This window comes from Eucalyptus grandis, chromosome 3, assembly GCF_016545825.1.
Source record: "Eucalyptus grandis isolate ANBG69807.140 chromosome 3, ASM1654582v1, whole genome shotgun sequence".
NCBI classification, from domain to species: domain Eukaryota; kingdom Viridiplantae; phylum Streptophyta; class Magnoliopsida; order Myrtales; family Myrtaceae; genus Eucalyptus; species Eucalyptus grandis.
The window spans coordinates 57676329-57746472 of record NC_052614.1 but is presented as its reverse complement, the minus strand read 5'-3'; the positions used below and the strand labels follow the sequence as shown (position 1 = coordinate 57746472).

General features: G+C 38.9%; 7 protein-coding genes, 1 long non-coding RNA gene and 1 other non-coding gene across 9 annotated transcripts; 5 read left to right on the top strand and 4 right to left on the bottom strand.

Annotated features, from left to right (window-relative positions):
• Positions 1–3323: 3323 nt before the first annotated feature.
• On the bottom strand, positions 3324–4853 carry LOC120292265 (transcription factor WER-like). Its single transcript, XM_039310540.1, has 3 exons — positions 4715–4853; positions 4044–4173; positions 3324–3841 (listed from the first exon to the last, which is right to left on the bottom strand). Exons 1-3 carry the CDS (start codon positions 4851–4853, stop codon positions 3400–3402), a joined length of 711 nt encoding a protein of 236 aa, XP_039166474.1. The 3' UTR covers positions 3324–3399.
• Positions 4854–13182: 8329 nt separating this feature from the next.
• Positions 13183–14727, bottom strand: LOC104440047 (transcription factor MYB8). Its single transcript, XM_010053035.3, has 3 exons — positions 14574–14727; positions 13949–14078; positions 13183–13746 (listed from the first exon to the last, which is right to left on the bottom strand). Exons 1-3 carry the CDS (start codon positions 14710–14712, stop codon positions 13290–13292), a joined length of 726 nt encoding a protein of 241 aa, XP_010051337.1. The 5' UTR covers positions 14713–14727; the 3' UTR covers positions 13183–13289.
• An 11635-nt stretch (positions 14728–26362) lies between these two features.
• On the top strand, positions 26363–27668 carry LOC104437927 (transcription factor MYB123). Its single transcript, XM_010050974.3, has 3 exons — positions 26363–26541; positions 26669–26798; positions 26924–27668. Exons 1-3 carry the CDS (start codon positions 26409–26411, stop codon positions 27510–27512), a joined length of 852 nt encoding a protein of 283 aa, XP_010049276.2. The 5' UTR covers positions 26363–26408; the 3' UTR covers positions 27513–27668.
• Positions 27669–33380: 5712 nt separating this feature from the next.
• LOC104437926 (NAD(P)H-quinone oxidoreductase subunit U, chloroplastic) lies at positions 33381–34729 on the bottom strand. The gene is made up of 4 exons (XM_010050973.3): positions 34359–34729; positions 34070–34221; positions 33832–33972; positions 33381–33672 (listed from the first exon to the last, which is right to left on the bottom strand). The coding sequence occupies exons 1-4, from the start codon at positions 34642–34644 to the stop codon at positions 33577–33579; spliced, it is 675 nt and encodes a 224-aa protein (XP_010049275.2). The 5' UTR covers positions 34645–34729; the 3' UTR covers positions 33381–33576.
• A 489-nt stretch (positions 34730–35218) lies between these two features.
• Positions 35219–35290, top strand: TRNAD-GUC. Its single transcript has one exon. It is a non-coding gene; the product is annotated as a tRNA-Asp (tRNA).
• A 109-nt stretch (positions 35291–35399) lies between these two features.
• LOC104437924 (peroxisome biogenesis factor 10) lies at positions 35400–39167 on the top strand. The gene is made up of 11 exons (XM_010050971.3): positions 35400–35644; positions 35754–35785; positions 35890–35979; positions 36165–36259; positions 36372–36582; positions 36868–36937; positions 37014–37092; positions 37691–37824; positions 38036–38127; positions 38584–38675; positions 38767–39167. The coding sequence occupies exons 1-11, from the start codon at positions 35446–35448 to the stop codon at positions 38867–38869; spliced, it is 1197 nt and encodes a 398-aa protein (XP_010049273.2). The 5' UTR covers positions 35400–35445; the 3' UTR covers positions 38870–39167.
• Positions 39168–41079: 1912 nt separating this feature from the next.
• On the top strand, positions 41080–42105 carry LOC104437923. Its single transcript, XR_005549126.1, has 3 exons — positions 41080–41168; positions 41258–41326; positions 41471–42105. It is a non-coding gene; the product is annotated as an uncharacterized LOC104437923 (long non-coding RNA).
• A 6370-nt stretch (positions 42106–48475) lies between these two features.
• On the top strand, positions 48476–52278 carry LOC104437922 (thermospermine synthase ACAULIS5). The gene is made up of 10 exons (XM_010050970.3): positions 48476–48835; positions 49679–49745; positions 49821–49915; positions 50335–50437; positions 50860–50948; positions 51031–51187; positions 51374–51449; positions 51567–51625; positions 51713–51849; positions 51967–52278. The coding sequence occupies exons 1-10, from the start codon at positions 48678–48680 to the stop codon at positions 52043–52045; spliced, it is 1020 nt and encodes a 339-aa protein (XP_010049272.1). The 5' UTR covers positions 48476–48677; the 3' UTR covers positions 52046–52278.
• Positions 52279–59838: 7560 nt separating this feature from the next.
• On the bottom strand, positions 59839–61263 carry LOC104440046 (protein BIG GRAIN 1-like A). The gene has a single exon (XM_010053034.2). It carries the CDS (start codon positions 61261–61263, stop codon positions 59839–59841), a length of 1425 nt encoding a protein of 474 aa, XP_010051336.2.
• Positions 61264–70144: the final 8881 nt, after the last annotated feature.

Here is a 70144-nt window from a genome sequence, read left to right as displayed (position 1 = left end):
CTATACTTGAATCATATTTACTTAAAGTTAATCCAATGAACTAATAGATAAATTATTCATAGTATATCAAACAACAAACAACCAGAATGATGAACACTTGCCTTGTAGTGAATAGTTCGTATCGTGCGTTTTCTACATCGGTCCAAAAATTGTTGGCGTTGACCTCGATCCTTTGACCTTCAGTTTCAACGTGGGGCTTAGGATGGGGGCATGTAGCCAAACTATCTCTATCGTCATCTTTATCGTGTTAAAACTTAACTCTAAACTTCTTTTGTCGGAAGGGGAGTGGTCCATCTGTGTACAGACTATCTCTACCATAGTAGATCGGCATCTTGTGACCCAACTCATACACCTTACGTCTCTCGACAATAGCCCTTACTACCTCCCTTAGGCTTCTACTGTTTTTACTCTTTAGAAAAATCGTTCAAAATCAAAATCCAAATAAATTTATACTTGAATCATATTTACTTAAAGCAAAACCAATGAACTAATAGATAAATTGTTCATAGTATATCAAACAACAAACAACCAAAATGATGAACACTTGCCTCGTAGTGACATAGTTTGTATAGTGCGTTTTCTACATCGGTCCAAAAATGGTTGGCGTTGACTTCGATCCTTTGACCTACGTTTTCAACGCGGAGCTTAGGATAGGGGCATGATGCCAGACTATCTCTACCATTGTCTTCATCGTGTTAAAACTTAACTCTAAACTTCTTTTGTTGGAAGGGGAGTGGTTCAGCTATGTACAGACTATCTCTACTGTAGTAGATCGGCATCTTGTCACCCAACTCATACAACTTACGTCTCTTGACAATAGCTCTACTACCTCCCTTGGGGTTCTATTGCTTTTACTCTTTAGGAAAATTGTTTAATAGATACTTAAATTGCCACAATCAAAATCCAAATAAATCTATAGTTGAATCATATTTACTTAAAGCTAATCCAATGAACTAACATATATATTGTTCATAGCATATCAAACAACAAACAACTAGAATGATGAACACTTGCCTCGTAGTGACATAGTTTGTATCGTGCGTTTTCTACATCGGTCCAAAAATGGTTGGCATTGACCTCGATCCTTTGACCTTCGGTTCAAATGCAAGGCTTAGGATGGGGGCATGTAGCCATACTATCTCTACCGTCGTCTTCATCGTGTTAGAACTTAACTCTAAACTTCTTTTGTTAGAAGGGGAGTGGTCCGGTTGTGTATAGATTATCTCTACCGTAGTAGATCGGCATCTTGTCACCCAACTCATACACCTTACATCTCTCGATAATAGCTCTACTACCTCCCTTGGGGTTCTACTGCCTTTACTCTTTAGAAAAATCATTCAATAGATACTTAAATTGCCACAATCAAAATCCAAATAAATCTTTACTTGAATCATATTTACTTAAAGCTAATCCAATAAACTAATAGATAAATTGTTCATAGCATATCAAATAACAAACAACCAGAATGATGAACACTTGCCTCGTAGTGGCATAGTTCGTATCGTGTGTTTTCAACATCGGTTCAAAAATGATTGGTGTTGACCTCGATCCTTTGACCTTCTATGACCCGTTCCAAGACAAAAGACAAAAACATCGACCATTGCGCAAACGTGACCCACTTGAAGTGGATTCTCCTGTTGGGGCTCCATACAAAACGACAAACGGATAGAATCCCTCTTGTGCAATTGGACCTTGATGGTCATGTAGTGACAAAGAGAATGGACACATCAATCTCTGTCCATGATCCATGATCTCTCTTGAAGGAAAAGAGGAATCTATGTCATCCACCATTGCCAACTGTTTAGTGATGTTTTTCAGGGTGCTTTACAATTGATATCATTGCGTACAAACAACTAAGGTGTTGCTCATGCTGCTCATGGACAATTGACTAACATGATTGGTGAATTTCGTCGCTTCTTTTGTCCCTTTATTGCCCAAGTCTTTATACTATATGAGGCTTGCTTGTATGCTAGAGATTTAGGGCCTATTTGATAGATCGGAAATTAAATGCTGAAAATTTAAGTGGTCAATTTCAAGTGTTGATAATATTGACGGCTAATAATAGAATTAAAAGGCATCCAATGAAAATAAAAATAAAAACGTGTAGTTAAGTATTATTGATCATTTTCCAAAAATAGAAAAAAAAGGTTATTACCGATATGTTTTATCATTATATTATGCAATATTGTAGTTGCCATTGAATAATATTGCCATTGAATATTTATGTATTAACCGAACTAAGTAATTCCTCTTTTACATATTGGATTAAGTGGAATTTTTACTCAATTAAAGTAAATTAAGTGTATTTTATCAAAGGTCATCCAACGAATTTAATCTAATTAAATGCTAAATATTTGATGTTTTAGCGCTTACTTGGGTTATCAAATTAGTGCTTAGTCAAACCTAAAGATGGCCATGTTTGAGTTATCAGGTGGCCCGAATATCAACCGAACAGATAGAATGGGTAGCTTGTCTCATGATTTAGTCAAAACTCTTTCTCCCTTCCTTTAGACAATTTAAAGAGCAGTGCCAAAGAGGAGGCCTACAGTTACCCTTTATGTGGAACGTGGTCGTTGGCCCAACAAAATCCTTTTATTTTTCTTTTTCTTTTCCCTTTTTTTGGGTTTGCATAAGTTCTGTTCATTGGGCAATTAACATATTAATTCTTGTCACATGTGTAAATACTTTTGCGAACATCTATGTTCTGTCAATATATTTATATTACTGTATAAATTAAAGAAAATGTGATATTGAGAGATCTCACTACTATCCTCAATTACTCATTTTACAAAACCTGTATTCTTGTGAAATGCTTCAGTTAATGATATCTTTATTTTTCATAATTTTTTAATATTCACATATATTTTCTTACAAAAATGTTCCTTAAAAAGGTTAAAAACAATTTTAGGAATGTGCATGTCCTTTTTTGCGATGTACTATAGTCGTATGACATAAAAAAAACTGACAAAATCATTATTTAGACTAGTCAAGATAACCACCAATGAATCTTATAAATTACTTTCCAAAAGGGAATGTGAAATTCTCTTATTTTCAATCATTTAAATTTCTTTCCGAAATTCACTTACGTTTTTAATTATTTATCCCTTTTCATATAGCTTCAAATTTATTTTCATTTTTATCCTCACGCATACATGTGAGGCCTTTTGCCAAAAAAGGGGTGGGGTGGGGGGGGTGTTGGGAAATAGAGGGAAAACTGAAACTCTTGATCTATTTCAACGAAGCGTTAGGCATTTCTGTCCTTATTCTAGCTACAAATCGATTGATTAAGATCATTGTCCTGGCAGTCGATCATGCCACCCAAATCAAGGTGCCTGCTGAGTGTTCTTGATCGATATCGATAAGAATGCGATGAGTCGTTGCACCATGGAAGGACTTGCATCAGCCCAGCAACTCAGCAACCCATGTAGACAGCATTTCCTCAGAAATCCACCCGTTTTGATTCCCTCCATCTTCATTGCCTTCAAAGAGCTCGGAGTGCTGATTCTCAGACATGCACATATCCTCGACATTGAGGTCCATCATCATGTTTTCCCATGAAATCGTGTCGTCCTCGCAATCTCCTCCCTGACCCTTTCCTTCAATTGATTCCATCATTCTATCTGAAACGACGCCTTCTGAATTACACGGCTTACTGTCATGATCGGCATCGCCTTGTGATTCAGCTGTGGCTGTCTCATTTAAGGGTTTGTCATCCTCCCACTTTGAGTTCATTGGCTGGTCACCGTTTTCTTGGACTAGCTTCTTCTTTATGGTGGAGTTCCAGTAATTCTTTATCTCATTATCTGTCCGGCCAGGAAGCCTTCCCGCGATAAGAGCCCACCTAAAGAAAATGAATTAACACATGTTAATGCCAATCTCAATGATGTTCTTTGGGAACTGAAAATGGCTTTCGCAAACAACATGGTCAAGTGGCTCTCCTTGTTTAAAGGTGAATGACATAGCAATATATCCTCACTTTGAATATCTCCTTCAAAAGACAGTCTTTAAGGTACGATGAGCTCATCACTCGAAGTGACGAATACCTGTTGCCTAGGAGCTTATGGAGCCTAATGATGAGTTCCTCTTCTTCAAGCGATATGTTTCCTCTCTTGATATCTGGTCTTAGGTAATTTAACCAACGAAGCCTACAGCTCTTTCCACACCTCCTGAGGCCTGCACATCAATTCCTTTCATTATTTTCAATGATTAGGAGATACAAAACAAGTGAGGATAAGAGCATCACTGATATGATTTACTTTCACAAATAAAGCACACTTTCCCCCAGCATAAAATGAAAGAAGAAATTCTCAGACCATTTGCTATGTCTAAATAACTCGGATTCATTTAAAACTATGCAGCATAATGTACTATTATTTGAATTTAATGATGGACTGAAGATGAAACATATTCATTGGAATGCACATTGGGTCACATGTTTGCGTGTTGCCCATAAACGTTTTTCAGGCATTCCAGTTCTATTGGAAAACAATTTATTGGACCTTATATGCATGTATCGAATGTGGGACTATTTATTTCAATGATGACGCTAACGCTAAGCAGCATATTGGTGCACTTATTGAATAACTGGTATTCTGTAAGTTCAGACATGCACTCCTAATATTCACAGTACGGTTTTTGAACATTTGTTTCTTTTTCTTTTCCTATGGCAGTTTGCAAGGAGAAATATAGTAAGATCCTAAAGGCCTTTACTCACCTGTTACCTTACGAACTTTGCCCCATTTCCCTTGGCCATGAACTTTGACGTAATCGATGAGGATTTGATCTTCAAGAGCCGACCAAACTCCTTTCTTCAACTTCAATCCATCTTTACCACTGCTAGGATTTCTGCCCATCTCTCTCTCTCTCTCTCTCGCATTCTAATGCTAAACTGTCTCGATGATGACAGATTATATAGAGAGTGCTGCACGTGCCGTTGATGTTCAACGCAGCTTATTTTATTAAATCACACCGTCCTTGCTGAGAGAAAGAGAGTTAAAAAGAAATGTTATTCCTGAACAGAACAGCAACGCGTATTAAACGATAATAGATTATTCCAAATGAGAAATCCGAAAACCAGTTTTGAGAAAGTCGCGTGCAATTTTGAAATACTATATGGAATCGAATAAAGGTGTGGTTTTGACCGATAGATATGGTCTGCCTATAATTTCAAGGACGAGATCCATTTAAATTGAATTGTTTGTATGGTCATTGATTCATGCAGATTTGCCATTTAATTGTACTCATGAGTTCCCTGCATTCATTGCCTTTAAAAGGCCTAGAACAAAAAGGTTTTAACTAACCTAACCATTTCGGTTCCAGGATGGTTTTGGAAGTAACTCAATGGGAAGTCTTTAGATTACTAACTAGCAATTCATCCTAGACTCGTCGACTACCTAAGCGCAACTTTTTGAAAAGTTAAGTTTCACCAAGTTTGAGTAATGAGTCATAATTAGAGGATATGATGTAATCACTTCAAAATTTATAGAATTGCTCAAAGACATAAAAAAACTAGTTTAAGTGGGCCTTGATTCAAGCAGGCACCCTAATATAGAAAATGAGTATAACACAACATCTTAATACTTAATCGCAATTTATAAATGTAATTAAATAGTCAGATAGTGTTTGTGTCAAACAACGCAAATGTATTTAAAACCCGTAAAACTGTAAAATCACCAACTTTTGTTATTGCTTTAATTGATGGAATCCAAAGCTAAAGCTTTGAATTTTGAATTGAGACCTTGTTTTTCAATCACCAAGCTGTCTCTATTGAGTTAAAAGGCATATCGAGTTAAGATGAAGTTAGAGGTTGAGAAACCAAGTTTGACATAGGCCGATTTTAAACACCCATCTCAAGTCAAGTTTGTGCTGTAAACTACGTAAAATCTAATTGGGTTAGTTTTACCTCCTTTCTTCTCGAACCTCCGTTGATTTCATTACCACTCGTTGGACTTGTTAGGTGCGTTCCGACCATCGTGACGGAAGCCGCTAACCCCACAAGTAGATTAATTTAACACCCTCAAAGAGAACGACCTCCGGCGACTGAACCCTAATTTTTCGCAGCATAAACCAATCAAAGATCAACAAGTTTCCAAGAACACCGGCCTGGGCTGGCCTGCGGCTCATTCCTGTACCCAACCAAGCCTCGGGTTCCCTCCCGTTATGTCGGATTTGCGTTCTTAATGTAGACACGTGCTTCGCCACATTAATTTTATATACAGCAACCAAGTACAGCTCAGAGAATATCTAACTTCCCCAGCTCATTAAGCCATAGATCATGAGGAGAAAGTTTGGTGTGTATATTGTCTTTTTTATGTGTTGCCCGCTGGTCCAGAGCAAAAGACAGGTGCTGTGTTGCATATGATGGCATCACGTGTATGATTAGAATGAGTACGATCATGTAGAAAAGAGAGGGGCACAGACTGTGATTCGCTTGATTTCCTGGCATCATACAGGTGTATATTTTGGTGTGTGTGGCCGGTTTGGAGAGAGTGATATTAACTAGGCTCTGATCTTGTTAGTTGAGAAAATCTTTTGATTTGAGGATGTGTTAAAGAACATTTTATGTATGCATTATCAACTAGTTTCCTACAAGTTTCTAAGGAAAATCTCCGGAACTGATGGTGCATTTAGCAATAGCAGTACTCCTGGCTAGAAAATTAGAGGTCACCCATTCAAATCTTAACAATAGTGAGTGATATCTTTTGAGTTTAAGCTACCTACACTGGACAAAAGTTTGAACTTGATCGGTTTATGAGACTTGTTGGATGTTGTAACATAAGATTTTAAGGGAAAAACGTATTTGCAATGCGACATGTGGTCCGACAAAAATGTATAATGTCGTTGCAAGACTAGCATCTCTTATCATATATTGGGATTCATTAATTTTCAAGAAACACCATAGAAACTAATATTTGATGAAGTCACTTCTTTCTCATTTCAATTTTTTCATTGCAAAATTGAACATATATAGTTGTGTCGATAAATCATAATTATTTTGCAACCTCATGGTTTAGGAGTAAGAAGGCTAGCTACTTAAACTCTTGCCCCCATTGAACTTCCGTCAGCAGTGAAACTCTTGAAATACTTCATCAAAGCACTTGTACAACTCTTTAGTTTTATAATGATCCCATCGCTGATGCCGTGGCGGCTCTTTTCGAAAAGTTGAACAATGAAGGAAAAGAAAAAATAAAATAGCATAAAATTTTCTCAAAAGGCTAGGCCTAGTACCCAGTATTTTTTTATTGCTCCGGCACCTTGGCCAAAGTCGATGGAGGCTGGTCTTGAGAACTTAATGCTCGTGGCTTGAGTTCCTAGCGCCTGTGCCTTAGTACATGGAGGCTGGCTCTAGTCCACATAAGCCAGGCTCAGACCTTAAAACTCATACGCAAATCTCTAGTGCTTGAACACGAATTTGAATCCATTGAGGCCAAGCTTAGAAAGCTAATGCATGTGCTTAGATCTCTTGTGCCGAGCCTCAGTCCATCGAGGTTAAGGCTCGAGATCCCAGTGCTCGTGCTTAGGTCTTTGATGCTTGGGCTTTGGTCCATCGAGACTGAGCCTGAGACTTTGATGCTTGTATTTTGGTCCCCAACACTTGAGCTTGAGACCCCATTCTCATGCCTAGAGCCCTACACTCGAGCTCAAGTCCATTGTGCTGAAAATTAGGTCCCTAAAGCTCAAGCAAGGATTTATCGAGGCTAGGCCGGGTCCATTGAGGCCAACCCCAAAACCCTACTGCCCTTGTTTGATTCATCAGCTAACCATGGACAAGTCACTAGTGCCTAGTGTATATCTATAGAGAAAAATCAAATTGGATTTTCCTTTTTAAACCATGGAAAATATTTTCCAATTATTTTTCTGATTTCAACCAAATACCAGAAAAATATTACAATTTTCCTAGAAAATGACATCTTGAAAAATATTTTCTAGAAATGTAATGTTTTTTTTTTAACAAATGAAGCCCTAAAATAAAGCGTCATCATTTTCGATGAGTTTCCAAAGTTGAAAACAAAAAAGGATACATGATGGAACGATTGATATTTCATCAACATGTCATGTGGTGTAGATTATATAAGAAATTTCTCCATTAAAGTCAATGGAAAATAAGTAATTCATAAGTACATAGACATTTAGTCCAAGGTGATATAATTTTTTTTTTTTTACAATACATGTGTGGGTATGTGTACGGGTCAAGTAGTGTTCTTAAGATGATGTTCTCCAAGAGAGATCTTGGGGCCACATGACTTCAGCAAAAACAAGAAAGAGTTTATTTAATTTAAGCAGAATTCCATTGTTCTGCTCCAAACAATATAATTTTTTTTTTTTTTTCTCGGTGCTTATAATAAATTTCAATAACTGTTCCTAAGTGTAAAAAAAAAAAAAAAAAGTTAGTGAAAAATGGCTGGCGATTTTCTCTAAGTAACTTGCGGCTAATTTACCGACATTTTCATAAAATTATCTATTTTAATAGTTTGCAAGTTAGTAATTTCCATACTAACTTACCAATTTTTATTTACATGTACTTACTAATGCTTCAATATGAAATTACCAATCTAAATTAAAGGGCTTTATCGAACTTTGTCAGATTAGATTACTTTACCAGATCTCATAAAAAATACCATTGTTTATTTCTTTCAAGTTACCAACTTTCCCTTGAAATACCATTTTTTATTTGAGTTGCCTAGTGACCTCATATGTGCCCACTCTTTCAAAGATTACAAACCTAAATTAGCATAACCCACCAACTTTTCTCCCTCTAAACTAACATCTACTATTCAGCTACCAACTCTCATTTAAATTACTTACCAACATTTATTTATTTTCTTTTCTTTTTTTGACATTTTTCAAATTTTATAATTGTTTTCAAGCTTTTTTGCTCATTTTGTAGCTATGCGTTAAATTTACCTACTTTTCCAAGAATCTATTAACCTTAATTAGAGTAACTTATAGAATTTTATCTAATACCTACTAGTTTTGAATTACTAACTCTCATTTGAGTTATTGCCAATTTTTTTTTTTTTAATTGCCAATTTTATCTACCTTTATTAATTAAGCTTTATATTGCATTTCATATGAAATTACTAACGATAATTTAAATGATTCATCGGCTTTTCTCTAGATAATTATTAACTATTTCTGGATTATCAACTTTCAAGTTAGTTACCAACAGATGTTTTGATATTTAAATTCCCATAGAAGTTGATATATTTATGAAGACAAAAGAATTGTTGGTAATTTGTAATATTGGAAAGAAAGACAAATAAATTTAGTAAAAGATGAAAGTCGATCATTTCTAAATAGTCAAAAAGAGTTGTCGCGACCTTCCCTCAATAGTAAGCTTGTGGATTACTAAGTCCACAGAGCTTGGCACTAACTCTCTCAAACTTTACCAATCGCAATTTTGGGTTGAATCAATTTTAACATGCAAAACAAGAGTCACCACTAACCACTTATTGGTATATTGATTAAACATCTAAGTAAAGTATTTGAGAATACTTTACTTCTACGAATTAGAGATTCAATGGGTTTGGAGACTTGATAATGCTATATCAATTTAACGTCGTTTCGGTGTCCTTTTCTCTTTATTTTTAGAAATATATTTTTTTTTTTTTCTTTTTAAATTTATTAACCCTAACTAGGCTTAACTGACATAAATATGGATTAGTTCAAAATATGATTATCACATTAAACAAGCTTAAATCGGCCATTTCAAGATTGAAATTTGGTTTGGGTATTTCGTTGCCTAGTACATGTTAGGCAGCCCAAACCAGTTTCCCCGGAACCAATTTCACGCCCATATGTAATACATTAAAAAAAAATTGAGCAAAATCCACTAGATCCAAATGAAAGTATGAACACACAGAATTTCATATGCAGCAAACGCCTCGGAGAATGACTGACCACACGTATCAAACCAGTCCCTCCAAATAGCCTATATGGCTGATTCAGAGCGTGTTCCAGTCATGGCCCAGGGCGGATCGATTCAAGACACATGAATTTCGATGGTTCTCATGGGCATTTCTATAAACAGCTTGCATGCATTGGAAACGTTGGCTCTACTTAAACCGACACTGGAACGTCAATATGATCATGCTTCATCAAACAACACCTCGGATTTTCAATGATTTGCACATGGGTGGTATAGACGGTTCTCGCCTTGGGCTTTACCGAAACAGGGCAGAGCAAGAGAGGGAGGAGTACCCGGTTGTCTGCGACGCCTGAGATGGGATGAGCGGTAGAATCGACGGATTAAGCACCTGCGGTCGTCCACGAAAGGAGCTGAGACAAGTGAGTGAAGCACCGGCGAGGTTCAAGCTTATCGGGCTATCTCGGCCAAAAAACAGGGGAAGGCAGGGGTGCGGCCGCTGAGGGCTAGGGCGGTGCTTTTGGCTGCGCTTACAGTTCCAGCTAGACTCAGGAGGTCTAAACACGTCTCTTTCTTCTCTGCTTTTTCAGCCTGCCCGTACCTCGTCTTCTAATCTTTCTCTTCTATACGCTAAACAACGCTCCCATCTGCTGCTATTCCTCTGCTTCAGTCAACGTTCGATCTCAGCCCATGCTCTGGTCTCTTCTGATCTCTTGAATTTTGCCATGTTTTGTGGGTTGTCCATGCCTGTTTGCTTCTTCTTTTTATTTCCAGATCTTCTTGTGTGCTTTCACGTTTCCCACGCATTCCAAGGAACGTTCTGTTCTGTGTGCTATTCACACTCGGCCAACCTTCACTCTCTTCTTTTCTTTTTATTGTAATTTATTTTTTTACTATTTTTTGCTCTTTTTATTATATATATTCTTTATGCTATTATTTTTATGTCATATTTTTGGAGAACAAGTTCTAAGGAAATTAATCTCAACTAGGGAGCTATGCTAAATGCATGAGTAATTTAATATGCACGAATTTAATGAGATATATTTTTTGTGGGAAAACAAATTTTACTTTTATAAAAAAAAATGCAAAAATTTATGTGTCAACAAGAGTTAGTGTTAGCTAGCTATTAGCTAGCAAGTTACTAGGAAATTAGGTGACTACTAACTTTTTTTATCAATTACTTTTTGACACTTACCAACTCTTTTTTTTTTTTTTAATAAAAAAATTAGCAGAACAATATGTAGTATGGCGAATGTACATCCTCCTTCAGCTTGCTTTGAGTTGTGATTTTGAGGGATCTCTATTCTAAAAGTTTAAATTGTGAAATGAAAAACTGATTTAATATTGTAATTTTATTTTTCATGTTTTCCTTTAATTGGGGAGGATAAATCTAAATGTTGAAGTTTGGATCCACTTTTGATGAAGTCTGAAATAAACTCTAGTGGAGTTTTGATTAATGCAAATAATCATTTTTTACAATTCTATACGACTTTTTTTTTTCTTGCAAAGTTTATGTTAACATCGATAGTTTAGAAATATATATATAACGATAGTTGTCAACCCATGCAACATATAAGCATCTCGCTAGTATCAATTTATTTCTACCTTAAGATTCCAAGTCGAGCCAAGAATTGAGCTTTTTCATGACTAGATTGCCATATTTCTAACTTATGATTCACGGTGAAGCCAAGAAAAATAAATGGAGAGTCCCATCCAAGCCAGTTTCATTTTTCCTTCTCAAACTCCTAAATTATCGCCACCATCACATGAATTGGGCCCCAAGATATTACCTTTATGGTATGATCTAATTAAAGGCTGGTTCCTTTCTATGACCTTTCCAAGACAAAAGACAGAAACATCGAGCATTGTGCAAACATGACCCACTTGAAGTGGATTTTCCTGTTGGGCTCCATACAAAAGGACAAACGGATAGAATCCCTCTCGTCCAATTGGACTTTGATGGTCACGTAGTTACAGAGAATGGACACATCAATCTCTGTCTATGATCTCTCTTGAAGGAAAAAAAGGAATCTATGTCATTCACCGTTGCCAACTGTGCTTTATAATTGATATCACTGCATATAAACAATCAAGGTGTTGCTCATGCTGCTCATGAAGAATTGACCAACATGATTGGTGAATTATGTCGCTTCTTTTGTCCTTTTATTGCCCAAGTCTTTATGCTATCATCGTTCCGTTGCATCGAGGCTTGCTTGTATGCCGGAGATTTAGGGCCTATTTCATAAATCGGAAATTAAATGCTGAAAATTTAAGTGGTCAATTTCAAGTGTTGATAATATTGACGGCTGAGATAGAACTAAAAGGTGTGATGAATTTTTTTTTTTTTTTTTTTAAAAAAAAGTGTAGTTGAGTATTATTGATCATTTTCCAAAAACAGAAAAAAAAAAAAAAAGGTCATTACCGACATGTTTTATCATTATATTACACAATAATGTAGTCGCCATTGAATATTTTTGTATTGACCGAACTAAGTAATTCCTCTTTTACATATTGGATTAAGTGGAATTTTTACTCAATTAAAGTAATTTAAGTGTATTTTATCAAAGGTCATCCAACGAGTTTATGTGGAACGTGGTCGTTGGCCCAACAAAATCCTTTTATTTTTCTTTTTCTTTTCCCTTTTTGTGGGTTTGCATAAGTTCTGTTTGTTGGGCAATTAACATATTAATTCTTGTGAAATGTGTAAATACTTTTGCGAACATCTATGTTCTGTCAATATATTTGTATTATTGTATAAAGTAAAGAAAATATGATAATGAGAGATCTCGCTACTATCCTCAATTACTCATTTCACAAAATCTGTATTTTTGTGAAATGCTTCAGTTAATGATATCTTTATTTTTCATAAATTTTTAATATTCACATATATTGTCTTACAAAAATGTTCCTTAAAAAGGTTAAAACCAATTTTAGGAATGTATATGTCCTTTTTGAGATGTATTACAGTTGTATAACATAACAAAACTAACAAAATCATTATTTAGACTAGTCAAGATAACCACCAATGAATCTTATAAATTACTTTCCAAAAGGGAATGTGAAATTCTCTTGTTTTCAATCATTTAAATTTCTTTCCGAAATTCACTTGCATTTTTAATTATTTATCCCTTTTCATATAGATTCAAATTTATTTTCATTTTTATCCACACGCATACATGTGTGGCCTTTTGCCAAAAAAAGGGTGGGGGGGGGGGGGTGTTGGGGAAATAGAGGGAAAACTGAAACTCTTGATCTATTTCAACGAAGCGTAAGGCATTTCTGTCGTTATTCTAGCGACAAATCGATTGATTAAGATCATTGTTCTTGCAGTCGATGATGCCACCCAAATCAAGGTGCCTGCTGAGTGTTCTTGATCGATATCGATAAGAATGCGATGAGTCGTTGCACCATGGAAGGACTTGCATCAGCCCAGCAACTCAGCAACCCATGTAGACAGCATTTCCTCAGAAATCCACCCGTTTTGATTTCCTCCATCTTCATTGCCTTCAAAGAGCTCGGAGTGCTGATTCTCAGACATGCACATATCCTCGACATTGAGGTCCATCATCATGTTTTCCCATGAAATCGTGTCGTCCTCACAATCTCCTCCCTCACCTTTTTCTTCAATTGATTCCATCATTCTATCTGAAACGACGCCTTCTGAATTACACGGCTTACTCTCACGATGGGCATCACCTTGTGATTCAGCCGTGGCGGTCTCATTTAAGGGCTTGTTCTTCGTGAGCTTGTCATCCTCGCACTTTGAGTTCATTGGCCGGTCACCGTTTTCTTGGACCATCTTCTTCTTTATGGTGGAGTTCCAGTAATTCTTTATCTCATTATCTGTCCGGCCAGGAAGCCTTCCCGCGATAAGAGCCCACCTAAAGAAAATGAATTAACACATGTTAATGCCAATCTCAATGATGTTCTCTGGGAACTGAAAATGGCTTTTGCAAACAACACGGTCAAGTGGCTCTCTTTGTTTAAAGGTGAATGACATAGCAAATTATCATCACTTTGAATATCTCCTTCAAAAGACAGTCTTTAAGGTACGATGAGCTCATCACTCGAAGTGACGAATACCTGTTGCCAAGGAGCTTATGGAGCCTAATGATGAGTTCCTCTTCTTCAAGCGATACGTTTCCTCTCTTGATATCTGGTCTTAGGTAATTTAACCACCGAAGCCTACAGCTCTTTCCACACCTCTCGAGGCCTGCACGTCAATTCCTCGCATTATTTTCATTGATAGGATTTACTTTCATAAATAAAGTACACTTTCCCAGAGGATAAAATGAAAGAGGAAATTCTCAGACCATTTGCTATGTCTGAATAACTCGGATTCATTGAAAACTATGCAGCATAATGTCTTATTATTTGAATTTAATGATGGACTGAAGATGAAACATATTTATTGGTATGCACACTGGGTCACATGTTTGCGTGTTGCCCAAAAAAGTTTTTCAGGCATTCAAGTTCTATAGGAAAACAATTTATTGGACCTTATATGCATATATCGAATGCGGGACTATTTATTTCAATGATGACGCTAAGCAGCATATTGGTGCACTCATTGAATAACTGGTATTATGTAAGTTCAGACACGCACTCCTAATATTCACAGTACGGTTTTAGAACATTTGTTTCTTTTTCTTTTCCTATGGCAGTTTGCAAGGAGAAATATAGTAAGATCCTAAAGGCCTTAACTCACCTGTTACCTTACGAACTTTGCCCCATTTCCCTTGGCCATGAACTTTGACGTAATCGATGAGGATTTGATCTTCAAGAGCCGACCAAACTCCTTTCTTCAACTTCAATCCATCTTTACCACTGCTAGGATTTCTGCCCATCTCTCTCTCTCTCTCTCTCTCTCTCTCTCTCTCTCCCTCCCTCTCTCTCTCTCTCTCTCTCTCTCTCTCTCTCTCTCTCTCTCTCTCTCTCTGTCGCATTCTAATGGTATACTGTCTCGATGATGACAGATTATATAGAGACTGCATGTGCCGTTGATGTTGAAATCACACCGTCCTTGCTGAGAGAAAGAGAGGAAAATGTTATTCTTGAACAGAACAGCAACGTGTGTTAAACGATAATAGATTATTCCGAACGAGACATTCGAAAGACGGTTTTGACAAAGTTGCATGCAATTTTGAAATGCTATATGGAATCGAGTAAAGGTGTGGTTTTGACCGATAGATACGGTCTGCCTATAATTTCAAGGACGAGATCCATTTAAATTGAATTGTTTGTATGGTCATTGGTTAATGCAGATTTGCCATTTAATTGTACTCATGAGTTCACTGCATTCATTGTTTTTAAAAGGCCTAGAGCAAAAGGTTTTAACTAACCTAACAATTTCGGTTACAGGTCGGTGTCGGAAGTAACTCAACGGGAACTCTTTAAATTACTAAGTAGCAATTCATCCTTGACTCGCCGACCACCTAAGCCCAACTTTTTGAAAAGTTGAGTTTCGCCAAGTTTGAGTAATGAGTCATAATTAGAGGATTTGATGTAATCACTTCGAAATTTATAGAATTGCTCAAAGGCATAAAAAACTAATTTAAGTGGACCTCGATTTAAGCAGGCATCCTAATATATAAAATGAGCATAACACAACATCGCAATACTTAATTGCAATTTATAAATGTAATTAAATAGTTAGATAGTGTTTGTGTCAAACAATACAAATGTATTTAAAACCTGTGAAATCGTAAAATCACCAACTTTTGTTATTTCTTTAATCGATGGAATCCAAAACTAGAGCTTTGAATTTTGAATTGAAACCTTGTTTTTCAATCACCAAGCTATCTCTATTGAGTTAAAAGGCATATCGAGTTAAGCTGAAGTTAGAGGTTGAGAAACCAAGTTTGACATAGGCCAATTTTAAACACCCATCTCAAGTCAAGTTTGTGCTGTAAACTGCGTAAAATCTAATTGGGTTAGTTTTACATCCTTTCTTCTCGAACCTCCGTTGATTTCATTACCACTCGTTGGACTTGTTAGGTGCGTTCCGACCACAGTGACGGAAGCCGCTAACCCCACAAGTAGATTAATTTAACACCCTCAAAGAGAACAACCTCCGGCGACTGAACCCTAAAATATTTTTTCGCAGCATAAACCAATCAAAGATCAACAAGTTTCCAAGAACACAGGCCTGAGCTGGCATGCGGCTCGGTCCTGTATCCAACCAAGCCTCGGGTTCCCTCCTGTTATGTCGGGTTTGCGTTCTTAATGTAGACACGTTTTTCGCCACATTAATTTTATATACAGCGACCAAGTACCGCTCAGAGAATATCTAGCTTCCCCAGCTCATTAAGCCGTAGATCATGAGGAGAAAGTTTGGTGTGTATATTGTCTTTTTATATGTTGTCCACTGGCCCAGAGCAAAAGGCAGGTGCTGTGTTGCATATGATGGTATCACGTGTATGATTAGAATGAGTACGTTCACGTGGGAAAGAGAGCACAGACTGTGATTCACTTGATTTCTGGGCATCATGCAGGTGTATATTTTGGTGTGTGGCCGGTTTGGAGAGAGTGATATTAACTAGGCTCCGATCTTGTTAGTTGAGAAAATATTTTGATTTGAGGATGTGTTAAAGAACATTTTATGTAGGCATTATCAACTAGTTTCCTACAAGTTTCTAAGGAAAATCTCTAGAACTGATGGTGCATTTGGCAGTGGCAGTATTCCTGACTAGAAAATTGGAGGTCTCCCCTTCAAATCCTAACAACAGTGAGTGATATCTTCTGAGTTTAGGCTACTTACACTAGTCAAAAGTCTGAACTTTATCGGTTTATGACACTTGTTGGGTGTTGTAACATAAGATTTTAAGGGAAAAAAACATTTGCAATGTGACATGTGGTCGGACAAAAATGTATAATGTTATTGTAAGACTAGCATCTCTTACACGTTCCAATGTATCATATATTGGGATTCATTAATTTTCAAGAAACACCATAAAAACTAATATTTGATGAAGTCACTTCTTTCTCATTTCAATTTTTTCACTGCAAAATTGAACATATATAGTTGTGTCAATCAATCATAATTACGTGTATTTTGCAACCTCATGGTTTAGGAGTAAGAGGGCTAGCTACTTAACTCTTGCCCCAATTGAACTTCCATCGGCAGTGAAACTCGTGAAATACTTCATCAAAGTCCTTGTACAACTCTTTAGTTTTACAATGATCCCATGTCGAGGACCCAACGCCGCTCGTTGGCTCTTTCCAAGAAAATGAAGAATGCAGCAAAAGAAAGAAAATATTATAATTTTTTTTATGATGCCATTTTGAGTTGAGTCGGACACATTAGATTGCCAATCATGATACGTAAAATGGCCATGATTAACTGAACCACAACATCATCAATTTCCGACACAAATTTGTTGAATGGACTACATTGCGGAATTTTTAAAAGGCTTAGGAGTACTTAATAAAATTGCAAAATTTAAGATTGAATTATCGATTATATAATAATTTTAAGATTTTTTGGACAATCTACTCTTTCAATACGCATGCATGTGCTCCACACAAAATAGAAGCTCAATTCACACGCCGTTACTATGTATCTGGGGTCGAAGAGTGTGCGTCAGTCAACTTGTGCCCCCAAATTCAATGTACGGAGGCCGAGTGTCTTTATTGATTGATGTCGGTCGGCAACCAATTATGAAACTGCCTAACCTGTCGAGCCTCTTAAGGCACAAAATTAATTACTTGGCGCAATGTCTGCAAGAATCAAGGAAAGTCTTGACTAAATGAAGTATTGTTTATTGCACCTTTTTTGTATTTTACAAATTTTTCATGACTTATGAAGCTTGATCTTCGCCGTTTCCCACGGTGATCTCGGACAATCCTCCAATCTAGAGTATTTTCTATAGATATGATAAACATATATATGTCTATATATAGTATATGACACATTAATACAATGATTCGTAAAAAAAACCATAAACAAAGATTTGAAGTAACGAGTTGAATATCTTATTTTGCCATTGATCGAGCTCAATTTAGAAATGAAGAAGTCAATACACCATCTCTATTTAATGACGTGCTGATGCAGTATCAATCATTTAAAATAAGGTGCCTTTAATTTCGATGAATGTTTAAAATTGAAAACAAATTAATATACTTGCTTGTGCCGATGATATTCAATTAACATGTCATATAGTATAGGTTATATAACAAATTTTCTCTATTTAAAGAGGGTTAAAAAGAAGAGGTCGATGGTAAATAAGTAAATCATAAGTACATAGTCATCCACTCCGAAGTGATATAAAATAATTCTTTGACAAAAAAACTTATTTGGTTACATAGTGTTCTTAAGATGATGTTCTCTAGAGCGAGATCTCGGGGTTAGAAGAATTTGACCAAAATAAAACAGAGTATATGTAACTGAGTAGAATTCGATTGTTTTGAACCAAAAAAAAAAAAAAAATATGTTTTTTTTTTCCATGCTTATAATAAATTTCGAAAACTGTTCCTGAGTGTTAAAAAAAGAAAGTTTAACCAGAAAAGGTCTTGTGATTTTTTTCTAAGTTACTTGCTGGTAACTTACCAACATTTTCATGAAATTATCAGTTTTTACAGTTTACAAATTAGTAATTTTTTCACTAACTCACCAGCTTTTATTTACATAAACTTACTAAAACTTTGAATTTACTACTATGAAATTATGAATCTAAATTAAAGTGTTATACCTATTTTGTCATATTAGAATAAAGACCAACTAGTTTTGGGTTATCAACTCTTATTTAAGTAATTTACCAATATTTATTTCTTTCAAGTTACCAGCTTTCCATCGAAATACCAATTTTTATTTGCCTTGGTTGACAACTCAACATGTACCAACTCTTTTAAAAAATTATCAACCTACATTAGCATAACTCACCAACTTTTAAAAAATTATCTCCTATTCGATTACCAATTCTTATCTGAATTACTTACAAATATTTTTTTTATTTTTTTGAAATTTTAAATAGTTTTTAAAATTTTATTTCCTTTCTTAGCATTGCTTTAAATTCACCTATTTTTCCAAGAAATTATCAACCTTAATTATGATAACTTACAATTTTCCCTAGTACCTATTAGTTTTAGATTATCAACTCTTGTTTCAGTTACTTGCAAATTTTATATATTTTAATTACCAATTTTTATTTATCTTTCTTAATTAAGCTTTATGCCAACTTTTATATGAATTACTAAGTTTAATTTAAATTAGTCATAAAATTTTCTCCGACAAATTATCAACTATTTTTGTCTAATCAACTTTTGAGTTAGTTACCACGTTTGGATTTTTTTATTTATTTATAATCTGTCAACTTTGATTTGAGTTAGTTACCAACGTGTTTTTGAATTTTTAAATTCCTACAGAAGTTGGTAAATTCATAGTCTTGGAAAGAAATCGAATAAATATAGTACAAAATGAAAGTTGATCATTTCTAAATGATCACTCTTTCTTGACTCCTTCTATGACTAAAACACTATCACATTATTATGACAATATTAATCTTTGTGGGTCCTATCTTTTTTAAGCATTCTTTTACTTTTCCTCTCTTTTTTCTTTGTCCCACTTTACTTCTTCTCATCTCTCTCTCTCTCTCTCTCTAAAACACCTTCTCATGCCAATAATAGACATTTTTTTTTTATGCAATGAGCTATGCAAGCAGTATTGAGTCCAGTTCCTTCTTTCTCCGTGCATACTTTTGGATTCGGACTTGAAATTTTGAAATCGCAGTTTGAGTCCAATCGTTAAGATTTTCTTTGCATCTCATACCTATGTTTTCCGCACTTGGTTTCTTTGTTTGCCAAACTTGAAGTTTGGACATGGCATAATGGGATCTTTAGTTTCAGCGAATTTTCAATATAATTTCTCCACTGCATTTTAACTTGTTACATAAGTGAATTGTTTGTTGTTGTTGTTTTTTTTTTTCAATAAACACTGACCATTTGCTATTGCGATATGCTTTTTGGGTGCACGACTTGAGTTTTTTTTTTAGGAGCACGACATGAGTTGGAATGTATGTGTGAGCCTTGTAATTTATCCCCTTTGTTCAAATTCAACCGTCAGATGATCCATTAATTCCTTATAATTATGCTCGTCACCGGCACAAAAAAAGAAAAAGATACCAACACAAGCAACCCACGGAGCTGAAGCCCAGATTTGCAAAAACCTCCTCCTCGCGCAACGAGTCCCCTTCCATCTCCATTTCTTCAACTCAAAGCTCAACTGTAAGTAAAATACCCATCTCACATCTCTTCACTCTTCACCCTCATTCCATCCCTTTCGCTCCGTGTTATTCGTTAGCCCATTTCGCATCAAAATCTTGAATCGACCAATCACGAAGACGAAAAAAAACCCCATTGAAGATTCAAATCCGAGAGCTCAAGCCCTCACCCAAATCCTCATCAAACTCATCAGCAATGTTTGCTTCTCCGTCTTCCTCTTCTTGGTCCTGATCATCACGATCATCGCCCATTCGCAATCACCTACCAACCTCTATATTTATGACTCGAATCCACCCCTGCTCTCACAAAGTTGTTTACGCAAACCAAAAATGCCACTTTCAAGAGCGACAATCCCATTCACAAGACTGGCAAGGATTTGCCTCTTGTCGGCCCCACGATCTCTCCTACTTCCGTGCTAATCTCGGTCGCCGAGCCGCCATCGTGATCCATTGAGAGGGCTAAAGAGGTGTTCCTATTGTGTTCTTGGGTATCAAACTTCGGTTAAAGATTTAAAAACTGGTGCGTGTGACATGGCTTGGACAGCAAATGACAGAAGTAGACCACAAAGGAGAGTGTTCCTTTTTTTTTGTTACAGATACTAACACAGCTTGAACCATGATCGGATTTAAGATGGAACGAAGAGAAGTAAAGGAGGAGGAGGACAATGGAATCCACGACAAAAATAAAGATGAAAACAAACAGGACACCACAAGCAAACAAAAAAGAATACTTGAAAAAGGTAGGACCCATAAAGGTTAATATTGTCAAAACGTTATGTTAGGGAGTGTTTTAGCTATAGTGAGAGTGAAAAAAGCGCGACCCTTTCTAAACTTTCAGGAAGAATTAGTGTTAGTAAGTTAAAGTCAACATGTTACTAGGAAATTAGGTGACTGGTAACTCTTTTTTTTTTTTTTTTTTTTTATCAATAACTTTTTGATACTTTCCAACTCTTTCAGTAATCTATTGATGTGGATTTTTTTTAATAGAACACTACATAATTTGGTAAATGTACGTCGTCTTCAGCTTGCTTTGGGTTGTGATTTTACTATGACTGCAGCTTAGTTATGAGGGTAGGTTTTTTGAATGAAAATCTCATCCAATTAAGAAGGTAGAGGAGAGAGGAGACCTGACAAACGAAGTTTTCTTAGTCAAAAGCACATTAATAGTGCAAAACATACCAAATATTAGCTGCTTTTTAAAATAAAATAAAAAATCGATGATTAAAACAAAGCATGTTCAAGGAAAACTGGAAAAAACGCATTTGGCAAGTATCAAGCATGCGGTTGTAAGGTTTTGAAAACAGTACGTGCATCAGGAACTAAACAATACATGGCCAGCATCTGATATTCAGCTAAACCATGGACGATCAATAGTAGCCATTCCCTTGGCTTCAATCATCATACAGTTACAAATGAAGAACAAATCAATGATGGGATTAGCACATTGAGATTATGTGACTCTTTCATTAATTTGCTTCATCAAATGTTGAAAGTTTCAGATGATCCACTCTGATAAGGATTCGATCATAGACATCCATGTATCCCCATTAGAGTTCAATTCAGGTTGATCGAAGTCGTCCTCCATCAACTCTGCAAGCAGATCCCTTGCATAGGTACAGTGTGGCACCTCTCTTTTGGAGACTTTTGTTTAAATGGGCTTGCACTTCACTCGTAGCGTTGATATGAGAAATTTCAAACTCGTCGAGCCTTGAGAAAGCATTGTTGAAGTCGATCTCATTGGCTGCAAGTATGGCTGGCTTCATCTCTGTCGATTTTCGGTTTCTCACTTTCATTGCCTACTTAGATTGCTTAGGGCCAGCTTGTCCCTTTTTGGTTATGTTCGAGTGTCAACAGTTTTTTATGTTTCTTTGCCTGTTCACCCCGGAAGGAGAAAAGTACCAAAAAAGTCATAAACATATTGCATTGGTATCAATTCAATCCTAAATTTTTCAATTTGATTAATTCAGTCCTAAATCTTTTAATATTGGTACCAATTTAGTTTATCTAGCCAATTTTGGCTGGCCGGCACTGATGTGGACGTCGGCTGGTGGCCGAACGCTGACATGGTAATTTTTATGATTTTTTTATTTTATTTTTGTTTCTTTTCTTTTCATTTTCTTTTCGCCTTCTTCCCGGTGGTGGCTGGTGAGGGTCGTAGCCCTCCTCTCCCAGGGCCGCCGGCGAGGCGGTTTCACCTGGATCTGGGCGAGGCTAGCCTCGTCCTAGCTTTGCCACGAGCGAAGGTAGCCTCACTCGCAGCTGGCAAGGCCATGGCGGCCATCACCAGGACGAAGGCGAGGGTCGCAGCCCTCACTTAGCCTCACCCAGGGCCGCAAGAGAGGCGGCTTAGCCTAGATCTAGGCGAGGCTAGCCTCGCCTTGGCCTTACCGCGGGTGAAGGCAGCCATCGCCAAGTCGGCGTGCTGGCGATGGTCGCCTTCGCTCGCAGCAAGGCCAAGGCGAGGGCTGCGTTGGCCTTGCCGACCGCAGGCAAGGCCACCTTCGCCTGCGACAAAGCCAAGGTGAGGGCCGCGTTGGCCTTGCTGGCCACGGGCAAGGTCACCTTCGCCTGCGGCAAGGCTAGGGCCAGGTTGGCCTCACCTAAATTTGGGCTAAGCCACATCGCCCGCGGCCCTGGGCGAGGCCAAGCAAGGGCTGTGACCCTCGCTGGCGGCTGGCGAGGGCTTAGCAGCCCTCGCCTCCGCCCTAGCGATGGCCACCATGGCCTCACCAGTCACAGGTGAGGCCGCCTTCGCTTGCGACAAGGCTAGGGCGAGGCTAGCCTTGCCTAGATCCAGGCGAAGCCGCATCGCCGGTAGCCCTGGGAGAGGTCAGGCAAGAGCTACAACCCTCACTGGCGGCAGGCAAGGGCTTCGCGGCCCTCGTCGGCCACCGCCAGGAAGAAGGCAAAAAAGAAAAGGGAAAAAAAAAAAAAAAAGAAAAAATAATTAATAAAAAATCATAAAAATTACCACTTCGGTGTCCGGTGATGTTCACGTCGTGCCGGTCGGCCAAAATTGGTCGGATGGACTGAATTTGTCAAATTGAAAAGTTTATGACTGAATTTGTACCAATGCAATAGGTTTATGATTTTTTTGGTACTTTTTCTCCTTGGAAGCCTCCTGGCAATCAAAGACCAGCTGCAAAAATTTCATTTTGATCGATCTGGACGTGATGACGACTCGAGCAACAAAGAAAATATCGTTAAGGACTCTCACATGCAAATTAAAGTTGGGTTTCCTAATCTTAGAATCTTCGTTGGAGTCATATACGATGAAATGTAACATCATGAACGTAGATTGTCATGCACACGCATGAAACTATGTATACAAACATGTCGCCTAAGAGTTTGAAAGATAAAATACCAAAAAAGTTATAAACCTTTTAATTGAACTAATTTAGTTTTAAACCATTTACATTTATGCCAATTTAGTTCATCCGGTTAGTTTTGACTTGAGATTGCCAATGTGGATGTTAACTGTTTTTTATGACACAATCGACGATGACATAAATATATTTTAATTATTTTTTATTAATTTTATTTTTGGTTTTGTCCTTTTTTCTTTTCTTTTCGTTATTTTTTTTATTGAGAGGCGGTAAGGGTTGCCGATCATAGGTGAGGGCCATGTTGCCCTCATTGGCTAAGGGTGAGGCCACCCTAGCCAACCATAGGCGGGGGTGTCCTGGCCCTTGCCAAATTGAGGCAAGTGTGGCCCTCGCTAATATGGGCATTGTGACCTTGCCTAGATTGGGTGAGGCCATGGCGCCCTCGCCTGGTGGTAGCAAGGGTCGCCTGGCAACCCTTGCCGATCCTCAATCAGCAAAAAAAGAAAAGAAAAAAAAACTAAGAAAAAGTGAAAATTTATTTAAAAAATATTTACGTTAGCACTGGCCGTGCAATGTATGATGGACTATGTCCATGTTTGCAATTTTAGGCCAAAAGTTGGATAACTGAAGCACAAATACAAAAAGTTTAAGACTAAATTAGTTCAATTGAAAATTTTAAAACTGAATTAATATTAATATAATAGATTTACCATTTTCTTTTGGTACTTTTCTCCAATACAAAGTCTCATAACAAGGTCTTCTTCATCTTGTGAAAATATTGCCCCTATTGATATTGGGTCTCAAATAATTAAACCACCGAAGCCTAAAGCTCTTCGCAGATCTCTTGAGCCCAACCCAAAAGCATTGATCAGTATAGTTACTTAGATTTTGCCATGTTTTTTTGCAATGAGAACAAGATCAAATTCATGTATGATCACTGATGTGCTTCTTTCGACACAATGCTCAACGTTTATTGTTAAGGTGCGGTTCATACTCCTCATCAACGGGATGACACAGGATTCTTATTGAATAAAGCACTAATTTAAAGGTAAACCGGGATAAAATCTCATATATCGAATTCTCTTTTTTGATTTTACTCTTTATTTCCTTATGATGTGGTCCCAAATCTTAACATCTATCACCATGGACAGTGACATTATGAACGAGTACTTGGTCTTCTTGACAAGTCCGTGCTCCTTTCTTCATTCCTTCATTGGTGTAAGAACGACCCATGCCCATTTCTACTCTTTTTCTGGCAAAAAAACAAAATAGAGAAAAGAATTGCACAAGCTTCCCTCCGTGTGAAAGTGATGAATATTGGAGGTTCTGAGTTCTCGTTAATGCGAGTCCTATTCATAGTCAATAATTGGATCAGAAATAAACATTTTATCGGCGTACTGTAAATGTCGCCTTTAGTCTGATTTGTCAAAAGAGATATGAGAAAGTGGTGTTCATTTATTAAACGTGCATCGGCGACTGCGTTTTTATCAAGTGCATGGGGAGCCTATAGACTCCCAATGGCCCACTTTTTGCACCAATTTCCAGTCTAGAAATATCGGTCCAAAGCCAAAGATCATTGTGATAGGAGTGCGTGTTGACTTAGGCATCTATTATTATCTCTCTCTTTTTTCTTTTTTGTGAAACAAAATATAATTAATGATTAGCAAATTAAGTAATTGCAAAATCTTTTTTTAATCAAAAAAGTGTTCTAGACTCTTTAAGCATTAACTATTCTCATCACGTGTGGCAAGCTCCTCATCCCATGATATATTGAGTAAATATTGGAAACATCATGTTTGTGCTTTTGAGAGTGACACCAAGAGAATGCATAAGTGCCGTAATTCGAATCATATATTTAAATGAGAAAAATGAACTCGCTTACCATTTAAGCAACAGTTTGAGATTTAATAATTGTAGTATATTTTGTAGATGCAACATATCGTTGATGGAATGAAAGTGGAGAGTCCCTTTCTAACAAAAGTGGTATGAGGGGACACATGCATTTAAGTTGTCATGTATAGCCAGCTATCACTCAAAATGGCCTAGTTCTGAGAGCACTTCATAGGCATGTTTTAAACTTCCAATGACGGTGAATTCTACAACTTATATTGCTTTAGTAATTTCGCTCAAATGACATTTAAATGCGATCAAGATGACTTATAATAAGTATAAATTATTCATATCTAGACTCAAAGTTCATCATGTAAAAGGGAGAAGCGATAATAGCATACAGTGTGCTTCTAAAGCCAATTAAGCTCGGCTTTTTTCCCCCTAAAGTAGGTTATGACAATCGAATTGTTCAATCATTATTTTAACCGCTATAGAAATTTTAATTAGCGAAGTAGTTCCATCGGGGGGTGGTCATTAATAGTATTTCTTTTCTACATGCTACGATCATCGGGAATAACGAATTCCTAATTTTCAAATGATAAGTACTTTTCATATCCTAGCAACTTACGGAGGTGCTTTTCATATCCTAAGAACTTAAGGATAATTATACCCTAAGGTTGGAATTGGACGATCGAGGATCACACATAAATTATTATTTTTTTCTTGGCACAAGATGATGTGTGATTTAAATAAATTTTTTGTTCAGCATGTATCTCGTGGAAGAAATCTACTAAAAAGATTGATCTAAATGGTTTCTATGGTAACGATAAGTGATCCGAGATAAATTTCATCGCTGTTTCAAGCAAGAGAAACGATATGATCGTGATTATCGACCCACCACTCATACATTATTAGGGTTTTCTCATGTTCTACTAGTTTCTTGTTAGACATTATGCACCACCTCATCGCCGTGCACTATTATCCTACGTCACCGGCAGATCTTTTTGCCTTTCGTTTTGGGCAATTACGTAAAGGCCCGATGGGTCATCTGCATCTCACCTTATAAAGTCATACAGAGACGCGCACGGTCATCTTCATCTCACCTTATAAAGTCATACAGAGACGCGCAGAGAGGGAGGGAGGGAGGGAGGGAGAGAGAGAGAGAGAGAGATGGGAAGGAGTCCATGTTGCTCAAAGGTAGGGCTGAACAGAGGAGCATGGACTCCCTTGGAAGATAGAATTCTGACTGCTTATGTCAAAGCTCATGGGGAGGGCCAATGGAGGAATCTTCCCAAGAGAGCTGGTATTCTTATTCTTTGCTTTGCTTTCTTTCTTTTTTTTTCCATGACCCATTTCCTCATTCTCTCTCAATTTCATTCAACTAAAGAGAAAAATATCCAGTCCATGTCTCAAAAAGTTGAGAATTGCAGGTCTCAAGAGATGTGGCAAGAGTTGTAGACTGAGATGGCTAAACTACCTGAGGCCAGACATCAAAAGGGGTAACATCTCCCATGATGAAGAAGAGCTCATCATCAGACTCCATAAGCTCCTTGGTAACAGGTCTCTCTCTCTCTCTCTCTCTCTCTCTCTCTCTCTTCCCCCTCTGGTGCCGTTTAGGGATCGTGATCTTACTTTATCTAAATAATTCAACTTAACCGAAAGAATTATTAATGTTTTTTGTGTAGATGGTCGCTGATCGCAGGTAGACTCCCGGGACGAACAGATAATGAAATCAAGAACTATTGGAACACCACTTTGGTGAAGAAAGCTAAGGATCAACCGTCTTCTTTTCCCTCCCGAGAATCACCTTCAACTGAGTCCAAAGCCAAAAGGATCTCGGCCAACAATGGCTATTCCAACATCGTCAAGCCCTCGAGTTCTCAGTCGCCGCCGGCGACCGTCACCAGACCGCAGCCCGTGCGAGCAAAGCCAACACAGTGCACCCCGGTGCTAGCCTGGGAGAAACTATATGAACTCGGTCCCCTGCTTAAACCAACGAGTGACATTCAGGATCCACAAATTGGTGAGGCTCGCCGTGAAGATTTTCCTCGTCAAGGTGTTAGTGAAATTCGTCTCTTTGACTTTGAACTTGATGATCATTTCCAAGCAGAGCAAGACCGTTTTATGGGGAATATGCTCGAGACTATTGATAATATTGCACCTAACGTCGAAGAAATTCTTCTGGAGAGTTGGACGGGCAGTGTTTGTACAAAAGAGGACGCGTTAGATCTAGAGTCTATTCCATTTGTGCTTGATCCTGAGGAATGGCCGTGATGTTATGTAATAGAGAATTTAATTTTGATTAGAGCTGCCTTTTTAGGTACCTTAATAAATCCCCACTCGGGCATTGATCCCTCAGAATTGGCATGATTGGTGGGAGTGTAAGAGGATTTTCAGCTCGAAAATTCAAGGTCATCTATTCAAATCTCATCAACTGCGTGCAAACAACTCTAGACTGACGTCACATGCATAGGCCAAATCAATGCCTCTTAATTATTTTATAGGGTTTAAAGGTGTTTTGTGAGCATCCAAGTAGTTAGGTCTTTAGTTGATCTTTACCGAACATAGGAACATAGGACAAATAAAAAGAGTGTATGAAAATGAATAAACTCATTTTCATTACATAGATCGTCTCAAGATACAAATTTTGTCAATCAGATTATTAGCTTAACTAATTTTATAAGACAAACAATTATTCTTGACAACTTACTTTTTTAGGAAAAACTAATGAGAAATGACAAAATGGAACTGACCAATATAGAGTATAGCTAATATTTGAAAAACCATTAAAAAAATGATCGATCATGAAATGAACATGAGTCTTGCAAATTACTCAATTTCACGTCTTAAGGAATCTCCTCACTGAGACTCGGATATTAGGACTGACATGTCCTTGACAAGATTCGGACCAAAAACGTCCGATTGAACACATCAGATCACGTGTCCGAGGATGCATGAATGCTGTCGGGTCAATTGAGAAGAATCCAAATGGAGCGCCACTTAAGATATTTATGCAATAATATATGATTTAAGGGTCGTCATCTTTACACCGTTGCATTATTCACCTTCCACCGTACGATGTTGTTAATGGGGCCAAAACGTCTCTGATCGTGCCAAATGTGCGGTGAAGAAAGGCAGCGCACCTGAAATGGTTCCTCCAATTATGAATTGTTCCGTACCATCAGTAGTAATTTCAATCTAGAAAGTTAAGGCAATAGTTGAAAATAGATCCCATCGTTCGCAATTTCCACATCAAAGCGACATATAATATATCGCATGCATATTATATGCTAACCCTCTGACCGAGCAGCTTTTTTTTTTGCCCGAATCATATATGTGTTGAGGTAGGCTCCTAATTTTAGTTTGATTTGTAAATTTGCCATTGGGTGTCTCTGGAGTTTATGCCCTAGAAATTTTGGTATCTGGAATTAAATTTAGCTCACTAATTAATAAAATCCACCTTTTTCATATGAAAGTTGGAGAGATTGAGGTAAAAAATAAAGTAAATTAAGATCAAGTTTCGTGGACTGGAAATGAAGACATTTAATGATTTCTCCTTTTCTAGACGTAGAAGCTAAATCATGGTGTCAATTTCAATGATCCTATCTGGATTTCAGATTTGCTCATATTTCTTCATCCCCAACTACGAACAGGACTTTTCTGCTTAAGCGTACTACTTGCGTTATGTACATTGGGACAAGTAACTTTTAGTTTTCCCACACGATTTCCCAATTATATCTAGACTTTTGCCACTTGTTCATTGGTTAGGCATCTAATATTGGATAATCGGTCCTTATTAAGCAGTTAATATATTATAAATAATCTATAATTTGTTAGTTTAAGCTTTTGATTAAAGATAAATTCAATTTGATGTATTGATAGGGTTGAACTTGAACTTCTTCATAGGTGATTTTTCCATGTGAAGATATCTTACACGTCCTAACAAGTGTTTCTTCACAGGCGATGGTCGATAGGTGGGCTCTAATCTATTTTGTTGTTTCTTATATATTTCAAGGAAGAAATATTATGATTAAGGCTTGTTTCGGTGGAAATTAAAAATAGAGACCATGCATGGTGCAGGAGAGCGTTGGGCTACAACAATGTTGTGCAGGTTAACGACGTGGAAATTTAAATTGAGATATGCTGACACAAAAGCATATTTGAATTGAGGGAGAATATGCCTAAAAAATGGAGGTCACATGGGAGGAAAAAATTGCGTCAACACCACTACTAGCCCAATCAACATATTAAGGAAAGTTAGAAAGTCACCAGGCACCAATTGCCAAGTAGGTAAGGCGTTCACCAACAAACTTTGCCTCTATATGTCTTCTGTTTTCTCAATTGTCCCCTTCATGAATACAGTAGAAAATCACCTTTTACCAAAAAAAAAAAAAAAAATACAGTAGAAAATCACCTCACCAGATTAAGCAATTGCATCCCTTAACTTAGAGAATTGCGTATGGTCACTATAAATTAGTCCATAATCAATGTCAAGTCAATCTCGGTGCGCAACCTGTGGTACTCGAGGGAAAAATTTACGGCCTACGAATCAATCTATCTCAATGAAGTCCTTTGAGACCATATAATAATGCTTTCTTTTGAAATGCGACAAAACTTATGATTAAAGTAAGGTCCCATTTCCTCCACTTCACGAGTCCCATACGGACCTGTTGAATTTAGACTATTACTTCGACCTTAAGATTTTGAAATTCCTAAAGACTATTCACGTTGCTCCAGGACCTTTCATTGAACGTCCGTGTCCTTCCGCGCTATCATATATTATCATGTTGAACGTGATATGTCGATGAACTCGTACTTCAATCCATTATTTTTTTAACTTTTCACATAAAGATATGGGATTTCTTTTACATCAACACCGTTGCTGGCTCGATCATCATTATCAAGGAAACCTGGTGGTCATCAGGCACCGATTACCAAGTATATGTCTAATGTGCCTTGACTGTCCCCTACATGGAAAAAGCAGAAGATCACCTCACCAGATTAAGCAATTGCATCCCTTAACATAGAGAGCTAAATATAAATACTATAAATTGGCTCATGATCTATGTCAACTTGATCTCGATGCACAACCAATGGTACAACCAATGGTACTCAAGGGAAATATTTGTAACCTATATATGATATTTTATGAAATTAATGTTAACTATTCTAAAAGTTTAAGCTATTAGATAAATGCATTGTTTGTTTAATATTTAAATGTTAATCTATGTTAACTCGATCTCGATGCGCAACCAATGGTAATTGAGGGAAAAACTTGAGACCTAATGTGAGATTTTGTGGAACAATTGTCAACTGTTTTAAAAATTTAAATTGTTAGATAAAACATTGTTTAACATTTAATTGATACCCCCACATGCATAGGCTTGACTTTACCCTAAACCTAAAGCCCGGAAGAGTCTAGAAAAATTTGAACTCGAGACCTCTTACTCTGATATTATGTGAAATTTTGTGAAATTATTATCAACCATTTTAAAAACTTAAGCTATTAAAAAAATACGTTGCTTGATATTTAAATATTTTAATACTATAAACCAATCCATCTCGATCAGTTTATGCCATTTAATAATACTTTCTTTCGAATGCAACGACTTATGATTAAAGTCAGGCCGCATCTTTTCCATTTCACACTAGTCTCATTTCAACCTATTAAATGGGGATTATTACTTCGCCCTTAAGATTTGAAATTTCAAAAGGACAGCTCAAACTGCTAAATGTAAATCTACAAGAAAGTACCGCTCCTGGACCTTCAATCGAGTGTCTAGTGTCCTACCACGCATCCATATATCATCTGGCAACGAGTTAATAATTGAATTTTGGTCAAATAAGGTTTCATCCGTGAGGTTAAAGATCAATACCATAACGTGACCTCAACAAACTGGGGCCCACTAGGACCCATTGGGACAAACTGCTGAGGTTGTCATTCCTAAATGTCAAGATCAATTTAATGTGATATTGAAACTCGAGTTGACTTGTAATGTATTTGAACTTGACTCGATTAATTATCTAGATATGAGCATAGCTCGAAGCCAAGTTATATGGTCACTCAGTAAGATTCAAGAGCAGCCCGTGTCAAAGCTCAAGACTCGCCTTCACTCGATGTTTGAGTTGTTATGCTATTCTGAATACAACTAGAACTCAATAATGATCTCGCTGAATCTCACACTTTTTTTCTCCAAGTTAATTATAAACAAGCCTCGGGAATGCACTGTACTACTCCAAGCCTAGCAACAAAAACGTGATCATGTTTCATTCATTTCTCACATCTAAAATGTTTGTGATTTCTTGTAGGAACAATGTACCTGCATATAACAACGAAATTATGGGAGGAAAAGGACATCTACCCGTTAAAAATGGTCGAATTTTGAAAGTTTATCACTAATCATGTGGGAAAGTATTACTGAAGTGGACACTTCTCGGAAACATTCATCTTGAGGAGCAAATCAAAGGCAAAGCCACCTAAACTTCTTTCTTTCGGCCAGCAAAGCCCACCTAACGTTCTTGCAAGGTAAAACCTATTAAGTCATTGCAATGGATGATTAGTTTGATTTTTTGGTTAAGTGACAGTGAGATTCAATCAACCAGCAGACTTCTATACTTCCATGCTTCACATGCGGATTTGGTAGACTTTAATAAATGTTGATAAGTATCAGAAAACTGTTGATATTTTTATTTTTATTATTAAAAGAAGAAGAAGAAGAAGAAGAGACCAATGACTTTTTATCTGAGTAACTTGTTGGTAATTTGCCAATACCGTTATGGAATTATCAACTTTCATATTTTTAATAGTTGGTAAGTAAACTGCTGCACACATGTTTAGCTATTTTTGTGGAGAAAGCATCAAAACATTTTCATAATAGTGTCGATAAAATATTCACAAGTTACTGACAAATCAGGTGAACAGAAAAAAAAAATCAAAACCAAAAATTACCTATTCTTTAAAAGAAGTACCAACACAGATAAAAAAAAAAAAATCATTTTTTTAACAGAACAATAAGATCGTCCAAGCAATCAATGAAACTTTCCCTCTTCACGCAACTTTGTTTTTTTCTGGAGTTCCTTTTTACTACCGATAGGGATTGGCCATCCTCCTATCTCTATGCTTAATGGAAGTTACCTATGTGCAAGCAAAGTGAAAATGACAGAGAGGATAGAGGTGCAACCGTGCAAGTAAGCTTGTCCGCAGAATCCCTCTCGAACGTCCAAGATGGGCCAAGAACTAGGAAAGCTCAAACAGGCCAGATCCAAAAGGCGCAATCTTAGAAATTTGCGAAACCGGGTTCCATGCCACTCGGCTTGACCATGCATGTTCAATGGCTCCCGAAAGATACGCACGATTGCTCGATTGGTCGAGATGAACCACCTTTGTAAAGAAGCTAATCGTCCAAGACTCGAAAATAAGAGAAGCGACGAGCTTTTCGGCCCATCAAATCTGCCCAAATGGCCTTGGCCCCTAGGGATGGCACGAGTTGGGCCAGGCACAAGAGTTTCGTATCATTCGGTTGGAACTTTTAATAAATTATATATAAATTTAGTGAGACGAAAAAATTTCGAGATTCACCAATGTTTTGATATTGACGGTCGCTTCTTGAAAAACATATAAAGAAATAGATTAGTACATTTATTCTCTCAAAATTGTGCGAACAAGATTTTGATCATAAGACAAGTTGAACGGAGTCAATTCTTGATAAAATGAGTTATTTTGTCAACTTGACCATTGGATTGTGCAGAAAACAAATGTTTACCTTGGATTGAGCATCGAACTTAGTCAAATCTGCAACATTTTGTTGTGCTACCCTGCCCTTTTACAACCAAAGCACAATGCTCAGGCTTGTAATTTTAGTGAGAGACACGACATTATAGAACGTAGAAGTATGTTCATCTTCCAAAACTTACATTCATGAAGTTGTGTTATAATGAACTAGAAATGATTCTCAATAGTAAAGTTTTCTTGAATAGAAAAAATAATGACATTTAAGTTGAAAGGGAGTCCCTAGTTGAATTGTGAGGCATAATTCAACCTAAGTAAACCATCATATTGTCAATAGTGATAGTGGTAATTTTGTACCGACCCAAATAGTAGTTTCTTACAAACATATCATCTCGAGTTATGCCAAGAAGAAATTGAAAATCTGAGTAAAGAATGATAGTCTTTCTAATACCCAGATCTATCTAGACACTAGTTGGTCAATCTTTGGTAGCATTGGGTTCCAATTAAGAATTACTATGATTTACAACTAATTCAAGAACCATGCTTCATCCAATTCAAGATCTCTCTTTGGGAGATTCGTTTCACAAACTCGATACATCATCTGATGAACTATCGATTGAGAGCAATTGATAATACGAAGGACAATACCACCCATCCAAGTATGAAGTAACCCACAAGTCTCGTCGGCCCCTCGTCCTCCGGCTCCTGCACCGCAAAAGCTCCGACTCTCATCAAACCAACTCGTCAGGCACATCGACGGTCCATTCGAGATTGTTCGAGCGATTCAGCGTCGAGCAAATTCAAAATGCGCGCGTCGCAAAATCTAGATTAAGCAAAAGATGGAGAAGTTTGAGTTGAGTGTACCTGCGGAGGAGGAGTGTCCGGAGTGGCCCGAGCGATGTCGACCTCGAAAGGCCACATGTATCTGTCCGGCTTCTGGCTCCTGGCCAAGCTCCAATCGTACAGCCTCCTCTCTTCCGCCGACGACAGTATCCTGTACGACTCCTGTCCCCAAAAATCGCATGCCCACAACGTCAGAATCGTCGACCATTCCAAGCTTTCTCGCACAAGACCTCGAGCTCGAAACCCTCTCGTCGCTCACCTTCAGCTGTTCCAGCTTCTCGTTGAGCTCCTCCTCTTCCAGCCCCTCGCTCTTCGCTTCTTCAACCTTCTTCCTGTACGCCCCGGCCACCTGCTCGTAGGGGCATTTTCTCGGGAGCCCGAGGCGACCGTAATGATCCGCGTCCGTGATGGCTGCATTCTAAAACCAAAACCAATCAAGTCCGCGCTCTTTGACGCTCTTCCCGGAACAAAACTCTAAGCAGGACACGACTGAAACAGCACCCCCGTAAAGAACGAGGCTTTGCGGGCTGAAGATTGGAAGTCCTTACCGATGCCGCGGAGGGCTCGCTCCACGTTGAGAGCGGAGATCAGAGACGGGGCCAAGTCGGGAGCTTCGATGGAGCTCTCCGAGGCGTCGTCGCTCTCTGCCGCCGTCGTCGCCGTCGCCGCGTTGGTCTCGGCCGGGTTGTCGCCGGAGGAGCACGCGATGAGGATTGATCTCCTGGGTTTGGTAGGGAACGCGAGGGCGGTGTTGAGCGGGAACGAGGAACATGGCGGTGGGGATGGAGAAGGTCGGCACGGGATGGATACGGTGGAAGCGGCGGACATAGCCATTTTCGCTCACCGCGCCGATACGGAATGTTTCCACTTCGGCGTTGCTAAAATTTCAGCTAGAGAAAGGAGAGAGAGAGAGAGAGGGAGGGAGATAAGCGACGGCCCTAACCAGAAGAACGTTATCCGCACATGTAGTGCAAGCAGAAAGAGAACCAACCTTTAATTTTAGGATAAATACACTATAAATCTAAAATTTATCATAAAATTACAATTGAAGTTTTGAAACTTTTAAAAATGTATAATTAAATTATTAAATTTTTCATGAAAGTACGATTAAATCCCAAAACTCTAAAAAAAGTACAATAAAATCTTAATATTTGTTACAAAAGTGCAATTTGAATCATAAAATTTTTGAAATATGATGTTAACGAAATGACTTGGTTTGACAAATTTGAAAGTTTAAATTTAATTAACTTTTTGAGTTTTAACCAATTTCATGATAATTTAAGATTTTAATTGTACATTTTAAAAATTTTAAGATTAAATTACACTTTGTTTACGAGCACTAGGATTGTGGAGGCACTTATCCGGTAACTTTGAGTTATATGAATTGAAATTAAAACAAAACAACAAGGTCGTTGTAGTATAGTGGTAAGTATTCCCGCCTGTCACGCGGGTGACCCGGGTTCGATCCCCGGCAACGGCGAATTCCATTTTTTAATTTTTAATTTCTGTTTTTGGGGTTTTTGCAGTGGTCTGACGGCGCCGTTTTGTTGCTCGTCCCTATCCGAACCTTCCTCGTTCGCCGGACGCACGAAGGCACAGAGCAAAGCAGAGCAGAGAAAAGAGAGAGAGAGAGAGATGGGGCTCCGGAGGATGACGGGTCAGTCGTCGTCCCGGTCGGGCGACCCGGGCGCCTCCACCAGCGGCGGCGGGGCGGAGTCGCCGCGGCGGTTCGCGCCGGCGGCTCAGCCGGAGATAATGAGGGCCGCCGAGAAGGACGACCAGTACGCCTCCTTTCTCTACGACGCCTGCCGCGACGCCATCCGCCACCTCTTCGGTACCTTCTTTCTCTCTCTCTCTCCTTCGGCCCCCTCCGATTTTTAGGGCGTGAGCAGTGTCGCGCTTCTCCGTTTTGCTGATCGAAGTCGATTCCGATTCGTGTTCAGGCACCAGAGTCGCCGTGGCGTATCAAAGCGAGGTCTTTTCAGCTCAATCCATTTCTCAATTTCTCGTTTGGTATTGGTGGAATTCGACTGCAGCGTTCGAACGCTGATGATTAACGCATGTGGGTATGTCGTGCAGACGCAGCTTCTCGGGCAAATGCTGTACTATGTGCTGACGACTGGTTCGGGGCAGCAGACGTTGGGGGAAGAGTATTGCGACATCACTCAGGTTCGTGTAATGGCTTTAACGTTAGCATTGCTCGTGTCGGCCTTATGCTGTTGTAGTTGAAATTTGATTGCTTGCTTAGCCTGGAAGCTTAGCTTTAGCATTGATAGAAATGTCGCAACGGTTGGGGCTTCAGTTTGATATATGGATGATATGAGACTCTCAAGATCGATTCTTTTTGGTTTTAGGTTGCTGGGCCTCACGGGCTTCCTCCAACACCGGCGAGGCGCGCCCTTTTTATCATATATCAGACTGCATTTCCTTACCTCACGGAAAGAATAAGGTCAATTTACTGCTTTTCGCCTGTTGATAGCTTTGTCGATGCTTAAATCTTTATTAGGAACTATGAAAACTGTTTGGCAAATTGTGTACTTAAAGAGGTATTTCATTCACAGTTCTAGAGTTGCCTCACGTGGGATCATGCTGGCTGAGACACCATCTAGTGAACTGTATGAGAATACTGCTTTTGAGAATAATCAAGGTCAAACTTCTTTAGCTACTGGTAATCCATCTTCGTCTGTGTCACGAGGAAATGGATCTATATTCGCGAGGTGGAAGAGAAGATTAAATGCATTGTGGCTGGATGCTGTTCAGAGGTGGCCTGCGGTAATTCGAGTCTTAATTTTTATTTTGATTTTTGTTAAAGCTTATGAGAATTGTTTTGGAATGATCTGCGTTCGTACCATTATGTTCATTATATAGAAGTTGTGTTGGTGTATTTTTCTTCTTGTGCAGTCATTTACAGAAATTGTACTAAAAGGTGTAATTTTGTGACTGAAAGTATTGTGGACTGCTTTAGATGACTGTATCACTTTTTCCTCAATGGATCTGGAACTGTGGGCTTACTATATTTCGAATTGGTATTGTGTGCTTCCCTTTGATTACATTCAGGTGCTTCCTGTAGCTCGAGAGATTTTGCAGCTGGTCATTCGAACTAACCTCATGTTCTTCTACTTTGAAGGTGAATTCTGCTGAGGTCCCTCTTTTGTGTCTGATATGGTTTCTTGTCTAACTTTTGCTTCATGTTCTATCTATAGGCTTCTATTATCATATATCAAAACGAGCAGCGGGCATCAAATATGTGTTCATTGGTAATCCATCCAACCAAAGGCCTAGGTAGGGTTTTGTTCAAATCTGAGGGCTCTTGTTATGCCCAAAGGCATCACTGATGTGCTATATGGGTTCATCACCTTGGTTTGTGGAACATCAATGTGGATTGTGCCCTTTGCTGCATGCTTGACGCTTGTGGGGTTAATCCATTCACCTCTTTGACATAAGCATTGGTTGTATCAATTTTGGCAGTTGGCTCAATCTAGCTTTATGCTTTTGCTGTGGAGGATGAGGAAGAATGACAATCTGTTGGCAATATGTTCCTCATTTTAATTCCATCATAAAATACAGACAGACCTCCTTCCCCCCTCCGTCCTTTTTAATTCAGAATATTAGAGGTTGTTCATTTCATCCTGTTAAATTAGGCATCATAAAAAAGGTGTATCCTGGTTAAGAGTTAGATTTCAGGGACGCAATGGTTTAGTGATATTAAGCACTTTAGAATCTGACTGCTTGTGAATGCTTTTGTTTTTCAGGAGGATATAGCACTTGTCTAATCAGTCTAGCCAAATTTCATATTCTTCCAGTTTAAGGATTATGTCTTCAAATGTTACAGGTGTTCTCGACTCAAATATTAAAGCTGGTAAAATTCATTTTCTTGCAGATACCAAATATTGGGCATATTTCTCTTGATACAGCTTTGCATCCTTGCTGCTGAAGGACTAAGGCGCAGCAATTTGTCATCCATTGCGAGTTCAGTTCATCAGACATCATTAGGCACACACCAAACTTCATCAGGTATATTAGCTCTCCCAAGATACTTCACATTATACGCATTCTTGTTCAATTTATTGCTAGATGACTGATCAGAATGCTTTCTAGTTCTTGAAGCATAAGGCAAACCTCACTTTCAATTCTTTAAGTTTTCATGACAAAGTAGCAATCCTACTTGACATAGCATCATTCTTTCTGGAATCAAATCAGTACTCTGTCCATCTCTTGGATGTAGGGAGAGGCTTGCCTGTACTAAATGAGGAGGGCAATGTGATATCGCTGGATCATAACAAAGGAAGTTGGCTAACAGATTCTTCAACTTCAGAGGTAATTGATATTTCAAAAACTTTTAGTTCAATTTATTGCATCATGGAAGGCATCTTGGGTCCAGTTCCTACCTCCCCCCTTCTCATCTTAGCAATGAATCCACAGAAAGATACTTGGATGCATATACACATCACTAGAATCTTTGGTTTCTAACAACAGCATATCATACTAGTTTCTTACTACACCTTAATCTGTAGGATGTAGAACTCCATGACTGGAGGCTTGGTTGTATTTGACGGTGCCAGTGAAATAGTCCTTACTGGTCGATGAAAACCTTGATTTGGTCTTCTTGATTAGCTTGAAATCCCATGATATATTCCAAAACAAGAGACCGTAGAAAACATAAGCATGTTAGCTAATTTCCTGTTCAGATTTGTGTCATGACCTACATCCAGTGCATAGTTGATGGCCAGTGAAATCGGTGCTCGTCTCTTACACCATTTTTTTCTCATGCAGCCTCAAGGAATGACTGGCACGAGTAAATGTACATTGTGCCTGAGCCATCGCCAACACCCAACGGCGACACCTTGTGGTCATGTATTCTGCTGGTACTTCCTCTGCAATGAACCCAAACTTCCATTTTCCTTTGTGCTTGCACGTGTTCCTCTCTTACTTTAAATCGCCATTCTCGATGTACAGGAATTGCATTATGGAATGGTGCAACGAAAAGCCTGAATGCCCTCTCTGCCGCACTCCTATTACTCACTCGAGCTTAGTCTGTCTGTATCATTCGGATTTTTAGTCCATTTTAAAGTGCATCACAATCTTTAGCTGGTGGAAAGAATAAGAAAGAAGCAAAGCAGCTGCCTCTTGTTACCTAGGTGGTGAGTGGCCAATTTTTCGCGTCCACAGCTCGGAATGAATGTTGTAATTTTGATCTCCTGAACTGCTGACCGTGGCCATTGGAGCCAGGAGCCATCAATTTTCGCATCATGTAACGTTGGTCTCCCTTTTCATACTGATCTACAAATAACGATCGGATGATGTACACTAAATCTTTTGAGGTTCGCCAAATGAATTTATTGGCGTCTCTATTGGAATGTTCTTAGCATTCAGATCCACGTTATACTATGTTTGAAATTCGAGGTTCGAGTCTTAAGATCATACGGCATCTTTTCAAAGCACCGGCACAAGAAGTTCAACAAATTATCCTTTGAAGACAAACTATGGTGGGCAAGAAAACAGAGGCGCCAACATATTGCTTTTGGTATATTGTCAAGAGAGCTGCTTTTACACGACAAAACAAAGACACTAATTAAAGAAAGAAAATTTCGATATGACAGGATGCGTTACGTTTAATATGCGTTTGACACTGATCAACACATCTTTGTCACTTGTTTTCAAAGATGAAATAATGATATTTTATTGAAATAGGAATCGAAATAGGTCACGAAATTAAGGAAAGTATATGTGGACTTTGCTCATCTCCAAAACTTGTTTAGTCGGTTCGATTAGGGCTCTAAAGGAACTCATTCGAAAATCCAAATGACAATTTTAGTTGAGATTACGTGGGATTGAACCGTTTTAGCACCCGGCCCGGACCAATTGTTGGGCTGACAAATTCCAAGAAGAGCAGACCGGGTCGGCCCGTTTTTAATTGGGCCTTATTCCAGGTCGGATCTTTTCCAAAAACGGATCCCTCTCAGCTCTAGAACCCGCCATTAGGGTTTCCAGCTTGCTGTATGAATGAACCGCTGGCGCGATGCTCGAATTCGGAAGAACCTCGCTCCTCTCCCCCGGCCAGACCGGAATCGCGAATGGCGTTTCGGGTCGGTGAGGAAATCGCGAAAAGGTTCGTCCTTGACTCCTCTTCGAATGATTTTTGTCGAGTTTCGATTGATTCAGGGTCCGTGCTTGATGGGTTCGCGTTCGGACTGGATGTTTCAGTCCGTAGGGTTTCCATTCCCATGTTCTTGATGGGAAAAAGAAGGAAAAGCTGCGATTTTTAGGCTCGCGTGGTTCTTGATTGCGATGCTGGGATTGATGTTTGAATATCTTATCCCGCCAAATGTCATCTTTACAGCGAGTTGGTTTTATTTTAATTAGTATCAATCTCGTGTCTGAGGATGACGATAACTGTCGTTACCATCCAACTTGGGTTCTTGTTGAAATGGTTCTTGCCCCCCCATTGCAACATAAGATTGGATGGTCAAATTTTCTGATGATGTAACAGAGGGTTGTCCTATTATTTGTGATAGCATCTAGTTTTTCTTTTCGCCCTCTGGCGTCGCTACATTGCCTCTTGGGTTTCATAGAAATGCTTAGATGAACACCGGGAGTTTGTCAGGTTTCCTGCTGTGCACACGATGGCTTGGAGTTTGGAATAATCTGCCACATGATGATCATACAAAATCTCTTTCCGCTGCTTGTGCTTTTGAGTTAGAACCAGTTCGATAGGGGTAGGCTGTCTGCGTGTCCGTGATGTTTTAACGGCAGACCATTTGCCTATCTTTGTTTGTTCATTGTTCCCTCCACTCTCGGCACTGCTTTCATGCTTAATTGGTCTTGCAATTTGAGTGTTTCTTTTGGGCACCCTTTTCTTTATTATGGTCATGGGGGCTTTGATTGCAATGCTCATACACTACCAGTGGCAGCCTGTCTGGCTTCTTGTGCTAATCCAAGTACTTGGAGTTTGGAATGTGCTCTTACTTTTTGAATTATTTTCCCATTGAATTAAGCTGATTTATGGTGCTACATGCCATTGTTTTTTATTTTTTTTTTAATATTGCCCATGTAATGTTTGATCTACACAAATTAGCCTGGATATGCACTTGAATTTAAAAAGAAAAACTTGTTGAAAAACAAGCCTTCTGCAATTTATGTGTATGTATGAAATAAAATCATGTTATATTGGGTGACAGCCCTACCAAAAACAAACTTTTTAAGGTGAAGGGAGATATACCAGGGCATTTTTATTAATTTTCCTGCTCATTTACCTCTCTTTTTTGTGAATTTAGGGATCAAGTGTTCACTGTATTGTGCTTGCTGCAACATACTGATGTTCAATGGCGAGGCTGAGTGGTGAAATGGCATAATCTAAGGTATATCTGAGAGCTCTGATTGCTGCCTTCATTTTTTACCTTCAGTTTTTATCCACATCCTATAATTGCGGTGGCTTATCTTTTACCAGGCTATATGAGCATTAATCTCCATGCTCAGCTTGCCAAATGGTTGCTAGGAGTACATCCTTCTTTGACAGGTGAGCTGATTTGCTGTTTTACACTAATTTCTCTTGTATTTGTCACCACGTGCTCTCCACTACGCATCGTGGGTGCCTGAACGCTGACGTATATTAGTTTCTGTCATTATATCTTCCCATTTCAGAGCATGTTTTTTCTTTCAGGTTTTCCTTGTGAGTGCCATGTTTTTCCCTCGGAGTTTTGGGCTAAATTCTCAGAATGTTGTTGTTATCGAGGTCATGATTCTGGTGTCATCAAGGATAGCTGACGCAGTTTCTTGTGGGTACCATCCATTCTCAACTACCAGCATTTCCAACAGAGATTTTTGAAGATTCCAGTTCGCTTAAGGCCCAAGACACATGACTCAACCAATTAGCGGTGTGGGGAAGTAGTTCCAATTAAGGTGTGACCGAATATATTCGTACTCGAGCATTTCTTTGTGGCAAATGCTTGATGAAGCTTGGTGAATTTCTCGAGGCTGCGAATTGCCACAAGAAATGGGAGCGCTTGTGAATGTCCAATTTAGATATAATTGTTTGTGAGTGTTTTGAGTGGTCAATATGTATGGTAGTGTTTTGTAAAGCACATTTTTTTTAGTGATAAGGTAGGATGTTATTGGCTCCTTTGCTCAGGAGGGATTAGAAAGTAAATCGATGCTTTCTTCTGAAGGCTAATATTGACAAATGGTCATGACTAGTGATAAGCCTCTTCCTGTTCTCAGTTGTGATGTACTCAAATAAACTCCCAAACCGTCTTATTAGGACGTGGTGCTTGCAATATAGTGGTTCTTGCTGATGCAGAACATGACCATTTCATTTTAAAATACAGATATGTCAACATGAACCCTGTACTAAACTGTTCAGGCATCAATGCTCGATGACGAGTAATTAATTTTAATAGCTCGAATCATGCAAAACCCGTGAAGCAATTGTCAAAATGCAGCGTCATCGGTTCTTCTTCTCTTTCATTTTTCCTGTCCTTTTCAAGCTTCAACGGCTGCCATGGATTGGAATCTCAATCATTTTAGTCTTAGCTAGTCCACGGTGCCCCGAGAAGTTGTGCGCGCAGACGTGAGCACGCGGACGCATGATTTACATGAGCCCTTTTCCTGGCGGCAAATCAGCTCATGGAAAGTGAATCCCCGAATCCATGCGAGACGTACGTTAGAACATTTGAAATTCGGCCGGATTAGACGTGTTTTAGAAAATCTTTCTCTCATCACGCGATGAGCAATGACAACTGGTCTTCGCTAGCTCATCATGCGGTGTCGACAAGAATGATGCCGAAGCATCATTTGTTGTGAATCATGCGTGCTTAGAAAGTACTTCGATTCCCCCAGATTGATTGCTGGAGGTCATGTTTTCGTGTCAGGGCAAGGACTCTTAGAGGAGCCATCAATGACTCGTTAAGAAAACCCTTTCTTTCGGTGGGGAATTTAGTGAATCTTGAGGTACTGCTTCATCATTAGACGTCTAGATTTCAGTGATAGTGATCTGACCAAGTATGTCAAATGAGACTTATGGAAAATGCATATAATCGTTCTCAACAGTAGTGGCATCCACCATCCACCCCACATGCTGTGTTGAAAAGTCTCTGAAAACGATCTGGGTGCCGTGATGTACATCTCCTAAAGCCCCACTGTGCTCCGCGAAATCGACTCGCAACTTCCTTTCTCCGCCTTTTTCCACGAGCAAATTCCCACTTGACATACCAATACAACTGGCCCCCGACTTCACTGCGCATCGTCTTTTCTCCAAAATTGACCCGAGTTCGAGCTCGTCGATGTCAAATATCGAGATCAAAACTCCGTGAACGGACTACAACCACACCTAGTTAACTTTGTCTCCCTCATTATTCGAATCATGCCCCTCTTCAATCCCCACTCTTCGGCGAAAGACCCATCACTCGTTGGACATCATTGACGGGATCACCTTCGAGCCGAGAGCGGATAAACAATAGGCACGTGTACGCCAAGACGTGCCCCCCATATCTTTCCCCAACACACAAAAGCCCTTTCCGCAGCATCCACCAAATCCATCATACGCAGAGATTCTGTGTGTGATGTTGGAGCACCAAGCAGCCAACCCAAGGGAACGCACACGCGCACACCACACCATCGAAAAGAGCCATGATTGACTTGTCTTCTTGTCCCCCTCTGCTCGCCTTTGCCGTTTGGTTCGCTCTCTCTGTTTTGGCTTACAGCAATTAGTGGGGACTTTGCACGCATGGCCTCGTATGTGGCTCGGGAATGATTCGCGACACCCCATTTTCTAATGTACGCTCGTCCTATGAGAATAGAAGTGAAGACAGGCTTGTTGTCTTATGCCTTTTTCGGTTGTTGAGAATAAGCCCTCATGCTTGGAGTGGGCAACTACACTTGGGGAAGTGGAAGAGAGTCATTTTCCTCAAAATATGCTTTACTTCTAGTGAGAGTTAGTAAGATTCTCTCTTATCTTTATAGGGTTTCTCGGGAATACCCTAAAAAAATGATCATAACTCGGGATTGTCAACACTTATCACTTCTTCTTGTTTTTTTTTTTTTTTTGGGGGGGGGTGTCTAGGAAGGTCGAGATTGGCGATGTGGATAACCTTAATCCAAGTCTATTACTTTGATGCTAATGATCGTGGTTGTTAAATCGAGATACATATCGTGAATCGAAATGCTAAGTTTCCGACCTATGAATGGAGAATCGAATCGAATCATAAGACTTGGCAAAATTATAAATTTTCTAGGCAATATTGTAAGCTATAAATTTTCTCATGAGAATTGTGATTTACGATAGAGAAATCTTGATTTTGAGTACATGTGATGATTCCTATTCATAAGAATGTATAATTTCCATTTCTTATTTAAATATGGATACATTCAAGTATAAATTGTAGATCTTCATATGTTGTGTCAATTACATTAATTTACAAAGTTGAGTAAATTGAATCAATGCATATGCGTCCAATTGCATATTGGTAGTGAATGAATAGATACTCTTGAGATACAAGAGATTAGCATTTCACTTAATAGACACATAAAATGTTTGGAATTTAATCAAATTATATTACATGAATGAATCAAGAATTGGATAATCCCAATAACAATTCTAATGATGTCGTGTTTAGACTTATTTGATTTAGTAAATAGATATCGGTAAAATCATCGACCATCGTCGGTGAACCCTTGAGGTCAAAAGTTAACAAAATTTGACCTTCTAAGCATTGAAGGCTTCTCTTTTCACCAATTGCAAATCAAAAGCCACGCATTTTTAATATTTCTTTTTTTTTTTTCTCTCTCTCTCCTTCCTCCTATTTTTGGTTTTTTCCTTCTTCTTCTTTTTTCTGAGTAGCTAGAGTGGAAATTTCAACCTTAAAGCCTTTTGAGGTAATGAAGGAGCCGACAAGAAATATCTATCATTAAGCAGTCGGACATCTTTGTGAAAAGATAAGATGGTTACAAAAAGCTTTGACTCAAAACCATATCGCGGCACTCCCCCTTGGACCTCGACTTTCAAGAAAAAAATCTTGATAAATAAAAAGTGGTCGTTCTTCTTATTATTATTAGTATTATTATTATTATTATCGTTATAATTATTAGCCGCCCTAACATTGAATTATTAGAAAAAAACAAAGATCTAAAAAGCGCGTTTTTCTTGCACCCGGTTCCCCCAATACATCAAAAGGTGAGACATCTCAAAAGCGCACTTCCTTTTGTTGGCTCTCTTTCTCTCTCTCTCTCTCTCTAGTGTTGCTTGACCATCTTGCCCTCATCTAATTTACTAAAGTCCTGCTAATCTCATTTGGCTATCACCCTACATACCGATAGAATTACTCGTTAGCTATGTTGAAAAATCACGAGACGCTCTTCCTACTTCTCTATGCGCATCTCCGGTAATCTCGGGGGGACAAAACATGCATGCTTGCTCTCCAGAGCAATCTTATTTTCTGCTCTCTATCTCTTCAAAATCCAGATGCATCTGTGATCGATTTACCTCATATCGGTTTAGATATCCAATTCCGGAGAAGTAGCTAGTGGGATGGCAAATTAGTCATCGGCCATCAAATTGAGCCAAATAAACAGGGGATTGAGAAGCCAATCCCATGCACGCAAACAGGGGAGGGCACACAAGAGAGAGAAAGAGAGAGAGAGAGAGAAGGTGGTAAGAATGGTGGTGATGATGATGCACGTCGATGGGGTGGAGTGGTCTCTCCACAATCGAAGATCTCGTTCTTAGTGGGATCGCCCCACGCTCGACACTAGGCCTGTTTCCCCACCTCAGCCCCAACCCCTCCTTCCCCCTGACCTCTCCCCAATCTTTGGTGGGCCCCATCCAAAGCCCAATCAGGTGGGCCCCACCGTGTTCCCCTTCCTCCCCTCTTCTTCCCCCCACTATAGGCCAAGATTTTTCTTTTTTCTCCCCCATCTTCCCCCCTCCTCCATCTAGCCTCTTTCCTTTTTGCCCTAATAGACCATTTATAGACTAGATAGCATTTTGGCACCCTTGACTTAAACTCGATCGCCATCGTTTTCAATGCATTCCCACATTATCTAAACAAAAGCGAGGTTCCTTTTTCATATCACGTTATTTATATTTCGATAGTAATTTTGAATTAGAATTTGGTTCTTCGAATCTGTCGCACTTCTTGAACCGTCACTGCATTTGGACTTTGCCTACTCTCTTCTCGTACCCAACCATTGGTTCTCTGTGCGTACAGGACCGTAGCGCATGCCCGAATACTAATTTTAAAATCCAAGGAGGGAGGGAGGGAGGGAGGGAGGAAGGGGGAAGTGGAATATTGCATGATACAAGGTAGACATGGCTAGTGGATTGCAGTACAACCCACCAAAAGCCACTTAGCCCGTCTTCACCCCCCCTTTCACAGAAAGAGGAAGAAAAAGGGAAATTTAAAATATTAATTAATTAGAAAAGAAAATGAAGAAAAAAACATGATCCACTCACAGTCCCCACTCAAAGGCCGACGCCCACTGGGGTCGGACCACGTGTCCCAAAAGCGTCGCCCACGTGTCAGGGCCGACCCCGCGTGGGGAGTGGTGGGCCCCGCCCATTATCCCACGCGCGCGAACTCTATCCATCCGTCCATCCAGCAGGGGGAATGGGGAATGGGGAATGGGAATGGTGTCGTTTTCCGGGCCTTCCCCCTCGCCCGGCAATACCGTCCTTTGCGCATGCTCGCCCCCTCCTCCTTCCCAGCTATACCCCCATCACCTTCCCCGCACCACGAAAAATGGCGACCACATATATCATGTGCTTTTGGTTAGCCATCGTCTTTATCTCAGTCAAAATTGATTTGAATTTTAAATTCTTTTGAAAAGAAAGAAGCGCGATTACCGATCGTATGAATAAATAAAACGCATCGACGTTGTCAGTGGTGACAACGACCGATCCCATCCATAAGATTTTGTGAGACAAGAGAGCTTCCTCACTTCTATTTATTCGATGAAGAAAATGACACGAGTACTATATGAACTTTTGCTTAATGTGCGAAGTAATCTCTGAATTTTTAATTTATTCAATATAATCCCTAAACTTTTAATACATATTCTATAGAAAAAATTATCAATGTTGTTCATAAACTTTTGATACATATTCAATACAGTTTCTGAACTGTATGAAAATATTCAATGTTGTATCTAATGTTACATTGAACAATTTGATATAGTTCAAGAACTATATTAAATATATACTAAAAGTTCAGAGACTACACTAAACAAATTAAAAATCGAGGTGCCACATTGCACATTTGATTAAAATTCAGAGACCACATTGAACAAATTAGAAATTCAGAGATCACATTACACATTAAACCTAGGTTCATGGACTATTTGTATCATTACCCCTATTCAAAATGCGTAAATGTTAATGTCGAGAAGTACATAAAGATCATTCATATAAAAAAAAATAACATGAGAAACGATTAGATATTTTTCTTCTCTGACCTTTGCTCTAGTATTTATTTTTTTATTATTATTCTTACTTCCCCAGTAGTTCCGATGGACTTTCAAAAAAAAGAAAAAAAAGAAGGCACGAATAAATGCGAAATCGCCATGAAAAGAGACTCGGATAATTCTTAAGCCTGCCCGTGACACAATCATCACCTGCCGACTGGTTCCCGATGAGTGCACGAACTTTTTTTCTTAGGCGCTTAACCGCTGCTTCCTTCCCCTCCCCCGGCAATACCGTCCTTTGCGTATGCTCGCCCCCTCCTCCTTCCTCCTCCTTCCCAGCTGTACCCCAATCACCTTCCCGGCACCACGAAAAATGGCGACCATACACATCATGTGCTTTTGGCTAGCCATCGTCTTTATCTCAGTCAAAAATTGATTTGAATTTTAAATTCTTTTGAAAATAAAGAAACGCGATTACGGACCATATGGATAACTATAACACATCGACATTGTGAATGATGATGACGAATGATCCCATCCATGAGATTTTGTGAGACAAGCCAGAGCTTCCTCACTTATGTTTATTCGAGGAAGAAAATGACACAAGTACTACGTGAACCTTTGCTAAATTTCTAATTTATTTAATATAATCCCTAAACTTTTGATACATATTCTATAGAAAAAAATGATCAATGTTGTTCATAAACTTTTGATACATATTCAATACAGTCTCTAAATTGTATGAAAATATTCGATACTATCCCTAATCTTGAATTGATGGAAGTGTTACATTGAACAATTTAATACAATTCTAGGACTGTATTAAATATATACTAAAAGTTCAGAGACTACACTGAACAAATTAAAAATCTAGGTGTCACATTACACATTTGACTAAAATTCAGAGACCACATGGAACAAATTAAAAGTTCAGAGATCATATTAGCACGGAACTTTTAATTTGTTTGATGTGGTCTCTGAATTTTAGTCAAATGTGCAACGTGGCACTTAGATTTTTAATTTGTTTATATCGAGAAGTACATGAAGATCATTCATATAGAAATGATAAGATATATTACTATTCTCTGACCTTTGTTCTAGTATGTTTTTTTTTATTCTTACTTCCCCAGTAGTATCCGATGGACTTTCAAAAAGGATGGAGGCACGAAAACATGCGGAGTCGCCATGAACGATGATGCGCTTTTTCGAAGTGCTCGGTTGGCAAGTGAAAAGAGACGCGGATAATTCTTAAGCCTGCCCGTGACACAATCATCACCTACCGACTGGTTCCGACGGGTGCACAAACTTTTTTTCTTAGGCGCTTAAACGCTGCTTCCTTCCGCTATAAAGATGCGAGCTTCGAGCTTCAGGAATCTCACAGCAACCCCGCCCTTCCCCTGTTCCTCCTTCCCCCCAGCACCTAACCAAACCGACCCAACGTCTCGCTTCTTGGCGAGATCTTTCTCTTCTTGAAAATGGGTACTGGGAATCTGGAAATCTTGCACGGTGATGATGGGCTCTCCAAGAACGGCAATGAGGGGGAGAGGAATGTGGAGGAGGTTCCTGCGGATGGTCGCGTCTGGTTCGAGGAGCAGCTGGAGGATGATCTCAAATGGTCATTTACTCTGGAGAGGTCCGTTCGTATTTCTCTGTTCATAGGTCTAGATGATCCGAGAAATACATGTACTTCAATGGAGATTGAGGGTGATTAGGTTGTCAGTCTAGAGGAACAGGTTGTGGTTGAGTTTTGTCATCAGAGGTCATTGGCTTGCACAATTATGGATGAGGGTCGATAGTCTAAAGCCTCTAAACTTACATTGCAATTCGTCTATGAAATCTGATGATTCTCATTGACCGAATCATTTATACCCAGAAAACATGCACGACTCAATAGTTGGTATTCGAATGTTCAATGAGTCTTTTGTTCAAGAAATTGAGTTTACATAACATGGTTAAAACCATGCTAGGTTCAGTTTTCACATTTCTCATGCAGGGTTCAGTTTTCACATTTCTTTTTCCCGCACAAGCATTGTCATATACCTTTCTAGCGTCGATACGTTTACTCATGTATGTAATAACCTCTCCACTGATATTTTTACTGCTATGGGGAAAGATATGTTCATTTCCTGCATTGAAAACGGATGTGTTTAATCAGTAGTCTTACTCTTCCGAAGTAGGAAGAACCATGGAAATTCTACGTAGTGATAATCAAACCGTGCTGATCTTCATACTAGGCATATGTTGTTTCTCTATGTCTTTTCTTTAATGCTTCGCCACAAGAATATTATGGACGTACAGTTGATTGATCTGCATATTTGCAAGAACGGTGGGGATTTGTTTTACTTTTCCTGGATTGGGGAAATTGTACTCTTTCAGGATCAATCCTGTGCTCTCTGTTCAACTCGTTTGGTCCATTTTACTATTTTTTCACAAAAGAGGTATTTCCAGAACTGACTCTCTCCATCCGTATCTTTAGAGTGCTGGATAGGGGGACGAGTGATTATCAGCAGATAGCTCTCCTCGACACCAAGCGATTTGGGAAGGTTTGTTCTGTTCCTCTTGTTCAGAATATGATTTTTAACATGGTGAACAAATTGTCATGTGCTGCTCGTTTTCAGGTCTTGTTGATAGATGGGAAAATGCAGAGCGCTGAAAAGGATGAGTTCATTTACCATGAATGCTTGATTCACCCTCCACTCTTATGTCATCCAAAGTAAGTCCTTTACAGGAAGTTGTATTCACTTTACACGGCCTCATTCATAAGTCCATTCTCATTTGTCCCTCTGGGATCCAACTTCACCATTTTGTTTGCCACATTACCTGAAGGTCTCAAGGGTGATTAAATTTGATTCAGATGGCAGTTAGATAGATAAGATCATGTGTACTCCCATGCTGCATTGTGCTCATCAATAACTCTGTAAATTCAATAAAATAGTGCCTATCAGTTTTACCTGTAATCCTCATGGTTATGAATTTTCACTATGATGGTAAGTGTATTGATTATGGAGAAGTCTTCACCAAGATGCCTGCGCTTAAGTTTTCCAGTAATTTCATATAAATCTGTAAATTACCTTGTTTATAAGTTTTCTCGATCAACTGATTTTAACTTTGATGCGTTAATTGTCTTGTTAGCCCGAAAACATTGTTTATAATGGGAGGTGGTGAGGGTTCAGCTGCAAGAGAAGCACTGAAGCACGTGTCAATTGAAGAAGTGGTCATGTGTGATATCGACAAGGTAACTCAGACAGTTTATATTTTCTAAGTTTGAAGTTTGCTAAGTTAACATCATGTTTCCATGAAGTGTAGAGAGTCTCAAATCAAATCAAATCAAGAATTACAAGGACATTGTCCAGTCTAAATATAGTAGATGGGCCAAGCCATATCTAATGATCTTCAAGGTTCAATATAAGTATTGTTACAGGTGTCTTGCGACTTTGCTTAGTATGATCAGAAATTTTAGATGGTCGAGTATGTCGTAAAGACTTTGGTCAGTCAACATAAGGACTGTACCAGTTGGAACTTTTCATTGAACAAAGAATTGCTGTTCTTGTAGGACCATATTAAATAGCCTTGACTGCACTTAATTCCTGTAGATGCTTACACTTCAGGTGCAAAATGAGTACATTCTTGTAAACATTCTTTCCTGATGAACTGCAGGAAGTGGTTGATTTTTGCAAGAAACATCTGACTGAAAATCATGAGGCCTTTTCTAGTGAGAAGCTGAAATTAGTCATCAATGATGCAAAGTAAGTTGCCTGGATTTCATTTGTAGTGGATCAGTTGGATAATGTTGAACTTAAGCTGATCGAATAAATATCACTGTTAAAGGGTCGAACTGCAGAATAGGAAAGGTAAGTTTGACATTATAGTTGGAGATCTAGCTGATCCAGTGGAAGGAGGACCATGCTATCAGCTCTACACCAAGTCATTCTATGAGAAGATTATAAAGCCTAAGCTCAACAAGAATGGCATATTTGTCACTCAGGTACCCTTCACACAGTTTCACCATATCTCTGCTTGAATGACATGAGATTCCCAATTTCAGCCCTGGGAAAAAAAAAATCTTTCATACGGTTGTGAAGGAATAGTCTCAGAATTGATGAAAATTTGAATATTGTTAACTCTCTTTGCTGGTCTGTGTATGTTGAGTTACGACTTTCTAATTGCGCAGGCAGGACCAGCCGGCATTTTCAGCCACAAGGAGGTCTTCTCATCCATATACAATACAATTAAGCAAGTTTTCAAATGTAATTCTCTCCACCAGCCTAAGCGTTGCCTATATATTCATTGTCTAATGAGCTACTAAGCCTGTAAATCAAAGTAATCAGACATGTAATGGACCGTGCCTTATCATCTTTCTGCAGATGTCATTCCTTATACGGCCCACGTGCCATCCTTTGCTGATACATGGGGATGGGTCATGGTATGTCTTTGCTTGATCAAAATCATTCAGCTAGTTAACTTTTACTTCATCTTCTGCTTCACATTCTTGATGGGTTTCTTGAATCAGGCCTCTGATGAGCCGTTCTCTGTGGACGCCAAGGAAATTGATAGGAGGATAGAAAAGAGAATCGATGGCAATTTGCTCTATCTCAATGGTGCTGCGTTCCTTTCTTTGGCCACCCTAAACAAGGTGGTTTTGACCTCGTAAGTGAATGGTTCTCTCTGCTGCTTGTGCTAATCGAAAAGTGGCATTGACGACATTTTCCTCCATAAGGTCACTGCATACAGGTTTTGATTTTTGAGTTTCCATGTGTCTTTCAGACTTGTGAAGGAAACCCATGTCTACACGGAAGAAGATGCGAGATTTATACATGGACATGGTGTGGCTTACCGCCACTGAGGCCTCTAGCCTCAGCTTGATGGGAATGGCTGTACAGGGAAGGGAGATCTTGAGTCGCTGTGAAATAACACGAATCCCATTCAAATGAAGAAATCCATCAAGCAATTGTTAGAAGAAGCAACAATTATTTGAATCTGTCTCATTTGTCCTTCCCACATATGTCGCTTGCTTCAAGTGTTTACACAAATCGAAATCAATGCTGAACTGAATGAAAGCTTTTTCCCTTTGATCCATCTGTGGGCATTCCTCAGTTTGCTTTCGTTCACATGGATGTTATTCTCGTTTATCTTATCTGCCGAATCGCAGAATCGGGAAGGTCTTTGACTAATCTGATAACATGGAAGTCATTTACGTGAATGCAACACTGAACAAGTAAAGAATAACCACTAAAGCGAAAATGTTGTTCCCATTTGTCATGGTCCTGAGGGTGATACAAGTAACGTATCAGATAGTTATGACCCTTTGAGCATTAAGCTCTAATTGCCTTTGATGAATATTTTTTTTAATTCATCATCAAGTTCTTGACTTGTTTTCCTCCAATGGCTGGACCATAGTGGCTGGATGCACATTTAGTAACAGCCCAAGAAATACCGATCATCAGAAGCCCGCTAACGGGGCAGAGGGTACTCGGCCCAAGTTTCCACGGGCCATCTTCGCAAAGCATGACGACAACCGAACTATTCTTTAGTCATTAATATTCTCACCAATTGAAATTTTATCCTTATCTTAATTTTCCTTTATTTCATAACGTGACAACTTAGGCATCCAAAGGGGAAAAAAGGGATTTGTGAGAAGAGAATTGTTATTTAGTTTTGGGCCAAACTGTTTCGAGAATTGAGAAGTTCCTTTAGGAGTGATGAGGGAATTGAACCTAAGCAAGGGTTGAGTTATTTGAATGAAAAACACGTACATGTTAACCCCTACAAAAGGGAAAGAGGCACGGAACTCTAATTCAAATGGGCGTGGGGGTTTCGCTAATTGGTCCTTCTTCGCTGGCCTCCTCTTTTTCGAGCGTCGGACAAGCATCATCTCCATCACTCCCTGTTGTCACTGCTTGGTTTGTACTTTGAGGACAGAAGGCAAAAGCTGCTGAGCAATCGCTGGGAACTTCTTTCTAGGGATTGGCAATCGAATTCCTTTTGCTCTTTGCTGGTTGCAAAAGCCAAAGTTGCCCGCATGAGTTGGGACCTATCTCTCTTTTTATATGTCCTCAAGCTGATCCTATCTTCGCCCATTTCACATTTCGAATGCACGTACGTACGTCTTTTTCCCTTTTGTTACAGCAATGAGGACGTATCTTGCTTCTGATACGGATCAAACTAGAGATATCCCTAGGCTTTTGAAACGGAGCATTGCATTCCCTTTACTACTTGAAAAGCAAATCCTGCATCCAGTTAGCCACATCCTGCAAATGTTCTGCATTTCATTTCTTGATTGAATTGAATAGATTGCTTGATTAGGTAGTGTTAAAGGTTGATGGATACCCAAAAAACTCCAAACTAGTACACCTTGGCAAATTATCTTAAACTAATTTTTTTATCACCATATATTTTTTATGGATTTATTCAAATTGATAAATTTGTGACAAATTTACCCTCAATTAGTTTTCGTTAAATTTTATTATCAAATAACTAAGTTAATGACATGTGATTGTTAATTGTTGTATTAGTTTGGGATTTTACTCTTCATTTGTTTCAATTATACCGGTTTTGTGTTTTTTATGATATTAATCTAATTTAACAAATGATATATATTACCACAAATGTACCATTTTGGGAATTAGTTTATGATAATTTTATTATAAGTGTACCAATTTATGATTTTTTATGGTTATTTTGAATAAATTTGTCACAAACGTACCGATTTGGGATTGTTTGGTCAAAAAATTACTTTTGGGTAAATTCATCACTAGGATACCAATTTTGGACTTTTCGTGGTATTAACCTTTCTCTTTTTTGGTTGCAAAAGCCAAAGTTGCCTGCATAAGTTGGGACCTATCTCTTTATATATTCTCAAGCCAACCTTAACTTCGCCCTTTTCACATTTCAAATGCACGTACATCTTTTTCCCTTTTTATAACAGGAATAAGGACGCATCTTGCTTCGGGTAGGGATCAAACTTGAGGTATCCCTAGGTTTTTGAAACATAGCATCCCATTCACTTTACTACTTGATCGGCCCTTTAGGAGCAAATCCTGCACATAGTTAGTCAGGAAAAAGAGCAAATGTTCTGCATTTCATTTCTTGATTGAAATGAACAGATCGATTGATTGGGTGGTGTAAAAGGATGATAGAAGTTGGAGCTAGTTAGACTTCAAAACGTATGAGGGTATGTGTGTGGACATATTTTTAAATGTGAACACAAGACTAGCCTTTAAGGAGATCGTTTGATTTGTTAAAGGTTTAGTTTGGATGTGATCGATTTCATTCAAATCACAATATCTGCCACTCAAAAGAGCTTTAAGGATCATGTCTGCCGCTCTAACAGTGGAGCCTTTCCTTTTTGCACATTGACAAAATAGGTTGAAGCCATTATTGCATGCGCTCCAACGAGGTAATTTATGTGCATTCATGGGATTGATTGAGTTGAATGTCATGCCCATGTTGTCCAAAATAAAAGGAGAGATAATAAAGGAATCAAAACTGATCAGCAAATAGCAATGTGCTAAATATGTTTATAAATACAAGATCTCCTATGTAAATATTCTATAATCTTTAAGAGAGAGGGAGAAAAAATCAATAAAGACTATATCTTCACTCAGTTGACGTCTTCAATCTTGAGTTATTAGAATTAAGAGTATTAATTCCTTAACAATATGTAAACAAAAGGAAACAAACCATCCTAGAGAATGCCCCATTTTAAATAATATCCTTAATATCTAATAATATTTCTGACAATAGTTTTCTATAAGGAAGTCCCCAATTTCCACAAATATATTTCATCACTCCCTCCGAGCATCCAGCTTGCATATGACTTCTGTGACTTCTTCCAAAGTTTATGATCAAACGCGATGTAAAAATTAATATGAAATGGCATCTTTACTTGTTCATTAAAAATGTAAGGATCTTTTTATGATGAGAAAACTCACTTCGAGAAGATAAGCCATGTAATCAAAATACACCCAAACGATAGGGTTGTCTCTTAAAACCTCAAACTATTATACGATAAAATCTCAATAATGCTCATATTTGGTATAATATAAATAACAACTATATAATGCTTAAAATGGACAGGATGATAATTTGAACAGTCAACGTATCAATATTGTGTTCGCACAACTTTCTCGTGGATTTCAAAATTCAATTAAAATTTCCAATCCGGCAACATCTTAAAAGTTCATTTCTTGAAATAACCCAAATGGCAACTTTTATTTCCTTATAGAAATAAAACATCCACATCTCGTATCCCGCACTTTGTGGATTAGATCAGCCGTTCCTCATTTTGAGGTTGTAATAATTATAATTCTTGTTTCCCTTTTTCCTCATTGTCAACCTTTGTAACTCAATAAACAAATGGAATTAGGTAAAACCTGTACTTGTATGTCACCTCGGTGGGTCTTTAGATTTAATTCCGGCATAAAGCATGTCCTTATTTTGGCAGCAAATTCATAATGTTCCCGCCACACATGAAAGCAAGAATAAGTTAAACAAAGAATTGAAGAAGAGTGGCTCCAGTTAGGTTGTGAGCTCATAAAATGCAAAATTCTTTCTATTTTTTCTTTTTTGGAAATTTGAAAAAATTGTCTGACCAATCTTAAAACTTGTTGTAAGGATGTTAATTCAATCATAAATTTTTTAATTTGGTCAATTCAATATTAAACCTTAACGTGAAATTCTAATATATTTCTTCTAGTCAATTTTCATTGGAAATTGCCGACACGGCAGTCCAAACATTGTCGGCTGTTATACGTGGCACCCTAGTGATTCTGACGAAAATTGACCAAAAAGACTACATTGAAATTTTTTTATAAAATAATATAATTAAATTGACAAAATTAAAAAAAGTTAGGACTTAATTGATATTCGTATTGTAAGTAACTAGTCAATTTTCGCCAAAAATCGCCAACATAACAATTTAGTCACCGCTAGCTATCCTACGTGGCACACTGCCACGTCTATAATTTCCCATGAAAATTGGTTAGAATGATTACTTTGGAATTTCATGCAAAGGATTAAATTGGCAAAATTAGAAAATTTAGGACTTAATTGACATTTGTACAATAAGTTTAGGATTGATTGAACAACTTCTACTTGAAACTTTACTCAACTCTAACTAATTCACCCCCTGTAGAGATAGATTCTATCATGCATGTGAAGTCCGATTTGTCACATAAACCGTAAATTATGTGGAAGCGATGACTGATGCTTCAATCAAACCCAACTGCCTAACCAATCAAACTTTTTCTAAACCATTAATTAATTTGGATACCCATTTGCACTACATAAACGGATAACTAAAAGGTGTGATTTACACCCCCAGAAATAGAATTTTTTCATTAAAAAAAAAATACTCACGAGCTTTATGAAAGAAAAGGCAAAAGTCAAGCCCAGGGCATCAAGGTTTTTTTTTTTTTTTTCTCACTCACTTCTCTTCCACAAACGACATTATTCCATGCATTCGTCATTGCTGGCAAGTTCCCCACCAAGTGTACGGGGTAATAACCCCATACTATATTTAATTTAAACACACACAAAAGACCCTCTAATTAAACTACTATCAAGAAATTAAGAAAAAAAAAAGAGTAAGCCAATTAAAAAACCACAACTTAAAAATTCATTTCCCACCCACATTTGTTGAATAAGTAACCAAAGGCACCACCCACTACCATTAATGAAGTGTATACTTTTTCCACTTGTCTTTTTGCTTCTAATCATATGATCATGTTAGATTTTGACTGGAGAAATTCTTTCTTTAGTGTGTATGCTCTTCACGTACTAATGTCATCTTATAGGTTCATTATTAGGTCTACTTCAAAAGCTCAATCTACATTTAATTTTAAATTAATTGGGAGGTGCATATTCTAGTGTGGATGCTTTAAACTCAGTTCTTGGCACTTTAGCATCATCACCTCCTGGCTATATATTCTTACAAGTACAACCTCATCTACATCTCTAAGCTCTTTTGTAGACCCTTTTGACATTGATTGATCATGACTCTTAGGGTTTTATTTGCTTCTAAGTGATAGGGAGACTACTAATCACCCTAATTAAAACTAACAATGACAAGAAAAACATAGAAGTGCAAAGGTAGAATAGGGTTTGTTATAATGAAGGGCAGAATTAGTGTGTCGCTTGTGCTTGTACTATTATTAAAAAGGAAAAAAAAAAGCATATAGTTAGTTCGTTGTCACCGAAAAGATTATTTCTACAAGCAATATCAAGAGATTGACATGGGCAATTCATTGAATTATTAGAGATCTTTTAACTATAGAGATTATCAGTTGTTTGTGGAATGAAAATTCAAAAATGCCGACAAGTTAGCCTTCTCTCATTTACCATTTACAAGCTGGACAACTAAATTGGCATGGAAGAACCACCGCGCCACGGGAAATCCTTCTATATACGAGTTCTCGGACGAGGTTTTTCAATCTTCGGCATGGAAAGGATTGTAAATTAAAGAGAGTGGAGAGTGAAAACACCAATGCAGACCGCATGAATTGGAATCCACACCAAGCCGTCGGAGAAAGTAGTGATGATTGCCATAAATGCTTCTATTTATTCCATTTTATCATTTGACCTGAATGGTAATAATTTTATTTGATCCACTACCAGCCAAGAGAAGATCTCCTTCTCGTGGATGGTAAAGATATGCCATTTATCCCATCTCAAGGGGGGAATACCCCGTCGCGTATTTGTCTATATTCGAAGAATTAACTAAGCATTTCAAAAATACATGTACATATGGAATATGGATAAGTACTGCTTTTCCAAAATAATTTTTTATTGGTCATCTTAGTAAAAGAGTCACAAATTGATGATAAGTCTAATGACTCATCACATGCCTTAAAACAAAAGAGATGTATACTGCGATTAGTGCTTCTTTGTCTTTTATCCCGCATGGTTTATCTTGTTTGGTGGAAAGTTGGCGGTGCCCAATGCCTACAACAACATTATTCCCCTCGATATGGACACATAACATTATGTAATCACACAGAAATTTAACCTAAACATTCACAGCCATCACCATTCAAGACGTGCACTTATTGATTTTCAAGATTGTCAAATTCCGTAATGGTACCTATTTCGAGACTAATCAAATCCACCCACGTCTCCAAAACAACATTTGAATAATTAGCTCAATAATGCCCTAGCTCTAGTAGCTACGTGCGCGTAACATTACTTAAATCCTCCCCAGTCCCAACTACTTGTTCTCTTCTCATAAACAACCAAGCTAGAGTATCTTCAACGAAATACCCAAAATTTTTAAAAAAACAATAATAATTAACTACCTAGAAATTAGGTCTTTTTTATTTTATCTCCCTTTACTTTTTAAATAGGAACCAATGAAGCTTCTACCAAAAAGTACTTAGGGTTTGTGCACGCACCCAAAGGTTGTATGGAGTTGTCTATTTTGGACTTCGGTGGTCCACGACCCAATCACCACACGCTTCTGTTTTTATGTGCAGCAAAAATGCTTGTTGAATAAATCTAGACTTTTGAGCTGCTTCGCAGCACCTACAATCGCCTCATCACAGTTGTTGATTTGATGAGGAGGCGTTGTGGGTCCAACATGTGCAATCAAATTTATAATATAGTTGCATTATATAGTATTATTCCTAATAATTCTCAAGTTCACATGGCTATGGTACCTCGTAAACTTAAAAGTGTCATCTTCGGCTTTGGGTTTTACCCATCCTTATTTTTCTTTTCTTACTTGAATTTTGACGGGGATCTACATCTCTATGAGAGCATTCGATGAGTGATGTTAAATTCATGATGAAATCGACGGCAATCTTTTGCGACCATAAGAAAAGAGAGATGAAAGAAAGAAATTTAAATCTGGAAAGAAAATGTGGATTTCTTTGGATGGAGTGTGTGATGATTTTGTGGAGGTGGATGCTAACGCAATGCTCAAGCAAAGTGAACATGTCAACTACAATCCAAAATGTGTTGAGGGACAAAGAAGGAAAGCAAAAGCCTCTCGCTTTTGTCAACTCCCGTGGGCATGCCCCTCCTTTTCCCCTCTTTTTTTTTTTCCATCACCTTCATTTCACAAGAACTATGCATTTTCCATCCACCCTCTCTCATTTTTCTTGTGATTGGGATCCCTCTTAAATCTTTCCTTTTCTTTTCATACATCTTCTTTCCCTTTCTTCACTTTTCTCTCCCCTCCCTCCTATTCACACCGGATCATCAAAGTTAATTAAAACGGGTTCTATTGATGTAACCATCAATCAATCAAACGAGAAAGATTTAATATTTTCCATCTATAACATTTTCTTTTCATTTTAAATGATATTTACCTTGAAAAATGAAACATTCCTCGTTTCATATGCTTAATTAATGGCGAAGGACACTCGTGAGCAAGATCTATCGAAAAGTCGTTCGACCTTAGTCAATTTTTACTTTGGCTCGAGTCTATCGAGGAGCCGCCATGCCCTCTATTAAGATCTCCCGTGCACATTGAGCGCGACTCTAAATCTAAATGTGAACTTCAAAGGATTTCGTCGGCTTGTACACCACCCAATCTAAACCCTAAATGGGTTAATCCTCATTCAAGAGAACACATACACTGATCAAACTATGACATTAAGATAAGAATGTGGTTCTTGTAATATCATGGGGAAATAGTAATTACATCATCAGTCCATTAGCAATGGCGCGATTCTTTCCAACATGGGTGGTTTCATACACGGGAAGCTCTTCACAATACCTCTCTTTGCCTATCACTGCAAGATGATCGAGCTCAAACAGATCGGAGCTCGAATAGCTCGCCGCATCGTCGTCGTCGTCGCGGCACTCGTCTGCCTTGTCATGGCCGACCTGGTGAATCTCCCTGTGACCCCTCACCGCGAAACTGTCGTTCCTCACCTTCTTCTGGTTCTGGTAGTAATCTCTAAAGAACTCTCTGGCCGCCTCCTCCACGCGCCGGCTCTTCTCGATCGGGTGGCATTTGACTTCCTCTGTTTCCTCTGTTTTCCTCGACGTCGATGGCCTCCCGCCTCCGATTTTCCACGCGCTCGGCACCGACACCGGCATCGAAATCGAAGCGTACTCCGCGTGATCTTCTTCGTACAGCGATTTATGTCCACATGGCCTGCAATCTTCGTCCACGATCACGCTCACCGGGTAGAACCGGACCGTCCTCTTCAGGCCGTTTTGCAGTTTTTGCCTAGTTTCTGGGGAATGCTTGCTCAAGCAAGATCTCGAGAACGAAGAAGCCGAGGAACACACGGATGCATGCGCAGATTGAGATTTCCTCTCCGCATTTGGTTCTCCATAACCACCGATCGCCGGGGTCGACTTTGACTTCTTCGTGTTGGTGGTGGTGAAGAGAGAATTAATGAAATTTGAGAGCCGGCCCCCCGGCGAAATCGGCTGCTTCACCTTCTTCAGATTGGCATAAATTTTTAAAGCTCTCGATTTGGACTTTATCATACCTTCCTCAGTGTATGCGCTCTGTTCGACAGAGGAATCGTGACGATAACGATCAAAGTCACGCGACTTCCTCTGCTCCTGAAACAGAGCCCTCTCTGTTTTCTCCGGTTTAGCAGAGGAGTTGGTCCTCACCGGCTTAGGCCTCGGTAGTAGCGGTGGAGCGAAGCAAGAGCTTCTCGTCTTGACGAGCCCATACATGGACTCGGTGTCCGAGGAGGAGAATCCACCACAGCTCGAATCCGACGAGCTCGAGGTCGAACTGAAAAACAGAGCATCGTGGTCGCGATCGCGATCCCTCCTCTGCTTCCTCTCGAATTCCTCCCTCACCTGCCTCATTTTCGCTCCTCCATCGTCACCGACCTTGTTATTGACGAAAACCCCGCGGTGAAGAGCGGGATTCTCCTCGGCGCACTTGCCGCTTTTGGAGCCGCATTTCTTGTTCTCCCGGATGCTCTGTTTCCTCGCCATTGCCGCGTCGCCGTTAAACTTCAAGTCCTCGCCTTTTGGGTCAGGCTCATCAATGGATCTGTAGATTTCGTCCAGGAGGGTGGAAGAAAAAGACGGGTAGTGCTTCACTTGCGCACATCTCTCTTCTCTCAGAGTCCTCTCCGACTTATACATGTTTCTGTCTCCCCCACCTTTTTCCCCCACTCCAGAGAACTGTGCGGGGGGAACAGAGATGTCAAGAACACAAGGATTGGCGCACAGGGAGAAAGGGCGAGAGACAAAATGATGGAGAGAGACAAAGAGGTGGTTGAGCCTGTCTGCGAAAGAAGGGTTCAGAAAGCTGCTGTTTTGGAAGGCGCTCAAATCTCGCGAGAGGACGGGTCGGGCTAGAGGGGCATTACTGGAAAGCGGAGATCTCTTCTCTCACTAGAATTTTCTCCTTCCCTCCCGTTGCCTTTTCCTGGGAAGTGAGAGAAGCGAGGGAGGAGGCGAGCATGGCATATGGAGAAACAGGAGCAATCGATGTGTTTTCTAGAGAGAGAAGGATTGAGAGAGAGAGAGTAATGAGAGCAAGCAAGGGCACGCCTTGAGGATGAAGGAAAGGGGAGGAGGGAGAGAGAAGACTTTATATAAAGGGGGAGGGTTTCTTTCGTGCGCGTGCATGGTCCGTGCCAGCCGGAGCCGATCGCCAGCTCGGCATTGTTCCTCTATGGTGGAGGAAATTACTGTATGTCCGATTTAGTCTTTTTGTGCCCTTATCTTCAGTTCGAATTTGAAGCCGGTGATTACGTCGACAGGATGAAGAGGCGCAAGTGCAGCCATGAAAATCGATTTGAGTCCGTTGGTATCATTGCTCTTCGAATCATGTTCCTAGAACTAGAATTGTGACATGATGATTGATCTTCTTCTGCATAAGGATTTTGTTCGGGAGCTTAATGACTTCGGACTCGCCACTTCATGGGAAAACAATAAGTGCTTTTGCCATGCTAGGTCATGGGCTGAATTTCATTGTGCGAGCTCTTCTGGCATCACAATTTTGACGCGCTTTGACTTGGGCCATCATGTATTCTAGCAACTTGCATTTTTGAGAACAAGTGCAACCCCAATATTATGGAAAACATGGTCTTAAAATGATGAGGATCATCCTCATCACTCTATAATTCGACACTTAAAATTCTATTGATGCGCTCCAAGAGTTCCATTGAAGTGCTCCATAAAAGGGAATTAGCTTTTTCAAGTTTTGATGAACGCCTTAAAAGTCAAAATATCTCTCTAAATCTCATAAAAGATGCACATTTTGAAGACCATTCAAGTTATTGTATATTGGGGTTTGACAAGTCTTTCCGTTTCTAATCATAAGATTGACCTAATGTTTTGCAAATTCATGATCGAATCAAGAAGGTGGATTTTTTTTCAAAACATAAAAGCCGACCGAACCCTTCGGCGGCAATCTCGAACTAAATTTGATTTAGACCATGTGGGAGTTGCATCACCAATTGACCAAGATTTTTTTGGAGAAATTTGGGAGATTGGGCAGGACAATAATTATTGGATGTAGAGAGATGGAATCAACGTCGGTTGAATAATTAATTGGTACGTAGATTGGTTGATATGGGGAATATTGGCGATTCTATAATGAGATGGGTGAGTGGCTTATAATTATTCTGTTGGGTGGGAATGCATATTTCTAATCGAGAGTCGTTTGTGGAGATTTCAAGGTGTGATTCTTGAATGACAGAACTTTTACCCTGAGAGAGAGAGAGAGAGAGAGAGAGAGAGAGAGAGGATTAAGACAAATTATATTTAATGTATGCCCAAATCTCCCATCAATCAAGCCAGGGACATGAACAGTGGATTTGTGGAGTGATTGCATGTTTTAGCTGTGGGATTAGAAGCATGTCACATGTCTTTGTGGAGGACGAACACATTATCATTGGCTATTATGCGCGCGTTATTAAAGTGGAATTTTCCTGGGACTTACAAAAAATAATTTCGAAATTGTTTCACAAGTCAAACATGATGATTTTAATGAGACAGTTCGAAATAAATGGTCCTATTTTAACCGAATATTATATTTATTTCATAGTGAGAACAGTTTTGAAAATACGTCTGCCAAGATTTTCAAAACGGTTTTCAAATGAAAATTGAAGAAAAAAAAGAAAAGAAAAAAAGAAAGAAAGGGATTGTTTCCAGAACTAGATTTATAGACTGAAAACAACATTTCCTATTCTCATTGTTTTCGAGATTGGAAATCTATACCAACAAATGTCTCTTTCATTTATCAAACATGTTCGAGCAAAAATGGAAAAAAAAAAAACTAAAAGTATTTTATAAAATCAAACGAGGGAGACAAAAAAATCTTGTATATAACACTTGTGCCGCCTGATAAACCAACATGGGTATCTATTACAACACTATTTTTGTTCCTTTATGTGATTTTCAGACATGCATTGAAAAGAAGAAGATATTTCATATCACATCAGCTAGATGTTAAAAGAAGTATTCGGATTAATTAAAATGAAAAGTAAAACAGTCATTGTCTATGCTGTTTCTGATCTTGAAAGGGATGGGGCCCGATTTTACCTTGTCGATCGTTTTATTTTTCTTTGAATTTGAAACTTGCATAACTTAATGGTCTTAGCTCCATTATCCAAAAATGGAAATGACAGTTTCAAAAGCTTGACCAGAGTTGGCGATAGATTTGCCCGTAATCATGAAAAAACATTTGGCTTTTTAACCTGCATGAGTAATTATTTCAGGAGCCTGTTAAAGATTGACATTTAATCATGGTTTTACCAAGGAGCCTCTCAAGATCGCAAAGGAAAAAGGAAAAATGTAATAATAATCTGGGAGCCTATGCTCTTGCTTTTTTGTAATGCTCGAAGGTTTTCAAAACAAAGCAGGAGATGAGCTACTGTATTTTGTGCTTAATATAATGGAATCGCTTAAAAGAAAAATCGAGGCGAAATAATCCCAACCCTTTTTTTTTTATTTGAAAAAAATATCACTGTCTCTTGGATTTTCCCTTCTTTTAATTTGAAATGGGTGTGCCTAAGTAACAATCTATTTATCTTTTTGTTTCAAAACAAAGTTGGATATCAGATATTCCATTTTATAATTGATAAAATGGAATTGATTAAAGAAAAAAAAAGAGGAGGGAAAATAATCCCAACCCTCAACTTGTTCATCAATAATTTTCAAATATAGGGTGCCTCAGTAACCATCACTGGCTCCATCCATAATGCACACCACTGAGAAGTCATGCATGTCTTTCTTCTTTTGGCCATTGAGAAGCCCAGTTGCTTTCACTGGCGTTTGGGGAAAACAACAAGCATCATCAAAGAGGGCTGAAAGCGATGCTTTGGACTAAACAACATTAATAACATCAAAACCCAACCGAACCGCCCACACCACTAATGCGCACGCACAGTGTCTTGCCCCTTTTGCACTCGCCAAGGCCACATGATCTTCCCGTTTGTGGTTCTCTGGCTGTTCGTCCATCTCAAGACAGCACGCCATGTAGCAATCAGCTTCAGAGATCGTGTGCTTCGAAGGTGAGAGGTCATTGGTTTTGGTCTCTTTGAGTCTCTGGCTGCGATGGGATAGTCTACGAGGAGTTATCTTTGAGCTACAATTTGCAAGGTGGCATGCACCAGCAGCGGGTGTTGAGCCTAAGGTCCATCTCGTGCTGTAATCTCAACGTCGGATGGCGATCGATCGAGGAGGAGCCCTAATTAATAGCATGGGCCCCACGGTTGAAAAACTTTTAGCCTATAAGTTTTAGGGGTGAGGATATAGAGCCACGGAAGCAAGGACCTCCCGAGCCGGATCAAATTGAACCGACTGATTTTAGGTGATTCTAGAGGTGCTGATCTTGTTTTCTAGTTCAGGTGATTTTCAACCTGGTTCACGACCAGATCGATTTATTAAAAATTTTATTATTTTTTTTCTTAAGAAAGTAAAATATAGATGTAAACCCTAATCTCCTCTCACGCCTCACTCATTCCAAATGATGAAACAAATCTTTGTTTCTTTCATATCGTTGCACCGATTCATCCAACTTGCTCTTTTTGTTTATTGTTTCTTTCTTTGTTTCACATTCTTTCTTTTCCTGCAAAGATTCACCAATTTTACCCACTCACTTACTTGCACATTCCTTAATTTTGTGGATCTTTATTCACCAAATCCTCCTCCTTTCTTTTAGTGTGCCCCTACAATCATGGCTCCATCATCTCTCAATCTTCTTTGTAAATCTTAGACAAAATCCCAACTTCGAATTGGGACATGGATTGACAATTCAATTCATTCAAAACTTTCTATCAAGACATGTGAATCTCCCGATTCTATAAGATCACTCGGTTTGGTTCCCGGTTCTGAAAAAGGGGAATCGATCCTCCTAGTCCATTTCTTGGTTTTTGAAGGGAACTGGACCGAATGAATAACTAATCACTCCTAATAAGTTTCAGTGGCTAGGCAGGGGGCGCAAGTGGACCCGAATGATCTCGATCATTAGATCGCATGCATCCCCTGTACAAATTATCCAAGGCTTCCAATAATAATTTTTTTGGTTTAGAGTTGATGAATCTAGTTGGAATAGTGTTGTGGATACTAAAGTTAAATGATTGTCCGTGGCATGGAGGGACCCTAATTGCACCCTCTAAGCGAGACCCATGATAACCTTACAAATTCCAAACGTTTTTTTTTTCTTTCTACCATGCCTAACGCCAAGTCTCATCTGCATCATCCAAACTTGTCATTAGACTCATCACAAGATTTTTCCGAGGAGGTGATTGATTTTACATAGCTTATTAGTATTGCTTTTCAAATGGGTAATCAGTGCTATTCTATTTCGTTTTGTCTCATGTCTTAATTACTTGTAGGATTAAGGGGCAAATGGAGAAAGACTTTCCTAATTACATCCTTGAGCACAAAATGCACGCCAAGAGACCAAGCTTTATAGGGGAAATTCTTTGTTTGTTGTAATTTAATTAGCCTAAAATTTGCGACCATTCAAAAGATTCTCCGATAGAAAGTGAGTACCCTTTTGATCATTGCGTGGAATTTGGGGTCGATTGGTGACAGTGGCTCATAGTTGTCCATTTATATAATCAAATCACATATAATTACTCGATGTGATTTTATTCATTCTATCAAATGCAAAGATTACGCTTAATACAAATTGAGTTTAATTTTCATGTTTTAATAATTGAGCCAATTCGATCAATTTTTGGCGAATTATCGACGTGTACACTAGCTGTTCTATGTGATACGATGGTGACGTAGATTGTTTTTAAAAATATTTTAATATTTTTCAAATTCTTTATTTTATTTTTCTTTACTTTTCCATCTTTCTTCTTTTTTTCTTTCTTTTATTTTGGGTAACTGGGGTGGTGAGGCCCTCATTGAGCACTGGGCAAGACCATCACGGCTATAGGTGAGGCCGCCTTGCTCAGATTTGGACAAGGTTGCCTCGCCTAGACCATTGCAATTGTGGGCAATGGTTGCAACGCTCACCAACCACGTTCAAAGAAAAAAAGTTGAGAAGCAAAGAGAACTTTTTTCATTATAATATTATTTTAAATTATTCACGTTAATATTCATCACATTATATGAACATAGACGAAGCTCAATTAATAAAATATGAAAATATTTATAATTTAATCAATAAAATTAAAATAAATCAATATAAGTGTAATAAACTTAACATTTTTATGATAGTTTTGTCAGGACATGTTCCAGCTTTTGGCCCTCTCGAGGCCAATTTCGCGAAGTGTCTGCACTGCACCGTCTCGTTACAAAACCCTGCGAAATGGCCAGCACGGGTCATCATCGTAAAACCAGTTTAGCCTTCAGGCTATAAGAACAAGCTATAAGTCGCCTATTGCCTATAGCCTGTGCGGATAAAAACCCCTGCCTCCTGCCTCCCTCCCTCCAATAATTAGCGCCTGGCCGTCTGATCTTTCGAAACCCACCACGCGCGACCCGTTATTAGACGGCAAGTGCGGGCGGGCGGGACGGGAGGCGGACGACTTTTGACGCGCGTGGTGGGCCCCCGGGGGGGCGCTCTGGCTCTGGCAGACGCGCATTATTCACTGTTCCCCTGTCCCCACGGGGGCCTGACGTGGCCCCCCGACACGTGCGGTCGGAAGTCCCGCCGATGCGAGTCGTTCGATGATGTCGATGAAGGAATGATCTTTTCGTTTTACTTCGCTTTTGGCTTCGGCTTGGGTTTATTATTCAAACTGCGATCGCCGACGTCATGCCTCCGCTCGGTGCTGCAAGTTCGGTGCTTTTGTCAGGGGACGATTCCCCCAGCCGTCGGATCCCACTTGCGTCTGCCTGCCGCTTGCTGATCCCACGGACGAGCGGGCTTGTGATTTCAGTCTTGGCAGGCCACTCTTATTTTGGCCCTCTCTCTCTCTCTTCTTTTATGAACGATTTCTTAAGCTCTTTTCTTGTGCACGAGATGTTACCCTCGATGGACTACTGTAAATAACGTTTGGCATTAGGAGAGGTAGGAAATTTTTTTGACCTTTTTGAGAGATTCACGAGAAAATAAATAGTGTATTAAATGAAAATATTTATGGGTAAGTTGGTGTTCCAAATATAGTTACTTTATCAAACGCATTGAATGATTTTACTCATTTTTTTTGCAAGTATGAATTGACTTGACTATTCTATATGTAAAATTCTTGAACATCATCGTGTTTCATTAAGAGAGGATGGAGTGTGAATAGAGTCTCCATCTACAACTTTCGATACATCGTTTGAGCTCTGTTCCCCACCAAACGTTTTTGCAATCTGTCACTAGTATTATTAGCTATTGTGTGGCAAATCGACATGAAAATTATTATAATGGACACTATTGTCTATAGAAACTTTTCTTCAACCTATCATAATGTCGGAGATATATATCTAGGAGACTTTCTATATTTCTCGAGATTGCCGTACACATCTAATCAAGAAGGTGCATTAATGCCGCCATTGTTCACCTCAAACCTTTAGACTATAGTTTGAAGGCAACGACTTTAGCTCGAGTCCCAAGGACGGGTAGTTAGCTAGGACGCTCGAGGGCCATGGATCATAAACTTTGCTTAGATAGACGCAATCGAAGTATGCATGGACAAAAATCAGCTATCAACTCAGGATTGTGACGGGCGGTGGTCTCTTTCCCACGTGAAGCCAGGGCATACACTGCTTCCTTTGCAACTCCAAGAGTTATGATCAGTTGAAGTCAGATGTCTTCATGGGAGCAGGCGAGTGGGGCAACGACGTCGCTTGACCGCACGACCATCATCCGCCCACATCCTTTTCTCGACCCCAGTTCATCTCTACTCGGGGAACACTCCGGAGGAGCAGAAAGAGAAGTGAACGCTTAGCACAAGATCTCTTTGACTCTTGCTAATCTCTATGGTGTCAATTGCGACCAACTCGTGTATTGAGTACCACAAAATAGAAATCATATTCTTTGTATCGAGAAGTATAAAAAAATTTGACTGCTCAATCGTTGATATATAAAAAGCGATGCATCTCACATGATATAGTACAAATAGATAACCAAAATTTACGATTTGTTTGATTTGCGTGAACATCCGAACTAGGACGAGTGTATGTTCTCAATTATTTATGGGGTTTTCAGGGGTAGTGTCGAAAAACAAAGTTGAGAAAATTCTATAGCAAACTTGATTAAACCCTACCCAGCGGGCCAGCGACTCAATAAACAAACCTCAATGAAATTCCAAGCCCCCAACAAAGTGGCAGTTCGTCAGCCGTCTCTCTGGGGCCTTCCGGACAGTGTCAGCCTCACTTATGTTTCTGTCCTCGTCCCTGTCTCTCTGTGGCCATGGTGGTGCAGTGCAGCGGAGGGGATGCTCCACGTGCGCTTCACGACTTGGCTGCTTTCTTGGGGATCCCCCCATCCTCCCTCCATCCCCAATCCCCATCCTCCACGTTCGGTGCGTGCATGCATGCCCCTCCCCACCCTCGTCTCGCCAGCTTTATCTTTGAATCGCGGCAGTCGAAAAGTGCAATGGAGACAGTATGTGATTTGGTCGATTTTGATGTAATAAAGCAAAGAACATTATTGGAGTCGGGATGGAGCATGCTCTTTGTATCTCGTTGGCTCATGTTTCTCAATGGTTTCGTGAGTTTAAGGAGAACTATAGGTTAGATTAGCGAGTATATGAGCTCGTTTTGGTCGCAATAGAAAGATTGACTTTCGGATTATAGGAATTAGCTTAGTGTGGTAGGCTATATAATTCATGATACAATAGGGAGGAGGCATAAACAAAAAGGATTATCTTTTCCTCCAACCACCCTTGCGGTGGTGAATGAATTGTTAATGGAGAGCTTGACTTTTTGGATTAAAGGATTTGGCTTGATGCGGTGTGGTAGGCTAGTACATAAGCTCTAATCGAGCCCATTCTCTACTATGATTGATTTATCTAATGACGCTATATAGATTATATCTACGATGGAGCTATTTGCACAATCATTATGATTAAAATACATATTTTTATAATCCAAGTGATCTAATCACCATTTCTCTCTCCAAATCGTTGTTTCTTTCTGTTAGTTTCAAGAATGATACAAGTCATATTCTCGCCCAGTGCACTATCATCTTTCCTTTCATCCTCTTGTCACCCCTTGTCCATTGGAGATTGTTAATTTGAACTATTGGTTCCATCTCTTGAATCATAGCAGTCGCAAAAAGATTAGGAACGATGGGCGTGACTTGTATTCACGCCATTAATTGCAATTCTTTTTCAAATAAAGTTTGAGTGAAACCGCATTTCACAAGTGAAATTTTGTCGTTTCAGCTATTTGATGATCTCGACAATTTTTTCCAGAATTGGATCCAGTTGTTATGTGTGCTCTCCTTTCGTAGTTTTTTTTTTTTTAAATAACTCTGAACTGCAAATGGAGGTTCAAACTATTGATTTTTGTTCTCTTTTACCTTCTTTCAACTTGCACAAACCCAAGATGTGAAGGAGTATATACTTTTTAATCTAAAACCAATCTTCTAGCATGAATTTACGACCCAATCCTATGAGGG

Coding starts and splice junctions, on each gene's coding strand:
- LOC120292265 (XM_039310540.1), bottom strand. CDS start 4,853: ATGGGCAGAAATCCTAGCAGTGGTAAAGATGGATTGAAGTTGAAGAAA. Junction 4,174..4,714: donor CAAAGTTCGTAAGGTAACAG/GTGAGTAAAGGC, acceptor ATTGATGTGCAG/GCCTCAGGAGGTGTGGAAAG. Junction 3,842..4,043: donor CATAAGCTCCTAGGCAACAG/GTATTCGTCACT, acceptor CATTTTCTTTAG/GTGGGCTCTTATCGCGGGAA.
- LOC104440047 (XM_010053035.3), bottom strand. CDS start 14,712: ATGGGCAGAAATCCTAGCAGTGGTAAAGATGGATTGAAGTTGAAGAAA. Junction 14,079..14,573: donor CAAAGTTCGTAAGGTAACAG/GTGAGTTAAGGC, acceptor ATTGACGTGCAG/GCCTCGAGAGGTGTGGAAAG. Junction 13,747..13,948: donor CATAAGCTCCTTGGCAACAG/GTATTCGTCACT, acceptor CATTTTCTTTAG/GTGGGCTCTTATCGCGGGAA.
- LOC104437927 (XM_010050974.3), top strand. CDS start 26,409: ATGGGAAGGAGTCCATGTTGCTCAAAGGTAGGGCTGAACAGAGGAGCA. Junction 26,542..26,668: donor GAATCTTCCCAAGAGAGCTG/GTATTCTTATTC, acceptor TGAGAATTGCAG/GTCTCAAGAGATGTGGCAAG. Junction 26,799..26,923: donor CATAAGCTCCTTGGTAACAG/GTCTCTCTCTCT, acceptor TTTTTTGTGTAG/ATGGTCGCTGATCGCAGGTA.
- LOC104437926 (XM_010050973.3), bottom strand. CDS start 34,644: ATGGCTATGTCCGCCGCTTCCACCGTATCCATCCCGTGCCGACCTTCT. Junction 34,222..34,358: donor GCGAGCCCTCCGCGGCATCG/GTAAGGACTTCC, acceptor TTTAGAATGCAG/CCATCACGGACGCGGATCAT. Junction 33,673..33,831: donor CGGACACTCCTCCTCCGCAG/GTACACTCAACT, acceptor TTTGCGGTGCAG/GAGCCGGAGGACGAGGGGCC.
- LOC104437924 (XM_010050971.3), top strand. CDS start 35,446: ATGGGGCTCCGGAGGATGACGGGTCAGTCGTCGTCCCGGTCGGGCGAC. Junction 38,128..38,583: donor CAGATTCTTCAACTTCAGAG/GTAATTGATATT, acceptor TTTCTCATGCAG/CCTCAAGGAATGACTGGCAC. Junction 38,676..38,766: donor TGTGGTCATGTATTCTGCTG/GTACTTCCTCTG, acceptor CTCGATGTACAG/GAATTGCATTATGGAATGGT.
- LOC104437922 (XM_010050970.3), top strand. CDS start 48,678: ATGGGTACTGGGAATCTGGAAATCTTGCACGGTGATGATGGGCTCTCC. Junction 50,438..50,859: donor TCATGTGTGATATCGACAAG/GTAACTCAGACA, acceptor GATGAACTGCAG/GAAGTGGTTGATTTTTGCAA. Junction 50,949..51,030: donor TTAGTCATCAATGATGCAAA/GTAAGTTGCCTG, acceptor TCACTGTTAAAG/GGTCGAACTGCAGAATAGGA.
- LOC104440046 (XM_010053034.2), bottom strand. CDS start 61,263: ATGTATAAGTCGGAGAGGACTCTGAGAGAAGAGAGATGTGCGCAAGTG.